General features: G+C 29.5%; 1 long non-coding RNA gene across 5 annotated transcripts; it reads right to left on the minus strand.

The window, feature by feature from the left end:
* Window positions 1–16,113: 16,113 nt before the first annotated feature.
* On the minus strand, window positions 16,114–26,600 carry LOC132286052 (uncharacterized). Of its 5 annotated transcripts, XR_009472701.1 has the most exons (7): window positions 26,226–26,600; window positions 25,624–25,748; window positions 23,733–23,758; window positions 22,428–22,582; window positions 21,079–21,123; window positions 18,760–18,827; window positions 16,114–16,373 (listed from the first exon to the last, which is right to left on the minus strand). It is a non-coding gene; the product is annotated as an uncharacterized LOC132286052 (long non-coding RNA). The 5 variants fall into 5 exon arrangements; XR_009472686.1 differs by lacking the exon at window positions 23,733–23,758 and having other exon boundaries at window positions 16,114–16,338; window positions 26,226–26,590; XR_009472667.1 differs by lacking the exon at window positions 23,733–23,758 and having other exon boundaries at window positions 26,226–26,588.
* Window positions 26,601–72,089: the final 45,489 nt, after the last annotated feature.

Consider the following 72,089-nt stretch of genomic DNA (forward strand, 5'->3'; position numbering starts at 1 on the left):
ATTCAATCTTTAGTCATTAAAATACTCTTCAAGACTTTATAGAGAACTCGAACATGTTAAACTCAAAACTCTCATTTTCTTTCAGTGATTCAATCTTTATACCTTAAAAAGGCCTATTGTATAATACAATGGTCCAGTGACGTAATAAGTACCTTGATTGAGGTATTTTCATTCAAAGATTCAATCTTTACTCATTAAAGCACTCTTCTGGACGTCAAAGGAAACTCGAATAAGTTTAACTCAAAACTCTCATTTTCTTTCTAAGATTTAATCTTTATAGATTAAAAAGGTATACTGACATAATAGGTACCTTGATTGAGGTATTTTCTTTCAAAGATTCCACCTTTTGTCATTAAAGCACTATTCGCAACTCTATAGGGAACTCGAAAAAGTTAATCTCAAAACTCTAATTTTCATTCAAAGATTCAATCTTTATACGTTAAAAAGGACTAGTGACATAATAGGTACCTTGATTGAGATAATTTCTTTCAAAGATTCAATCTTTCAACTCAAAACTGTCGTAATTACTCATGAAAACACTCTTCGGAACATCGAAGGAAACTCGAATAAGTTTAACTCAAAACTGTCATTTTTCTTTCAAATATTTAATCTTGAACCATTAAAGAGGTCCAGTGCATAATAGGTTCCTTGATTAAAGTAATTTCATTCAAAGATTCAATCTTTACTCATTAAAACACTATTCGTGACGTCAAAGCGAGCTCGAATAAGATTAACTCAAAACTCTCATTACTTTCAAAGATTCAATTCTTTATATATTAAAAATGTCAAGGGAAATAATAGGTACCTAGATTGAGGTAATTTCATTCAAAGATTCAATCCTTGCTTATTAAAACACTCTTCGTGAAGTGAAAGGGAACTCAAACGAGTTTAACAAAAAACTCTCATTTTTTTCAAAGATTTAATCTTTATACATTAAAAATGGTCTAGTGACATAATAGATACCTCGATAGAGGTATTCTCATCCAAAGATTCAATCTCTGCTCATTAAAATACTCTTCGGGGCGTCAATCGGAACTTGAATAAGTTTAACTAAAAACTCTCATTTTCTTTCAATGATTCAATTTTTATACATTATAATGGTCGAGTGGTATAATAGGTACCTTTATTGATGTATTTTCATTCAAAGATTCAATCTTTACTCATTAAAGCACTCTTCTGGACGGCAAAGGGTACTCAAATAAGTTTAACTCAAAACTCTAATTTTCTTTCAAAGATTCAATCTTTATAAATTAAAAAGGTCTAGTAACATAATAGGTACCTTGATTGAGATATTTTCTTTCAAAGATTAAATCTTTAGGGATTAAAACACTCTTTGCAACTTCATACGGAACTCGAATAAGTTAAACTCATAACTCTAATTTTCATTCAAAGACTTAACCTTTATAAGTTAAAAAGGTTTAGTGACAGAATAGGTACCTTGATTGAGATAATTTCATTTAAAGATTCAACCTTTACTCATAAAATCCCTCTTCGGAATGTCGAAGGGAACTCGAATTAATTTGACTCAAAACTCTCATTTTATTTCAAAGATTCAATCTTTAAACATTAAATAGGTCTAGTGACATATTATGTATCTTGATTGAGGAAATTTCATTTAAAGATTCAATTTTCACCCATTAAAACACTCGTTGTGACATCAAATGGAACTCGAATATGTTTAACTCAAAACTCTCATTTTCTTTCAAGGATTTAATCTCGATACTTAAAAATTGTCCAGTGAAATAATAGGTCTAATGACATAATTGGTACCTTGAATGAGGTAATTTCAATCAAAGATTGAATCTTTACTCATTAAAACGTTCTTCATGACGTCAAAGGGAACTTAAAGAAGCTTAGCACAAAACTCTCATTTTCTTTCACAGATTTAATCTTTTTACGTTAAAACGGGTTGCTGACATAATATGTACCTTGATTGCGGTATTTTCATTCAAAGATTCATTCTTTACTCTTTAAAACACTCTTCGGGACGTCAATGGGAACTCGATTAAGTTTAACTCAAATCTCACATTTTCTTTCAAAGATTCAATCTTTAAACATTAAAAAGGTGGAGTGACATAAAAGGTACCTTGATTGGAGTATTTTCATACAAAGATTTAATTTTTACTAATTAAAACACTGTTCGCGACTTCCTAGGGAACTTGAATAAGTTAAACTCAAAACTCAAATTTTCTTTAAAAGATTCAATCTTTATACATTAAAAAGGTCTAGAGACATAATAACTCCCCAAATTGAGGTAATTCAATTCAAAGACTCAATCTTTACTTATTAAAACACTCTTCGTTACGTCAAAGGTAATTCGAATAAGTTTAAATCAAGACTCTCATTTTCTTTCAAAGATTTAATCTTTATATAATAAAATGGTCTAGTGACATAATAGGTACATTGATTGAGGTATTTTCATTCAAAAAATTTATCTTTAGTCTTTAAAACACTCATCTTGACTTCATCGGGAACTTGAATGAGTTAAACTCAAAACTCTCATTTTCTGTCAAAGATTCTGTCTTTATACAATTAAAAAGTCTAGTGACATAGTTAATACCTTGATTTAAGTAATTTTATTCAAAGATTCAATCTTTACTCCCTAAAACACTCTTCGTGATCTCAACGGGAACTCAAATAAGTTTAACCCAAAACTCTCATTTTCTTTTAAAGATTTAATATTTATACATTAAAATGGTCTAGTGACATAATAGGTTCATTGATTGAGGTATTTTCATTCAAAGACTCAATCTTTAGTTTTTAAAACATTCTTCGCGACTTTATAGGGAACCCGAATATGTTAAACTCAAAACTCTCATTTTCTTTCAATGTTTCAGTCTTTATATATTAAAAAGGCCTAGTGATATAATAGGTACCTTGATTGAGGTAATTTCATTCAAAAATTCAATCTTTATTCATTGAAATACACTTCGTGACGTTAAAGCGAACTCGAATATGTTGAACTCAAAATTCTAATTTTCTTTCAAAGATTTAATCTTTATACATTAAAATGGTCTACTGACATATTAGGTACCTTCATTGACGTAATTTCATTCAAAGCTTTAATGTTTATACATTAAAATGGTTTAGTGACATAATAGGTACCTTGATTGGGGTATTTTTGTACAAAGATTCAATCTTTAGTCATTAAAACACTCTTCGCGACTTCATAAAGAACTTGAAAAAGTTAAACTCAAAACTCTTATTTCCTTTAAAAGATTTAATCTTTATACAGTAAAAGGTCTGATGACATAATAGTTACCTTGATTGATGTAATTTCATTACAGATTTAGTCTTTACTCACTAAAACACTCTTTATAACGTCAAAAGAAACTCGAATAAGTTTAACTCAAAACTCCAACTTTCTTTCAAAGATTTAAAAATTGTATAATACAATGGTCCAGTGACGTAATAAGTACCTTGATTGAGGTATTTTCATTCAAAGATTCAATCTTTACTCATTAAAGCACTCTTCTGGACGTCAAAGGGAACTCGAATAAGTTTAACTTAAAACTCTCATTTTCTTTCGAAGATTTAATATTTATAGATTAAAAAGGTATACTGACATAATAGGTACCTTGATTGAGGTACTTTCTTTCAAAGATTCCACCTTTTGTCATTAAAGCACTCTTCGCAACTCTAAAGGGAACTCGAAAAAGTTAATCTCAAAACTTTAATTTTCATTCAAATATTCAATCTTTATAAGTTAAAAAGGACTAGTAACATAGTAGATACCTTGATTGAGATAATTTCTTTCAAAGATTCAATCTTTACTCATAAAAACAATATCTTGGAACGTTGAAGGAAACTCGAATAAATTTAACTCAAAACTCTCATTTTTCTTTCAAATATTCAATCTTGAACCATTAAAGAGGTTCAGTGACATAATAAGTACCTTGATTGAAGTAATTTCATTCAAAGATTCAATCTTTACTCATTAAAACACTATTCGTGACATTAAAGCGAACTCGAATAAGATTAACTCAAAACTCTCATTTTCTTTCAAAGATTCAATTCTTTATATATTAAAAACGTCTAGCGACATAATAGGTACCTAGATTGAGGTAATTTCATTCAAAGATTCAATCCTTACCCATTAAAATACTCTTCGTGAAGTCAAAGCCAACTTGAACGAGTTTAACAAAAACCTCTCATTTTTTTCAAAGATTTCATCTTTATACATTAAAATGGTCTAGTGACATAATAGATACCTCGATTGAGGTATTTTCATTCAAAGATTCAATCTCTACTCATTAAAACACTTTTCGGAACGTCAATCGGAACTTGAATAAGTTTAACTAAAAACTCTCATTTTCTTTTAATGATTTAATTTTTATACATTATAATGGTCGAGCGGTATGATAGGTACCTTGATTGATATATTTTTATTCAAAGATTCAATCTTTACTCATTAAAGCACTCTTCTGGACGTCGAAGGGTACTCAAATAAGTTTAACTCAAAACTCTAATTTTCTTTCAAAGATTCAATCTTTGTAGATTAAAAAGGTCTAGTGACATATTAGGTATCTTGATTGAGATATTTTCATTCAAAGATTAAATATTTAGGGATTAAAACACTCTTCATAACTTCATAAGGAACTCGAATAAGTTAAACTCAGAACTCTAATTTTCATTCAAAGATTTAACCTTTATAAGTGAAAAAAGTCTAGTGACATAATAGGTACCTTGATTCAGATAATTTCATTTAAAGATTCAACCTTTACTCATAAAATCCCTCTTCGGAATGTCGAAGGAAACTTAAATGAATTTGATTCAAAACTCTCATTTTATTTCAAAGATTCAATCTTTAAACATTAAATAGGTCTAGTGACATATTAGGTACCTTGATTGAGGAAATTTCATTTAAAGATTCAATTTTCATTCATTAAAACACTCTTTGTGACGTCAAAGGGAACTCGAATATGTTTAATCCAAAACTCTCATTTTCTTTCAAGAATTTAATCTCTGTACATAAAAATTGTCCAGTGAAATAATTGGTCTAATGACATAATTGGTACCTCGAATTAGGTAATTTCAATCAAATATTGAATCTTTACTCATTAAAACGTTCTTCGTGACGTCAAAGGGAACTTGAATAAGTTTAGCACAAAACTCTCATTTTCTTTCAAAAATTTAATCTTTATACAATAAAATGATTTAGTGACATAATAGGTACATTGATTGAGGTATTTTCATTCGAAAATTTTATCTTTTGTCTTTAAAACACTCATCGTGGCTTCATAGGGAACTTGAATAAGTTAAACTCAAAACTCTCATTTTCTTTCAAAGATTCAGTTTTTATACAATTAAAAGGTCCAGTGACATACTTAATACCTTGATTGAAGTAATTTCATTCAAAGATTCAATCTTTACTCACTAAAACACTCTTTGTAATCTCAATGGGAACTCAAATAAGTTTAACTCAAAACTTTCATTTTCTTTTAAAGATTTAATATTTATACATTAAAATGGTCTAGTGATATAAGAGGTTCATTGATTGAGGTATTTTCATTCAAAGATTCAATTTGTAGTCATTAAAACACTCTTCGCTACTTTATAGGGAACTCGAATATGTTAAACTCAAAATTCTCATTTTCTTTCAATTATTCAATCTTTATACATTAAAAAGGCCTAGTAACATAATAGGTACCTTGACTGAGGTAATTTCATTCAAAAATTCAATCTTTCTTCATTAAAACACACTTTGTGACGTTAAAACGAACTCGAATATGTTGAACTCAAAACTCTAATTTTCTTTCAAAGATTTAATCTTTATACATTAAAATGGTCTAGTGACATATTAGGTACCTTCATTGATGTAATTTCATTCAAAGCTTTAATGTTTATACATTAAAATGGTCTAGTGACATAATAGGTACCTTGATTGGGGTATTTTTGTACAAAGATTTAATCTTTAGTCATTAAAACACTCTTCGCGACTTCATAAGGAACTTGAAAAAGTTAAACTCAAAACTCTCAGTTTCTTTCAAAGAATCAATCTTTATACATTAAAAGGACTGATGACGTAATAGTTACCTTGATTGATGCAATTTCATTACAGATTCAGTGTTTACTCACTAAAGCATTCTTTACAACGTCAAAAGAAACTCGAATAAGTTTAACTCAAAACTCCCACTTTCTTTCAAAGATTTAAAAATTGTATAATACAATGGTCCAGTGACATAATAAGTACCTTGATTGAGGTATTTTCATTCAAAGATTCAATCTTTACTCATTAAAGCACTTTTCTGGACGTCAAAGGGAACTCGAATAAGTTTAACTCAAAACTCTCATTTTCTTTCTAAGATATAATCTTTATAGATTAAAAAGGTATACTAACATAATAGGTACCTTGATTGAGATATTTTCTTTCAAAGATTCCACCTTTTGCCATTAAAGCACTCTTCGTAACTCTATAGGAAACTCGAAAAAGTTAATCTCAAAACTCTAATTTTCATTCAAAGATTTAATCTTTATACGTTGAAAAGGACTAGTGACATAATAGGTACCTTGATTGAGATAATTTTTTTCAAAGATTCAATCTTTACTCATAAAAACACTCTTTTGGAACGTCGAAGGAAACTCGAATAAATTTAACTGAAAACTCTCGTTTTTCTTTCAAAGATTCAATCTTGAACCATTAAAGAGATTCAGTGACATAATAGGTACCTTGATTGAAGTAATTTCATTCAAAGATTCAATCTTTACTCATTAAAACACTATTCGTGACGTCAAAGCGTACTCGAATAAGATTAACTAAAAACACTCATTTTCTATCAATGATTTTGTTTTTATACGTTATAATGATCGTGTGGTATAATAGGTACCTTAATTGATGTATTTTTATTCAAATATTCAATCTTTACTCATTAAAGCACTCTTCTGGACGTCTAAGGGTACTCAAATAAGTTTAACTCAAAACTCTAATTTTCTTTCAAAGATTCAATCTTTATAGATTAAAAAGGTCTAGTGACATAATATATACCTTGATTGAGATATTTTATTTCAAAGATTAAATATTTAGGGATTAAAACACTCTTCGCAACTTCATAGGGAACTCGAATAAGTTAAACTCAGAACTCTAATTCTCATTGAAAGATTTAACCTTTATAAGTTAAAAAGGTCTAGTGACATAATAAGTACCTTGATTGAGATAATTTCATTCAAAGATTCAACCTTTACTCATAAAATCCCTCTTCGGAATATCGAAGAGAACTCGAATGAATTTGACTCAAAACTCTCATTTATTTCAAAGATTCAATCTTTAAACATTAAATAGGTCTAGTGACATATTAGGTACCTTGATTGAGGAAATTTCATTTAAAGATTCAATTTTCATACATTAAAACACTATTTGTGACGTCAAAGGCAACTTGAATATGTTTAACTCAAAACTCTCATTTTCTTTCAAGGATTTAATCTTTGTACATAAAAATTGTCCAGTTAAATAATAGGTCTAATGACATAATTGGTACCTTGAATGAGGTAATTTCAATCAAAGATTGAATCTTTACTCATTAAAATGTTCTTCGCGACGTCAAAGGGAATTTGAATAAGCTTAGCACAAAACTCTCAATTTCTTTCAAAGATTTAATCTTTATACAATAAAATGGTCTAGTGACATAATTGGTACATTGATTAAGGTATTTTCATTTGAAAAATTTATCTTTAATCTTCAAAACACTCATCGTGACTTTATAGGGAACTTGAATAAGTTAAACTCAAAACTCTCATTTTCTTTCAAAGATTCAGTCTTTATACAATTAAAAGGTCTAGTGACATAGTTAATACCTTGATTGAAGTAATTTCATTCAAAGATTCAATCTTTACTCACTAAAACATTCTTCGTAATCTCAATGAGAACTCAAATAAGTTTAACACAAAATAATCATTTTCTTTTAACGATTTAATATTTATATATTAAAATGTTCTAGTGACATAATAGGTTCATTGATTGAGGTATTTTCATTCAAAGATTTAATCTTTAGTCATTAAAACACTCTTCGCGACTTTATAGGGAACTCGAATATGTTAAACTCAAAACTCTCATTTTCTTTCAATGATTCAATCTTTATACATTCTAGTGACATAATAGGTACCTTGATTGAGGTAATTTCATTCAAAAATTCAATCTTTCTTCTTTAAAACACACATCGTGACGTCAAAGCGAACTCGAATATGTTGAACTCAAAACTCTAATTTTCTTTCAAAGATTTAATCTTTATACATTAAAATGGTCTACTGACATATTAGGTACCTTCATTGACGTAATTTTATTCAAAGCTTTAATGTTTATACATTAAAATGGTCTAGTGACATAATAGGTACCTTGATTGGGGTATTTTTTGTACTAAGAGTCAATCTTTAGTCATTAAAACACTCTTCGCGACTTTATAAGGAACTTGAAAAGTTTAAACTCAAAACTCTCATTTTCTTTCAAAGATTCAATCTTTATACATTAAAAGGTCTGATGACGTAATAGTTACCTTGATTGATGTAATTTCATTACAGATTCAGTCTTTACTCACTAAAACACCCTTTATAACGTCAAAAGAAACTCAAATAAGTTTAACTCAAAACTCCCACTTTCTTTCAAAGATTTAAAAATTGTATAACACAATGGTCCAGTGACGTAACAAGTACCTTGATTGAGGTATTTTCATTCAAAGATTCAATCTTTACTCATTAAAGCACTCTTCTGGACGTCAAAGGGAACTCGAATAAGTTTAACTCAAAACTCTCATTTTCTTTCTAAAATTTAATCTTTATAGATTAAAAAGGTATACTGACATAATAGGTAACTTGATTGAGGTATTTTCTTTCAAAAATTCCACCTTTTGTCATTAAAGCACTCTTCGAAACTCTATAGGGAACTCGAAAAAGTTAATCCCAAAACTCTAATTTTTATTCAAAGATTCAATCTTTATACGTTAAAAAGGACTAGTGACATAATTGGTACCTTGATTGAGATAATTTCTTTCAAAGATTCAATCTTTACTCATGAAAACACTTTTTTGGAACGTCGAAGGAAACTCAACTAAATTTAACTCAAAACACACGTTTTTCTTTCAACGATTCAATCTTGAACCATGAAAGAGGTTCAGGGACATAATAGGTACCTTGATTGAAGTAATTTCATTCAAAGATTCAATCTTTAGTCATTAAAACACTATTCGTGACGTCAAAGCGAACTTGAATAAGATTAACTCAAAACTCTCATTTTCTTTCAAAGATTCAATTCTTTATATATTAAAAACGTCTAAGGACATAGTAGGTACCTAGATTGAGGTAATTTCGTCCGAAGATTCAATCCTTACTCATTAAAATACTCTTCATGAAGTCAAAGGGAACTCGAACAAGTTTAACAAAAAACTCTCATTTTTTTCAAAGATTTAATCTTTATAAGTTAAAATGGTCTAGTGACGTAATAGATACCTCGATTCAGGTATTTTCATTCAAAGATTCAATCTCTACTCATTAAAAAACTTTTCAGGACGTCAATCAGAACTTGAATCAGTTTAACTAAAAACTCTCATTTTCTTTCAATGATTCAATTTTTATACATTATAATGGTCGAGTGGTATAATAGGTACCTTGATTGATGTATTTTCATTCAAAGATTCAATCTTTACTCATTAAAGCACTCTTTTGGACGTCAAATGGTACTCAAATAAGTTTAACTCAAAACTCTATTTTTCTTTCAAAAATTCAATCTTTATAGATTAAAAAGGTCTAGTGACATAGTAGGTACCTTGATTGAGATATTTTCTTTCAAAGATTAAATATTTAGGGATTAAAACACTCTTCGCAACTTCATAGGGAACTAGAATAAGTTAAACTCAGAACTCCAATTTTCATTTAAAGATTTAACCTTTATAAGTTAAAAAGGTCTAGTGACATAATAGGTACCTTGATTGAGATAATTTCATTCAAAGATTCAACCTTTACTCATAAAATCCCTCTTCGGAATGTCGAAGGGAACTCGAATGAATTTGACTCAAAACTCTCATTTTATTTCAAAGATTCAATCTTGAAATATTAAATATGTCTAGTGACATATTAGGTACCTTGATTGAGGAAATTTCATTTAAAGATTCAATTTTCATTCATTAAAATAATCTTTGTGACGTCAAAGGGAACTCTAATCTGTTTAACTCAAAACTCTCATTTTCTTTCAAGGATTTAATCTCTGTACATAAAAATTGTCCAGTGAAGTAATAAGTCTAATAATATAATTGGTACCTTGAATGAAGTAATTTCAATTAAAGATTGAATCTTTACTCATTAAAACGTTCTTCGTGACGTCAAAGGGAACTTGAATAAGCTTCGCACAAAACTCTCATTTTCTTTCAAAGATTTAATCTTTATACAATAAAATGGTCTAGTGACATAATAGGTACATTGATTGAGGTATTTTCATTCGAAAATTTTATCTTTAGTCTTTAAAACACTCATCATGACTTCATAGGGAACTTGAATAAGTTAAACTCAAAACTCTCATTTTCTTAAAAAAGATTCGGTCTTTATACAATTAAAAGGTCTAGTGACATAGTTAATACCTTGATTGAAGTTATTTTATTCAAAGATTCAATCTTGACTCAGTAAAACACTCTTCGTAATCTCAATGGGAACTCAAATAAGTTTAACTCAAAACTCTCATTTTCTTTTAAAGATTTAATATTTATACATTAAAATGGTCTAGTGACATAATAGGTTTATTGATTGAGGTATTTTAATTCAAAAATTCAATCTTTAGTCATTAAAACACTCTTCGCGACTTTATAAGGAACTCGAATACGTTAAACTCAAAACTCTCATTTTCTTTCAATGATTCAATCTTTATACGTTAAAAAGGCCTAATGACATAATAGGTACCTTGATTGAGGTAATTTCATTCAAAAATTCAATCTTTCTTCATTAAAACACACTTCGTGACGTCAAAGCGAACTCGAATATGTTGAACTCAAAACTCTAATTTTCTTTAAAAGATTTAATCTTTATACATTAAAATAGTCTAGTAACATATTAGGTAGCTTCATTGACGTAATTTCATTCAAAGCTTTAATGTTTATACATTGAAATGGTCTAGTGACATAATAGGGACCTTGATTGGGGTATTTTTGTACAAAGATTCAATCTTCAGTCATTAAAACACTCTTCGCGACTTCATAAGGAACTTGAAAAAGTTAAACTCAAAACTCTCATTTTCTTACAAAGATTCAATCTTTATACATTAAAAGGTCTGATGACGTAATAGTTACCTTGATTGATGTAATTTCATTACAGATTCAGTCTTTACTCACTAAAACACTCTTTATAACGTCAAAAGAAACTCGAATTAGTTTAACTCAAAACTCCCACTTTCTTTCAAAGATTTAAAAATTGTATAAGACAATGGTCCAGTGACGTAATAAGTACCTTGATTGAGGTATTTTCATTCAAAGATTCAATCTTTACTCATTAAAGCACTCTTCTGGACATCAAAGGGAACTCGAATAAGTTTAACTCAAAACTCTCATTTTCTTTCTAAGATTTAATCTTTATAGATTAAAAAGGTATACTGACATAATAGGTACCTTGATTGAGGTATTTTCTTTCAAAGATTCGACCTTTTATCATTAAAGCACTCTTCGCAACTCTATTGGGAACTCGAAAAAGTTAATCTCAAAACTCTATTTTTCTTTTAAAGATTCAATCTTTATACGTTAAAAAGGACTAGTGACATAATAGGTACCTTGATTGAGATAATTTCATTCAAAGATTCAACCTTTACTCATAAAATCTCTCTTCGGAATGTCGCAGGGAACTCGAATGAATTTGACTCAAAGCTCTAATTTTATTTCAAAGATTCAGTCTTTAAACATTAAATAGGTGTAGTGACATAATAGGTACCTTGATTGAGGAAATTTCATTTAAAGATTCAATTTCCACTCATTAAAACACTCTTTGTGACGTCGAAGGGAACTCGAATATATTTAACTCAAAACTCTAATTTGCTTTCAAAGATTTAATCTCTATACATTAAAATGGTCCAGTGACATAATAGGTCTAATGATATAATTAATACCTTGAATGAGGTAATTTCAATCAAAGATTGAATCTTTTCTCATTAAAACGTTCTTCGTGACGTCAAAGGGAACTTCAATAAGCTTAGCACGAAACTCTCATTTTCTTTCAATGATTTAATCTTTTTACGTTAAAATGGTCTACTGACATAATATGTACTTTGATTGTGGTATTTTCATTCAAAGATTCATTCTTTACTCTTTTTAAAACACACTTCGGGACGTCAATGGGAACTCGATTAAGTTTAACTCAAATCTCACATTTTCTTTCAAATATTCAATCTTTATACATTAAAAAGGTGGAGTGACATAAAAGGTACCTTGATTGGGGTATCTTCCTACAAAGATTTAATCTTTAGTCGTTAAAACACTGTTCGCGACTTCCAAGGGAGCTTTTATGAGTTAAGCTCAAAACTCAAATTTTCTTTAAAAGATTCAATCTTTATACATTATAAAGGTCAAGAGACATAATAAGTCCCCAAATTGAGGTAATTCAATTCAAAGACTCAATCTTTACTCATTTAAACACTCTTCGTTACGTCAAAGGGAATTCGAAAAAGTTTAAATCAAGATTCTCATTTTCTTTCAAATATTTAATCTTTATACAATAAAATGGTCTAGTGACATAATAGGTACATTGATTGAGGTATTTTCATTCGAAAAATTTATCTTTTGTCTGTAAAACACTCATCGCGACTTCATAGGGAACTTGAATAAGTTAAACTCAAAACTCTTATTTTCTTTCAAAGATTCAGTCTTTATACAATTAAAAGGTCTAGTGACATAGTTAATACCTTGATTGATGTAATTTCATTTAAAGATTCAATCTTTACTTATTAAAACACTCTTCGTGAACTCAAAGGGAACTCAAATAAGTTTAACTCAAAACTCTCATTTTCTTTTAAAGATTTAATATTTATACAGTAAAATGGTCTAGTGACATAATAGGTTCATTGATTGAGCTATTTTCATTCAAAGATTCAATCTTTAGTCATTAAAACACTCTTCGCGACTTTATAGAGAACTCGAATATGTTAAACTCAAAACTCTCATTTTCTTTCAATGATTCAATCTTTATACATTTAAAAGACCTAATGACATAATAGGTACCTTGATTGAGGTAATTTCATTCAAAGATTCAATCTTTATACATTAAAACACACTTCGTGACGTTAAAGCGAACTCGAATATGTTGAACTCAAAGCTTTGATTTTCATTCAAAGATTGAATCTTTATGCATTAAAATAGTCTAGTGACATAGTAGGTACCTTCATTGACGTAATTTAATTCAAAGCTTTAATGTTTATACATTAAAATGGTCCAGTGACATAATAGGTACCTTGATTGGGGTATTACCTTGATTGGGGTATTTTCGTACAAAGGTTCAATCTTTAGTCATTAAAACACTCTTCGCGACCTCATAAGGAACTTGAAAAAGTTAAACTCAAAACTCTCATTTTCTTTTAAAGGTTCAATCTTTATACATTAAAAGGTCTAATGACGTAATAGTTACCTTGATTGATGTAATTTCATCACAGATTTAGTCTTTACTCACTAAAACACTCTTTATAACGTCAAAAGAAACTCGAATAAGTTTAACTCAAAACTCCCATTTTCTTTCAAAGATTTAAAAATTGTATAATACAACGGTCCAGTGACGTAATAAGTACCTTGATTGAGGTATTTTCATTCAAAGATTCAATCTTTACTCATTAAAGCACTCTTCTGGACGTCAAAGGGAACTCGAATAAGTTTAACTCAAAACTCTCATTTTCTTTCTAAGATTTAATCTTTATAGATTAAAAAGGTATACTGAAATAATAGGTACCTTGATTGAGGTATTTTCTTTTGAAGATTCCACCTTTTGTCATTAAAGCACTCTTCGCAACTCTATAGGGAACTCGAAAAAGTTAATCTCAAAACTCTAATTTTTATTCAAAGATTCAATCTTTATACGTTAAAAAGGATTAGTGACATAATAGGTACCTTGATTGAGATAATTTCTTTTAAAGATTCAATCTTTACTCATGAAAACACTCTTCGGAATGTCGAAGGAAACTCGAATAAGTTTAACTCAAAACTCTCATTTTTCTTTCAAAGATTCAGTCTTGAACCATTAAAGAGGTCCGGGGACATAATAGGTACCTTGATTGTAGTAATTTCATTCAAAAATTCAATCTTTACTCATTGAAACACTATTCATGACGTCAAAGCGAACTCGAATAAGATTAACTCAAAACTCTCATTTTCTTTCAAAGATTCAATTCTTTATATATATTAAAAACGTCTAGGGACATTGTAGGTACCTAGATTAAGGTAATTTCATTCAAAGATTCAATCCTTATTCATTAAAACACTTTTCGTGAAGTCAAAGGGAACTCGAATGAGTTTAACAAAAAACTCTCATTTGTTTCAAAGATTTAATTTTATACATTAAAATGGTCTAGTGACATAATAGATACCTCGATTGAGGTATTTTCATTCAAAGATTCAATCTCTACTCATTAAAACACTCTTCGAGACGTCAATCGGAACTTGAATAAGTTTAACTAAAAACTCTCATTTTCTTTCAATGATTCAATTTTTATACATTATAATGGTTGAGTGGTATAATAGGTACATTGATTGATGTATTTTCATTCCAAGATTCAATCTTTACTCATTAAAGCACTCTTCTGGACGTCAAAGGGTACTCAAATAAGTTTAACTCAAAACTCCAATTTTCTTTCAAAGATTCAATCTTTATAGATTAAAAAAGTCTACTGACATAAAAGGTACCTTGATTGAGATATTTGCTTTCAAAGATTAAATCTTTAGGGATTAAAACACTCTTCGCAACTTCATAGGGAACTCGAATAAGTTAAACTCAGAACTCTAATTTTCATTTAATGATTTAATCTTTATAAGTGAAAAATGTCTAATGACATAATATGTAAGATCCCGATACAAAATTAAGTTCATTAGCATGATTTTATTTTAATTAGACATGATTTATATATTATTTATTTTGTGGTTTGGCTGTTTTGTGAAGTTTTATTTTGTTTTTTTAAAGCTTACAAATTAAGCTTGTAGCAGCCAAGTTTTATATTGCACTAAATTACTGGATTGTGTGGAAGCTCCTCGAAATCACTTTATTATGTAACTATATTGTATGTAATTGACGAAAAATTTTAGCGATTAAAAGTAAGTATATATTGTATTACTTTAAAGGATAAAATAAAGCCTTATTGACTACTTGTAGCATAATTACATGAAGGTTGGGTATGCTGTCAGCACAACACACCCAACATACCTACACGTATGGATATGTATGTAAATGACACTACAACAAAAAAGGGCTTCTACGAGGGGCGAAAAACGCCGTGGAAACCTATTCACGGTGCATTCTAGGCACTCGTGTATGAGGGTTCCGTAAATACTTAATTTTTTTTACGAGAAAAAATTTACCTCGTAGAAAAACAATAGATTCGCCGTAGAAAATAATTTCGTTTATATATATTAAATTATATTTAATTAACCTACGAGGTGCCATGGCATGCCGTAGAAAAGGTTTCTACGGCGAATTGTAACTATCCGTAGAAAATTCACGAGACACCATCGCCTGCCGTAGAAAAGTTTTTTACGGCGAAGAGTAACTACCCGTAAATAGTCTCACGAGGTATCGATGGATGCCGTAAAAAAGTTTTCTACGACAAATTGTAAATACACGTAAATAATCTGACAAGGTACAGAAGCATGCCGTAAAAAAGTTTTCTTAGGCGAATTTTAACTACCCGTAAATAATCTCACGAGGCATTGAACCATGCCGTAGAAAACTTTTCTACGGCAAATTTTAGGTATCCGTAAATAATATAAACCATTCTCACGACTTGCCATGTATGTCATATAAAAGTTATTTAAGGAGAATTTTCACTTATTTATGGTATTTCAAGCTCCCCGTAAATAAAATATATATATATTTTTTTTATAAATAATGCACCCTTAATTAATTCCAGTTAATCATCCACTACCTATAATTCACATCATTTTCAGCTATAATTCAATTCAATTCAATTCAAAAAACATACATATCCCATTAAATATATCAAAAGAGTTAAAACATTTTTACAATTCATCATTTATCAATGTTCCAAAACAGAAAGTACATCCATTTGTCAAGAAAATCATCAATTTCTTAACACTTCTGTTGAAATATTGATAAACCTTCTAGCATTTGAGTTTCAATCTGCACTTGTCAAAAAACCACCTCACTATACAAAATCCAAGGAAGTAGCTGCAAAATCCACAGTACAAAATCCAAGAAAGTAACTGCATCACACAAGTCTCAAATTCAGAATGCTAATAAAAAAAAGGAAATAACAAGATTATCATTTATGAATCAAACACAAACATTTTTATATATTTAAATTTTTTTTTCGGTGCTTCTCAGATCTGTATATTTGCTTTTTTGCTGTGTTTTTTTATAGGATTAAAACATAAAATTCATAAATACTCTCTGCTTTGGATATTGGATTAGCAAGAACCTTTGTATCTAATTGATGGATAATGTCTATGACTTTTTCTTTTTTTCTTTTTTAATGATTCGTATTGATTCAGGAACTCTCATGCACGAATTTATGCTAAATTGTTTATATACAGTGCTGATGTTAATTTTATGATTTCTTCATACACTCCAACTGCAACAAGATCAGGGGATAAATGACAAGGACTGCACTTAATTTGAAAGATTTGTCTAGTTTTCGTTGTATCTGATATTAATGCTAAGGGTGTGTGGTTAACTGGGTTTAGATAGGAAAAAAGGCTATAACAATTAATCCATATATAATTCACGCAACAGGCCATTAAAAATTCGTATTAACATTCTATATTCATTGAATTGTTGCAAACTAACATTTATAGGTTGGAATAACCCCGGTCCCTAGATATTTAATACTCTCTCGTCGTTCAAGTCAAAGTAAAAAAGTATTGTCAAAATTCTAATGAATACCTCAACTAATTTTATTTGAAAAAGAATATAAAATATATCCAAAAATAATGTCTCTGCAACATGACATGTGCAACCGATTAATTTCAACCAGTTGCACTTTAAAACCTTTCAAAAATCTCAAAACAAGGTTGAAAATTTTCCAATGGATTAGATTCTGTCACATGACAGAATCTAGAGAGTTCATAAACCAGGTGGAGAACTTCCAACTTGATCTCTTGACCACAAATCACAAAGCAAATGAAGGTAAAAAATATATTCACCACCCTCAACCATGTATGTAGGAATATGCATTAATGTAGGAAAATAATAGAATCTAGCTTAACTTTCTAACTCATCTACACTTCTACCTTAAAAAAAAAAAATGTTAGCTAATTCATGACAGGTTCGGGTTGGATTTTGGGTTGCTAAACATGGATGAATCCAAGCCTAGACCAAATTCCAAATAACACTGCCAAAACCCCAATTTTTTTGGATTGGGCTTTGGGTTTGCCCTGCCGAGTTATAGTCTTTGTCATAGGATCAGGTCCTCTCAGAAGTTGTACCCAAAAAAAATATATAAATAATTGGAAAAAAAAAACGGAGAACTCAATAAATGTTACAATGTAATGCACCTTATTTTAACTTTTTTCAAACATTTTATATTAGACATTACTCCCCTACTATAGCTGTGATCGTCTCCTCATCCTAGCTAACTAGTTTGTTCTTGCATAGACACAACATATCTTATATTTTTAATATATTGAATGTTTGAAATTATTCTACTAGGATTGATTCTCAAGAATTAGATATACTTCTTATAATTATTCACTGCATTCATCAGTGGTGAGTTCTTCTTCGACCACATCGACCATTCGACCTTCTTCGGCTTAAGGTTTCTGATTATCATCTCCAACAATTGTGAGTTCTTTCAACTTTTCCATGAAGGCCCCTCTTTCTCTCTACACACATACATGTATATACTTATATCACTTTCTACTTTTCCAGAGACCGATGTGGTGGATTTATTTTTGTTTTGATGGCTATTGTTAGATTTGGTTTAAAACTTATTTTATTGTTTTGTATATGATGAATTTTTTCTTTTTTTTTTTTGGAAGTTTTTAAAAAGAGAACATGGTGATGATGTTGATACCAAAGAAAGAACATGGTGCATGTGGTCCAAAAAATAATATAAAAAAATAAATAAATAAAATTAGTGTATTAGGGACGGTACATGTTGTCCTCAAAATTATATGCATCAGGGACGTTCATAAAAACTGTCCTTAATATATAGAGTATTAGGGACAATCTCTATCGTCCCTAAAATTTATTAGGGATGGTATTATTTGGGACAGTAAATACTGTCCTTAAAGTCGAGTTTTTTTAGTCACAGTCATATTTTACTGTCCCTAAAACTCTTTTGGCACGCAACAATTAGGGACGGACAGAATTTCTTTTCAAAATCTTGTTTCATTTTATAAACAACATATCAACAACTTCTCCTCCACAACAATCAATCAAAACCTCCACATACGATGATCCCATACTCCCATGCTTTCAACATTTTAAAACAAGAAATAAAAATGGCCTCCACACGGGCCGATGTACCAATAATGTAATAAAGTTCAAGATACACCGCAAAATTGGTCACTTAAAGGCACGTGACCCCCCTAAGTATGAGTATAAAAAGCATTAAAATTGTGCAATCATAAAAGAAGCTTAGTATTTGACCTTTGTTGTAAACTGGAACCATAGAAATTCTGATTCTTCTACTCCTAATGAATTGGTGATAATCAATCCTGTCAGGAAAAAATATTTCAAAAATGTAATGCCAACAAATACATAAAAAATCAGATCATACGACTAATTTAAGAAATATAATAATAAGTTAATGAATGACTAATTGACCTGAATAATTTTCACATATTTCTTAAGCCATACAACTAAGCTTGTGTTAGCATCACGAAGATAAAAATTTCCATTTAGGCTTGCTCGATACAAAGGACAGTCGGTGACCAAGATATCATCAAAGAAACCTATAGAAAAATTATTTATATTCGCACATAAAAGAAACCTCCTGTACTCCACTCCCTAGACTTTACCATAATTTATTTATTTATTTATTTTTTATGGAGTAATATTTGTTTAAGGTAGCTAATATTGCTATAAAAATAGACTAATTAACAAGAGAAAAGGAAAGTTGATAAGAACACAAGTGTCTCCCAAGGCACAAGAAAGCAAAACAGTTCTACATGTTTCATCAATTCACAAGAGTCCGCACATAGTTCTTTAAGGTAGCTGGGTGGAGCAACACATGGCATTTCATGATCCCATATTATAATTCCTAGCTCTTAAGTTTTTAAACTCATTAATCTCGTAATTAATTAACATAAGACTTGATATTTAAACAGGTACTAAAGCTCGAGGAACAGCTCATTGAGGCAGAGAATGAGATACAAAGGCTACTGGAGCGATCGGATGGGGTTTCAAGCAACAGTCCGAGTTCATCATTCTCAATGGATGCATTGGAGCCCCCTTTTCTGAGAATTCGGGATGTAAGGATTGGAAAATGTCTTGTATTTGTTGGTTCTAAGTGAGGTTTGCCTTTTTAATGTCAAATGTTAACCAAAAGGGTTCATGGTTATTCTATCTATATTGGTATCACAAGGGCAATTCAGGGGCATTTCAGTCATTATACTCATGAGTGTGTATGTGTTATACTCTTACTATATGATGCAATACACTACAGAGGTTATTATCAGGTATATATATACATCACAGCCATTGCAGCAATATATATCCTTGTTAAAGGCAATTCTAGTATTTCCTAGTATTTTCATTGTACAATAAAGGACCCCCTACATTGAGCCACATGAACAGTGGTCCTAGAGTGATAGGATAATAACAGAAAAATGAAGCTCTTAATTGTATATGTATCAGCATTGTACAATGACAATGTAGGCTGCAGAAAAGGTGGTTTGTGTGATACAAGCTAGGGCTGCACTGGGGCTGTTTGGTCTATTTAATGTATACAATGTCAGATTATATTAGTATCTACAATTGGCCAGTGATGGAGAATACTCATCCACACTAGGGCAGTAATTTCTTGATATATATATGCTGTTATAGCAGCAGCAGAAGGATGTACAAGAGAGAACCTGAAAATAAGCTTTAGAGCTGAGAGTGTACACTTTTTGAGAGCCAAAAATGAACCTCATGAGCTGAAAATGAAAAGGTCCTTGAAAGCTAATAGTTCAGGATGATTTCAAAGTGATTCTTTGAAGAGTTGTGCTGTGTTTGAGCTCTAGAATCAACATACAAAGGTGCTAATCTAATGAAGACTATAAGGGGTTGTGAAGCTGATTTTATGGTGAAAAATGAGACTGAGAAGGTGAAAATTTGTTGTGGCTATTTCTTAAACTAGAATAAGGGGTGAGCAAGTGTATCTTGGTGGTTTATATCAGCTAAAGTCATTTGGGAACACATATCAAAGCTAGTATAGAATCTCATATCTCAAACCCTCAATTTAACTTGTTTTTCTGGTTTATACTGTTGGAACTGAGTTTATCGTGATATAATCTTGTTGTACTATGCTTGTACATTATCTGAGCATGATTGTATTGATGATTTGAAGCTGTTGAAGTTGATTATAAACCAGAAAATTGGTTTGTTCTTGTTTTGACCTCATAAACCTCACTAAATAAGGTTTTCAGTTTAAAAAGCCTGCTGAGTGTGTGCTGTGACTGAAATTCAACTGTTTCATTGCTATGTTCTTTATCTGTGTAATGGTAATTTGATATTACATGACTGAGAAAATCAAAAACAAAAGAATGTAGCTGAGAAATCAATTCAATTACAATTAATTATTACATTTAGGAAAAAAAATTATTACATTTTGGTTGGTTCAGATTTATATAAGTCAGGGTTCATGCCAATTGCAATTAATTATTAATGCATTACACCATAAAATTTCGTTGCATCCAGTGACACGACAATAGATAATCAATTCCACTAAACATAAGTGTGTGATTGCAATAAAAGGATCTTTACCTTCAAGCTCTACCATTGCCTTATTTATCACAGGCATGAATTTACCTGCAAAAGAAATTGATTTTACAGAAAAGAGTTGGAATTTTTAGTACAAAAATTAACACAAAAGATTCAATTCAACTAACAAAATCGGCCTCAAGATTGTGGAATTTCCATTTATATTCTCCCAAAGGAAAATTTCAGGATGGGGGCAAAGACAACTGCAGCTCCACCTATTTTCAGAGAGTTGCTTAATGCCGTTGTTGCCAAGCTAAGCTTATTGTATTTTCGCTCTACCCTCATAATCTCAGCTTCCCATCATACTTATAGATAAGACCACGGAGTGGCGGCAGCTTGTATTGAGGTTGGCACGTAGAAAGAGCAAGCTACTTTCTTAACGGCATGTTATTTGAAGAGGGTACGGAAAGCAAGAAAAGATGGAGTAGTCATATGTTGAACTGGGGTAGTAATCCAAGACAACTAGCAATCCTTTCACTGTTGTGTATCGCTCACTCCCTCCCTACTAGCGTTCTTCCTTTGTCTTCTCTAAAGAAGGGCGAGGTTTGGATGTGCTCTAGATGCCCTTCATAATGCAATTTTTTTTTTTTCCCCACTAAGGATGTAACGAAAATTATATATATATATATATATCAATAAAGATTATAGTACAATTATTATCTTTCTTCCACCCTAACAAAATTAAACTGCAAATGGTTATTTTTCCAATTAACTAGCTTTCAGAAATATTGTTCTTCTAAAGTCATATATACTCCAATTAACCTCATCTATTGGTCACATTTTGGTTACATTTTTATCTTACAATGGTCTGACATAATTATTGGCCTTTTCTCTACCTTCCCATTTTTCTTAGAAATGCTTTTTTCTATTTTTGATTTCTACATATGAAACTTTTTTAGTAAGTTTTAGTGAATCATTCCCATCTCTAATTCTACAATTCCTTCAACATCTATATAATGCTACAACATCTATATAATGGTATTATGTTCTCTGTTATGTCCCTTCTCATTCAACTTCCTATCATTTATTTTTTCTTATTCATTTTTATTGGCTTCTTCTAGCATGTCGAGTACTCAGACCCATACTCCAAAAGATGCACCTTGTTCCATTCACATTGTGTCCACCCTGGTGCAATTTTCTATAGAACAGATTTGATAGCTATTATAGATAAAAAAAACACCACATAACAAGAAAGACATATCAAGAAAAAACAAATGCATGACCGATTGTAAACTATTACCACCAGTTTTCTGTGTAGTATAATATAAACATAAAAATTACGTTCACAATATATAAATACATATCCATGCTAAAAAGACATGTCTAAGTTGGTTAGTAGAGGATTAATGTACCTTAGGACTAATAATTCTCAAATGGTCTTATTTCGAACTTCTTCAAGTTTCTTCAAAATCTCTGTTGGAGTTATGTCCAATTCATCTGCAATTTTTCATTGCAGATCCAACGGCAATGTTAGGAACTGCTCACACAAATCTCTATCAATCACATCCTACAAAACCATTTCAAAATTTCAGTTTTGTTCCAACATTAATTGGAAAGACCGAGCAGGAAAAAATGAATGCCAAATTTTCTCAACATATTCGAATAATTAAGATACAGAATTACTAAGATACATGTTGCCACTTAAAAAAATAATAATAATAATAAATAAAACAATAATATGATGCCAGCCCAGGCATTCAATATAATGAACTATTATTAATAGTGGTGGTATCATCATCAGCAGCAGCAGTTCTAAGCACTGGCCAATACCTCTAACTGGAACTGTTTTAGTTCAAGTTTGACATGCTAACACTCAACTAAACACACTGGAAATGTGTCAAATCTTTGAAAAAAATAATTAATAATAATAAACACAGTTGTTTCTTCCCATTTTCTATTGGAAGACTCAAATCTATGTGACCTATGAAGAACAAAAGCTTTTGCAAATGAGCCATTTCCATAGTGTATGGTTGATACTAAAACGTTTGTATAGGTCTCCAACACTACTTCAATGTATCAATACATTGAGAGCATATGTTTTTGATTTTTAATAGTTCTTTAATAATTCAAGACCCAAGTCAACATATCTTTAACATTGATAAGTAGACTTCTTAGTGAATCATTCCCATCTATAATTTTACAATTTATATAATTTGCTTCTAGAGATGTGTGTGAGAATGGGATTATGAAAACACTTTTATCATTGTCATATATAGTGAAGGCTTCACTATTTATTCTTCTTGGGACTTAAGAAACTGAATATTTTATCATAACCATTCCAAATAAATGAATAAAATATATCATTCATTATAAATATTCAACTCAAATTCCACATTCCAACTAAATATTAGTTGCCGCCAACTCAAAATAACATCTAATTTTCAAGTATCATCACTCCGCCATAACAAATGTAGGAAATATACCTCAAAAAAATTAGTCACATCTAAGAACAAATAACAAACTTCATTAACCAAAACCAAAACACAAAATTAAACAAATATTTAAAGGGCAAAACTCATGTGCACCATAAATAACCATTCAGTATGTAAAAAGACTTGTCTAGTACACCAATGTTCATTTAACTAATGTATTAACTATAATCTATACACCATTGTTGAAAACAGCATCCATGAACCACCAAAACTTAGTTAAAGCACCTCCATGTGTGAAGTCAGCCTGGCACCTATGTAATTTACAAAAAATATTATTCCAAATGTAAATATATACACTCAAACAAAGCAATATTTAGACATGCATAAATAATAAATCTCTTTAATCTAATTAATAAAATAAAATCCCCAGCAAGGCTTAACATAATAGCCAAGAAAAGCTCTCTATCTCATTAAAATCTTAGTTCCGCAAATAAGTACGAATCAACCAACTATATGAAAAGTAGCAACCCATACCACCACCAAAACTAATATTAATTACTCAAATAAGTTTCATTCTTAGCTAAATATTCAAACTTAGCAGGCAGGAATTTTTAAAAAAAGAAATGTCCATAAATACAATCAATATGGAAATATGGACAACATCTATCATTCTTCTTTCACTTTCAAGAATACAAATGAAACTAACTCATGAAATTCAAAATCTACCACAAAATGTTGATCTTCAAGATCAGTTGAGTTGGATATTAAGTGTTGAATTTCTAAATAATTGAGAATTGGGTAGTAAATACAATGTATGCAGGTGGGAGATTAGAGCAGGTGGTAGTAAATGCAATGTATGCAGGTGGAACCTAGAATGTGTTATTTATTGTATATGCATATATTTTTAAAATCTCTAAGTTTTTAGAGCAGATGGGAAAATTCATGAACCTCCACAACATGGATTGTTTTTGCACCGCTCACTGTTAAGCTTCTTTCCATGTTTATATGTCTATATGGTCCAGTGTTGGTCCTGAATCTTTATGGTCATTATCCATAATAAATTTAGGGATATGTTGGAAATAAAATAGCAAGTCCTAATCAGAATTTCTGATTGCTAATGAACTGCATTGCTGAATATGTTTTAGAAAGAGAAATTCTTATATGTTGTATAATATTCATGCAGTACTTGTAATATCAAGTCTCTGGGAAGGTAAAGAGAGCATTTCAATTATCACAACTCACATACATTAGGGACTTTGATGAATGTTTGTTTTAATTTTGCCCATGCCAGTAGGGTTTGAAACCCGTCTTCTTCTTCTTCTTCTTCTTCTTTTTTTTGAATGTTGGTACCTATTTTCTACCTAGTTGGATACTCTCAATCTTCTATAGTTCTATTTGATACTTTTGACAATACATAACACATTAGAGAAGGCTATTAGATAGAACATTGTGTCCATCTAAGTTGAATACACAAAGAATATCTTTTAATTTTTAAGTTTTACTAAGTAATAGACAAGAATATCTTTAGCAACCAATTGGAATTGAGCATTTTAGGAGTAGATCCAAAACTGCTTGCAAACTCAGAAAATAATAATGAAAATCAGAAATTTTGAAATGGGACAACACTTAATTTCAATAAAGGGAAGAACAAGAACAAAAAGGATAGCAAACTATATTTTTAATGGTATCATTAGATCCTTGATTAAATTTTTTTGTCTTCTTTTTTTTTTTTTTTTTTTGAATTTATGTTATACAGAAATTTCATTTATTGATATGATTCTAATATTAAGAAGAAAAGACTGAGAAATGAAAAAAAAACTCCCAAACAGAGTACCAAAAATGTAATTAATGTGAAAACCTTTGGCATCTACCTACATACCATCATAAGAAACAAAGAAATGAAACATGAAAATTAAATAACATGAAATAATTGTTATTCCAGGTCATCACATCCCCAACCCAACTCCAACAATCAAACTCCAAAAAACAAGTATATCTATTCCATAGAATTATATAAATGTAGGCAAAAAAAAAAATTTCTTCATAAATACGCAATACAATCAATGTTATGGGAAAATTTATTCCATTATCAGTTAAATTGAAATCATCTCATAGGACAGGAAATTCAACAAATTGTATACAAATATAAAAAAATAATGGAAATTTAGGTTTTGACCTGGTGGCGGCTGTGAACGTTGTTGTAGTATGGATAAGGGTGCTAGAGAGGCGATCGCGAAATCCCACCGAGAGAAAAATAGCATTCTGAAATATGCCCCAGATCTCTTCGATTCTCCGGCCAAACTGAAACCGCAATATTTTGAGAGAGATAAAAGAAAAGAAGAGTACTAGAGAGAGAACTAGAATGAAGCAGCGCTTGAAAGTCTTGAATGAGGGTAGAAATACGACAAGTATGCAAATCAAGGCGTACGAAGGTTGTGGTCAGTGGAATCAAGGACTATGGCGGTCGGCGTATCATGTTCTAGGGCTTCTCTTTGCAAAAGGACTGAAGAAAAATTAGGGGGAATTGGTTTTTGTTTTTGTTTTTTCAAGGTTTCCCATGTGAGTAAGGGGGGGTTTTGGTGGGAATAAACATTTTCTTCTCTAGGTAGTATAAACAAATAGCTCGCTCAAATAAATCAAATCAAGAATCAGTTCACAGACACACACACACATATACAAACATATGTGCATAAAAATGTATAGATATAGAGAAAATTTTGTGAAAAAGATTAGACTGATAATGGAAAGGATGAGAGGCAACTATAACAAGGTACGTACCGTCGTCCATGGTGGCTCGATTCAACTTCAATTTTTCGTCGCTGGTTGAAAACCCTAACCTCTTCGCTGGTCGCTGACGGAATGATCGACACCGTCCGGAGTCCAATCTGAGAAAGATGAGTTTAGGAAATCAAGCTTTCTTTCCTCAAGTTACTGCCACCAACACGGTTCGTCCAAAGAAATCGATAGATGAGAGATTCGGGTCTCTCTCTTTCCACACTCTCGTTGAAGCTTCTTTGGGGAAGAAAAACTCTGAAATGGGTTTTTTCTTTTTTTCTTTTTTTGTCCGCCTATTTACTTCAGCACTTTGGCGGGGGAGTGAAATTTTTTGGGTGGGAAAGTATTTTGGTGGGCTTTTTCCTTGTTTGGCCGGCTATTTTGGTGGAACTTATTTAAGGCGTAAAAAAGGCGCGTTAAGTGTGAAATTTATTCACGGACTCTTTAATACACCATAAAAGACTTAAATTCATTTTTTTAAATATATTTTTTAAGTAATTTTATTAACTGTGCCTATTCAATTTGGTGGGCAAGTGTTATTGCTTATTTACGGGGAAAAAAAGTGCCTTAAATGTGAAAGTTTTCAACAAGGAACATTTATACTGTTAAAAGTGTACAAATATGCCGTAGATATATCTAAATATTCACGACATCTTTAATACACCGTAAAAACATTTTTCTACGACGATTTTACTAAATCCTCGTGGAAGCATGTCCTATAACGTAACAATTATGAGGATTCTTTTAAAAACTCCGTAAATGATGGTAATCACGAGGCAAAATAAAGAGGCCCCGTAAATACTATGTCGTAAAAGCCCACATTTCTTGTAGTGTGAGATAGACTTAATTCTAATGTTCATTTGGGAGGCTATTTGTTTATTGTGCTAAAAAATAATATAATATTTCCTTTAAACCTTCTAGAAGAAGTTGTTTCTTACGAACAATCTGTGGGTTTATCATTTAACCAGAGAGTGTATAATAGAGGGAAGAAAAACAAAAGAAGAAATAGCATTAAAAGAGGGGTTTTCAGCCATTGAAGAAGAAACAGAAAAAAAATATATAGAAAAGAGGGAAAGAAGACTAATAAGAGAAGGAGATTAAGGAAAATTTCCATGGGATTACATTACAGGTAGAGAAATTTATATCTTAATCTATATGGAAGTTTATTCTTAATTCTTCATAAGTTGAGCTATTTAGTTCTTTGTTAGTATATTTTATGTAATTTCATTGCTTCTTTCTGGATTGAGTAGTTTTCTATGAGTAGTTTTCATAGATACAAGTCTGGCTGGGTATGGTATGGATATGTATTGATGTTATCTATCTATATCTATAGATAGGGTATAATAAATTTTAGAGCTGAGTTTGTAAGTCTACATGATGACAGAAATTTTAATATACATATTAATATAATATAAGCATATTCAAGCTTCTCTAAGAGCTTATTTTAAGGAGGTGAGAGCACACACCCTCATATAGCATAGTAAGCTTATAGAAGTCTAAGCCGAACAAGAAAGAGAGAAAAGGAAGAAAAGAAAATAAGTTATTGTTGGGCTATTTGTATGGAAGTAGTGAGGTGAGGAAATTTGTATTTCTAATTCTATATTGGAAGTTTCGTATTTAAATTTCAGTTCAAGTAATTATTCTTGAATATATTTCATTTATTCTACTTTTAATTATAGCTTCAATTGTGGTCTCACATAAATTAATATGACTGTAGTCTAACTCTAGTCCATTGGGTGAAATTTAATCTAAATATTTATAATTAGAAAATTTTGACTAGAATTGCAGAATATTTGAGATTTATTATGGAGATGAAGAGTATTATTTCTTTCTCTTTAGAAATAAATATGACATGGTTATAATATTGTTCAGGCAAGGAGACGGAACGAACTACATCGACGATACCGAAGGAAAAATAAATAATTGGAAAAGTAGCCAAGGTGAGTGTACTCACTGGAAGTTTATACCTGGATGTGTTTAATTGAAGTATTGAAGCTGTTTATGTGAATTGAAGATGAATATATATAATTTGAGTATATTATATAAGGTCCATACTCTGACCGGGAATGAGAGTAATATATTATATAAGGTCAATATTCTGGCCTGGAGAGAGAGTACTACATGAAATAAGGTCCATACTCTGGCCAAGAAAGATAGTACTATATTTAAATAAGGTCCATACTCTGGCCTAGAAGGAGAGTACTATATTTTAATGCCTGTAATGAAGTTTAATTGAAGTTATCAGATAATATTTGTTTATATTACTCTGAGGTAGTAGTGTTGCATTCACTGGGCTTTAAGCTCATTCCATCCATATTTATATTTTTTTTCTGGTATTAGGTTGTGTTGCTACTGCCAGGTCTAGAATCTCGAGTGGGAATGGGGAAAGGAACAATGAACCGTCTTTTGTTTAAGATGTAAATATTGTAGTACAATTTAAAGGTGTAACTTGTCGTTAACATTTTAGTTTGTCAGAATTTGCATAACAGGCTTATAGTTTGTTTTAAATTGAAATTGTTAAGCAGGTATTCTGATGTATGATGAGGTCATGTTGAATGAGGTTAATGTAGATGGTTAGATACATTCCAATTTGTTCAATTTCTTAAATAGTGTAAATTGAATTGGGGTGTGTCATAATAGGTACCTTGATTGAGATAATTTCATTCAAAGATTCAACCTTTACTCATAAAATCCCTCTTCGGAATGTCGAAGGGAACTCGAATGAATTTGACTCAAAACTCTCATTTATTTCAAAGATTCAATCTTTAAACATTAAATAGGTCTAGTGACATAATAGGTACCTTGATTGAGGAAATTTCATTTAAAGATTCAATTTTCACTCATTAAAACACTCTTTGTGACGTCAAAGGGAACTCGAATATTTTTAACTCAAAACTCTCATTTTCTTTCAAAGATTTAATCTCTATACATTAAAATGGTCCAGTGACATAATAGGTCTAATGACATAATTGGTACCTTAAATGAGGTAATTTCAATCAAAGATTGAATCTTTACTCATTAAAACGTTCTTCGTGACGTCAAAGGGAACTTGAATAAGCTTAGCACGAAACTCTCATTTTCTATCAAAGATTTAATCTTTTTACGTTAAAACGGTTTACTGACATAATATGTACCTTGATTGTGGTATTTTCATTCAAATATTCATTCTTTACTCTTTAAAACATTCTTCGGGACATCAATGGGAACTCGATTAAGTTTAACTCAAATCTCACATTTTCTTTCAAAGATTCAATCTTTATACATTAAAAAGGTAGAGTGACATTAAAGGTACCTTGATTGGGGTATTTTCATACAAAGATTTAATCTTTAGTCATTAAAACACTGTTCGTTACATCAAAGGGAATTCGAATAAGTTTAAATCAAGTCTCTCATTTTCTCTCAAAGATTTAATCTTTATACAATAAAATGGTCTAGTGACATAATAGGTACATTGATTAAGGTATTTTCATTCGAAAAATTTATCTTTAGTCTTTAAAACACTCATCGCGACTTCATAGGGAACTTGAATAAGTTAAACTCTAAACTCTCATTTTCTTTCAAAGAATCAGTCTTTATATAATTAAAAGGTCAAGTGACATAGTTAATACCTTGATTGAAGTAATTTCATTCAAAAATTCAATCTTTACTCACTAAAACACTCTTCGTGATCTCAAAGAGAACTCAAATAAGTTCAACTCAAAACTCTCATTTTCTTTTTAAGATTTAATCTTTATAGATTAAAAAAGTATACTGACATAATAGGTACCTTGATTGAGATATTTTCTTTCAAAGATTCCACCTTTTGTCATTAAAGCACTCTTCACAACTCTATAGGGAACTCGAAAAAGTTAATCTCAAAACTCTAATTTTCATTCAAAGATTCAATCTTTATATGTTAAAAAGGACTAGTGACATAATAGGTACCTTGATTGAGATAATTTCTTTCAAAGATTCAATCTTTCAACTCAAAACTGTCATAATTACTCAAGAAAACACTCTTCGGAACATCGAAGGAAACTCGAATAAGTTTAACTCAAAACTGTCGTTTTTCTTTCAAATATTTAATCTTGAACCATTAAAGAGGTCCAGTACATAATAGGTACCTTGATTGAAATAATTTCATTTAAAGATTCAATCTTTACTCATTAAAACACTATTCGTGACGTCAAAGCGAACTCGAATAAGATTAACTCAAAACTCTCATTTACTTTCAAAGATTCAATTTTTTATATATTAAAAACGTCTAGGGATATAATAGCTACCTAAATTGAAGTAATTTCATTCAAAGATTCAATCTTTACTCATTAAAATACTCTTCATGAAGTGAAAGGGAACTCGAACGAGTTTAACAAAAACCTCTAATTTTTTTCAAAGATTTAATCTTTATACATTAAAAATGGTCAAGTGACATAATAGATACCTCGATAGAGGTATTTTCATCCAAAGATTCAATCTCTACTCATTAAAACACTCTTCGGGACGTCAATCGGAACTTGGATAAGTTTAACTAAAAACTCTCATTTTCTTTCAATGATTCAATTTTTATACATTATAATGGTCGAGTGGTATAATAGGTACTTTGATTAATGTATTTTCATTCAAAGATTCAATCTTCACTCATTAAAGCAATCTTCTGGATGGCAAAGGGTACTCAAATAAGTTTAACTCAAAACTCTAATTTTCTTTCAAAGATTCAATCTTTATAAATTAAAAAGGTCTAGTGACATAATAGGTACCTTGATTGAGATATTTTCTTTCAAAGATTAAATCTTTAGGGATTAAAACACTCTTCGCAACTTCGTAGGGAACTCGAATAAGTTAAACTCATAACTCTAATTTTCATTCAAAGACTTAACCTTTATAAGTTAAAAAGGTTTAGTGACATAATAGGTACCTTGATTGAGATAATTTCATTCAAAGATTCAACCTTTACTCATAAAATCCCTCTTCGGAATGTCGAAGGGAACTCGAATGAATTTGACTCAAAACTCTCATTTTATTTCAAAGATTCAATCTTTAAACATTAAATAGGTCTAGTGACGTATTAGGTACCTTGATTGAGGAAATTTCATTTAAAGATTCAATTTTCATTCATTAAAACACTCTTTGTGACGTCAAAGGGAACTTGAATATGTTTAAATCAAAACTCTCATTTTCTTTCAAGGATTTAATCTCTGTACATAAAAATTGTCCAGTTAAATAATAGGTCTAATGACATAATTGGTACCTTGAATGAGGTAATTTCAATCAAAGATTGAATCTTTACTCATTAAAACGTTCTTCGTGACGTCAAAGGGAACTTGAATAAGCTTAGCACAAAACTCTCATTTTCTTTCAAAGATTTCTTCTTTTTACGTTAAAACAGTTTATTGACATAATATGTACCTTGATTGTGGTATTTTCATTCAAAGATTCATTCTTTACTCTTTAAAACACTCTTCGGGACGCCAATGGGAACTCGATTAAGTTTAATTCAAATCTCACATTTTCTTTCAAAGATTCAATCTTTATACATTAAAAAGGTGGAGTGACATAAAAGGTACCTTGATTGGGGTATTTTCATACAAAGATTTAATTTTTACTCATTAAAACACTGTTCGCGACTTCCTAGGGAGCTTGAATAAGTTAAACTCAAAACTCAAATTTTCTTTAAAAGATTCAATCTTTATACAATAAAAAGGTCTAGAAACATAATAGGTCCCCAAATTGAGGTAATTCAATTCAAAGACTCAATCTTAACTCATTAAAACACTCTTCATTACGTCAAAGGTAATTCGAATAAGTTTAAATCAAGACTCTTATTTTCTTTCAAAGATTTAATCTTTATACAATAAAATGGTCTAGTGACATAATAGGTATATTGATTGAGGTATTTTCATTCAAAAAATTTATCTTTAGTCTTTAAAACACTCATCGTGACTTCATAGGGAACTTGAATAAGTTAAACTCAAAATTCTTATTTTCTTTCAAAGATTCAGTCTTTATACAATTAAAAGGTCTAGTGACATAGTTAATACCTTGATTTAATTAATTTTATTCAAAGATTCAATCTTTACTCCCTAAAACACTCTTCGTGATCTCAATGTGAACTCAAATAAGTTTAACTCAAAACAATCATTTTCTTTTAACGATTTAATATTTATACATTAAAATGGTCTAGTGACATAATAGTTCATTGATTGAGGTATTTTCATTCAAAGATTCAATCTTTAGTCATTAAAACACTTTTCGCGACTTTATAGGGAACTCAAACATGTTAAACTCAAAACTCTCATTTTCTTTCAATGATTAAATCTTTATACGTTAAAAAGGACTAGTGACATAATTGGTACCCTGATTGAGATAATTTCTTTCAAAGATTCAATCTGTACTCATGAAAACACTCTTTTCGAACGTCGAAGGAAACTCGAATAAATTTAACTCAAAACACTCGTTTTTCTTTCAAAGATTCAATCTTGAACCACGAAAGAGGTTCAGTGACATAATAGGTACCTTGATTGAGGTAATTTCATTTAAAGATTCCATCTTTAGTCATTAAAAAACTATTCATGACGTTAAAGCGAACTCGAATAAGATTAACTCAAAACTCTCATTTTCTTTCAAAGATTCAATTCTTTATATATTAAAAACATCTAAGGACATAATAGGTACCTAGATTGAGGTAATTTCATTCAATGATTCAATCCTTACTTATTAAAACACTCTTCGTGAAGTCAAAGGGAACTCGAACAAGTTTAAAAAAAAACTCTCATTTTTTTCAAAGATTTAATCTCTATACATTAAAATGGTCTAGTGATGTAATAGATACCTCGATTGAGGTATTTTCATTCACAGATTCAATCTCTACTCATTAAAACACTATTCGGGACGTCAATCGAAACTTGAATAAGTTTAACTAAAAACCCTCATTTTCTTTCAATGATTCAATTTTTATACATTATAATGGTCGAGTAGTATAATAAGTACTTTAATTGATGTATTTTCATTCAAAGATTCAATCTTTACTCATTAAAGCACTCTTCTGAACGTCAAAGGGTACTCAAATAAGTTTAACTCAAAACTCTAATTTTCTTTCAAAGATTCAATCTTCATATATTAAAAGGTCTAGTGAAATAATTGGTACATTGATTGAGATATTTTCTTTCAAAGATTAAATCTTTAGGGATTAAAACACTCTTCGCAACTTCATAGGGAACTCGAATAAGTTAAACTCAGAACTCTAATTTTCATTCAAAGATTTAACCTTTATAAGTTAAAAAGGTCAAGTGATGTAATAGGTACCTTGATTGAGATAATTTCATTCCAAGATTCTACCTTTACTCATAAAATCCCTCTTCGGAATGTCGAAGGGAACTCGAATGAATTTGACTCTAAACTCTCATTTTACTTCAAAGATTCGATTTTTAAACATTAAATAGGTCTAGTGACATAATAGGTACCTTGATTGAGGAAATTTCATTTAAAGATTCAATTTTCATTCATTAAAACACTCTTTGTGACGTCAAAAGAACTCGAATATGTTTAACTCAAAACTCTCATTTTCTTTTAAAGATTTAACCTCTATACATTAAAATGGTCCAGTGACATAATAGGTCTAATGACATAATTGGTACCTTGAATGAGGTAATTTCAATCAATGATTGAATCTTTACTCATTAAAACATTCTTTGTGACGTCAAAGGAAACTTGGATAAACTTAGCACAAAACTCTAATTTTTTTCAAAGATTTAATCTTTTTACGTTAAAACGGTCTATTGACATAATATGTACCTTGATTGTAGTATTTTCATTCAAAGATTCATTCTTTACTCTTTAAAACACTCTTCGGGAAGTCAATGAAAACTCGGTTAAGTTTAACTCAAATCTCACATTTTCTTTCAAAGATTCAATCTTTATACATTAAAAAGGTGTGACACAAAAGGTACCTTGATTGGGGTATTTTCATACAAAGATTTAATCTTTAGTCATTAAAACACTGTTCGCGACTTCCTCAGGAGATTGAATAAGTTAAACTCAAAACTCAAATTTTCTTTAAAAGATTCAATCTTTATACATTAAAAAGGTTTAGAGACATAATAAGTCCCCAAATTAAGGTAATTCAATTCAAAGACTCAATCTTTACTCATTAAAACATTCTTCGTTACGTCAAAGGGAATTCGAATAAGTTTAAATCAAGACTCTCATTTTCTTTCAAAGATTTAATCTTTATGCAATAAAATGGTCTAGTGACATAATAGGTACATTGATTGAGGTATTTTCATCCGAAAAATTTATCTTTAGTCTTTAAAACACTCATCGCGACTTCGTAAGGAACTTAAATAAGTTAAACTAAAAACTCTCATTTTCTTTCAAAGATACAGTCTTTATACAATTAAAAGGTCTAGTGACATAGTTAATACTTTGATTGAAGTAATTTCATTCAAAGATTCAATCTTTACTCACTAAAACACTCTTCGTGGTCTCAAAGGAAACTCAAATAAGTTTAACACAAAACTCTCAATTTTTTTTTAAAGATTTAATATTTATAGGTTAAAATGGTCTAGTGACATAATATGTTCATTGATTGAGGTATTTTCATTCAAGGATTCAATCTTTATTCATTAAAACACACTTCGTGACGTCAAAGCGAAGTCGAATATGTTGAACTCAGAACTCTAATTTTCTTTCAAAGATTTAATCTTTATACATTAAAAAGGTCTAGCGATATATTAGGTACCTTCATTGACGTAATTTCATTCAAAGCTTTAATGTTTATACATTAAAATGGTCTAGTGACATAATAGGTACCTTGATTAGGGTATTTTCGTACAAAGATTCAATCTTTAGTCATTAAAACACTCATCGCGACTTCATAAGGAACTTGAAAAAGTTAAACTCAAAACTCTCATTTTCTTTCAAAGATTCAATCTTTATACATTAAAAGGTCTGGTGACGTAATGGTTACCCTGATTGATGTAATTTCATCACAAATTCAGCCTTTACTCACTAAAACACTCTTTATAACGTCAAAAGAAGCTCGAATAAGTTTAACTCAAAACTCCAACTTTCTTTCAAAGATTTAAAAATTGTATAATACAATGGTCCAGTGACGTAATAAGTACCTTGATTGAGGTATTTTCATTCAAAGATTCAATCTTTACTCATTAAAGCACTCTTCTGGACGTCAAAGGAAACTCGAATAAGTTTAACTCAAAACTCTCATTTTCTTTCTAAGATTTAATCTATATAGATTAAAAAGGTATACTGACACAATAGGTACCTTGATTGAGGTATTTTCTTTCAAAGATTCCTCCTTTTGTCATTAAAGCACTATTCGCAACTCTATAGGGAACTCGAAAAAGTTAATCTCAAAACTCTAATTTTCATTCAAAGATTGAATCTTTATACGTTAAAAAGGACTAGTGACATAATAGGTACCTTGATTGAGATAATTTCTTTCAAAGATTCAATCTTTCAACTCAAAACTGTTATAATTACTCATGAAAACACTCTTCGGAACATCAAAGGAAACTCGAATAAGTTTAACTCAAAACTGTTGTTTTTCTTTCAAATATTTAATCTTGAACCATTAACGAGGTCCAGTGCATAATAGGTTCCTTGATTGAATTAATTTCATTCAAAGATTCAATCTTTACTCATTAAAACACTATTCGTGATGTCAAAGCGAACTCGAATAAGATTAACTCAAAACTCTCATTTACTTTCAAAGATTCAATTCTTTATATATTAATACGTCAAATTTAACTCAAAACTCTCGTTTTTCTTTGAAAGATTCAATATTGAACCATTAAAGAGGTTCACTGACATAATAAGTACCTTGATTGAAGTAATTTCATTCAAAAATTCAATCTTTACTCATTAAAACACTATTCATGACGTTAAAGCGAACTCGAATAAGATTAACTCAAAACTCTCATTTTCTTTTAAAGATTCAATTCTTTATATATTAAAAACGTCTAGCGACATAATATGTACCTAGATTGAGGTAATTTCATTTAAAGATTCAATCCATGCTCATTAAAACACTCTTCGTGAAGTGAAAGGGAACTCAAACGAGTTTAACAAAAAACTCACATTTTTTTCAAAGATTTAATCTTTATACATTAAAAATGGTCTAGTGACATAATAGATACCTCGATAGAGGTATTTTCATCCAAAGATTCAATCTTTACTCATTAAAATACTCTTTGGGGCGTCAATCAGAACTTGGATAAGTTTAACTAAAAACTCTCATTTTCTTTCAATGATTCAATTTTTATACGTTATAATGGTCGAGTGGTATAATAGGTACCTTGATTGATGTATTTTTATTCAAAGATTCAATCTTTACCCATTAAAGCACTCTTCTGGACGGCAAAGGGTACTCAAATAAGTTTAACTCAAAACTCTAATTTTCTTTCAAAGATTCAATCTTTATAAATTAAAAAGGTCTAGTGACATAATAGGTACCTTGATTGAGATATTTTCTTTCAAAGATTAAATCTTTAGGGATTAAAACACTCTTCGCAACTTCATAGGGAACTCGAATAAGTTAAACTCATAACTCTAATTTTCATTCAAAGACTTAACCTTTATAAGTTAAAAAGGTTTAGTGACATAATAGGTACCTTGATTGAGATAATTTCATTCAAAGATTCAACCTTTACTCATAAAATCCCTCTTCGGAATGTTGAAGGGAACTCGAATTAATTTGACTCAACTCTCATTTTATTTCAAAGATTCAATCTTTAAACATTAAATAGGTCTAGTGTATCAGGTATCTTGATTGAGAAAATTTCATTTAAAGATTCAATTTTCACTCATTAAAACACTCGTTGTGACGTCAAATGGAACTCGAATATGTTTAACTCAAAACTCTCATTTTCTTTCCTGGATTTAATCTCAATACTTAAAAATTGTCCCGTGAAATAATAGGTCTAATGACATAATTGGTACCTTGAATGAGGTAATTTCAATCAAAGATTGAATCTTTACTTATTAAAACGTTCTTCATGAGGTCAAAGGGAACTTGAATAAGCTTAGTACAAAACTCTCATTTTCTTTCACAGATTTAATCTTTTTGCGTTAAAACGGTTTGCTGACATAATATGTACCTTGATTGCGGTATTTTCATTTAAAGATTCATTCTTTACTCTTTAAAACACTCTTCGGGACGTCAATGGGAACTCAATTAAGTTTAACTCAAATCTCACATTTTCTTTCAAAGATTCAATCTTTATACATTAAAAAGGTGGAGTGACATAAAAGGTACCTTGATTGGGGTATTTTCATACAAAGATTTAATTTTTACTCATTAAAACACTGTTCGCGACTTCCTAGGGAGCTTGAATAAGTTAAACTCAAAACTCAAATCTCAAATTTTCTTTAAAAGACTCAATCTTTATACATTAAAAAGGTCTAGAGACATAATAAGTCCCCAAATTGAGGTAATTCAATTCAAAGACTCAATCTTTACTCATTAAAACACTCTTCGTTACGTCAAAGGTAATTCGAATAAGTTTAAATCAAGACTCTCATTTTCTTTCAAAGATTTAATCTTTATACAATAAAATGGTCTAGTGACATAATAGGTACATTGATTGAGATATTTTCATTCAAAAAAATTATCTTTAGTCTTTAAAACACTCATCGTGACATCATAGGGAACTTGAATGAGTTAAACTCAAAACTCTCATTTTCTGTCAAAGATTCAGTCTTTATACAATTAAAAAGTCTAGTGACATAGTTAATACCTTGATTTAAGAACGTCAATCGGAACTTGAATAAGTTTAGCTAAAAACTCTCATTTTCTTTCAATGATTCAATTTTTTTGCATTATAATGGTCCAGTGGTATAATAGGTACCTTGATTGATGTATTTTCATTCAAAAATTCAATATTTACTCATTAAAGCACTCTTCTGGACGTCAAAGGGTACTTAAATAAGTTTGACTCAAAACTCTAATTTTCTTTCAAAGATTCAATCTTTATAGATTAAAAAAGTCTAGTCACATAATAAGTACCTTGATTAAGATATTTTCTTTCAAAGATTAAATCTTTAGGGATTAAAACACTTTTCGTAACTTCATAGGGAACTCGAATAAGTTAAACTCCGAACTCTAATTTTCATTCAAAGATTTAACCTTTATAAGTTAAAAAGGTCTAGTGACATAATAGGTACCTTATTTGAGATAATTTCATTCAAAGATTCAACCTTTACTCATAAAATCTCTCTTCGGAATGTCGAAGGGAACTCGAATGAATTTGACTCAAAACTCTCATTTTATTTTAAAGATTCAATAGTTAAACATTAAATAGGTCTAGTGACATAATAGATACCTTGATTGAGAAAATTTCATTTAAAGATTCAATTTTCACTCATTAAAACACTCTTTGTTACGTGAAAGGGAACTCGAATATGTTTAACTTAAAACTCTCATTTTCTTTCAATGATTTAATCTCTATACATTAAAATGGTCCAGTGACATAATAGGTTTAATGACATAATTGGTACCTTAAATGAGGTAATTTCAATCAAAGACTGAATCTTTACTCATTAAAACGTTCTTCATGACGTCAAAGGGAACTTGAATAAGCTTAGCACGAAACTCTCATTTTCTTTCAAAGATTTAATCTTTTTACGTTAAAATGGTCTACTGAAATAATATGTACCTTGATTTTGGTATTTTCATTCAAAGATTCATTCTTTACTCTTTAAAATACTCTTCGGGACGTCAACGGGAACTCGATTAAGTTTAACTCAAATCTCACATTTTCTTTCAAAGATTCAATCTTTATACATTAAAAAGGTGGAGTGACATAAAAGGTACCTTGATTGGGGTATTTTCATACAAAGATTTAATCTTTAGTCATTAAAACACAGTTCGCGACTTTCTAGGGAGCTTGAATAAGTTAAGCTCAAAACTCAAATTTTCTTTAAAACATTAAATCTTTATACATAAAAATGGTCTAGAGATATAATAAGTCCCCAAATTGAAGTAATTCAATTCAAAGACTCAATCTTTACTCATTAAAATACTCTTCGTTGCGTCAAAGGGAATTCGAATAAGTTTAAATCAAGATTCTCATTTTTTTTCAAAGATTTAATCTTTATACAATAAAATGGTCTAGTGACATAATAGGTACATTGATTGAGGTATTTTCATTCGAAAAATTTATCTTTAGTCTTTAAAACACTCATCGTGACTTCATAGGGAACTTGAATAAGTTAAACTCTAAACTCTCATTTTCTTTCAAAGATTCAGTCTTTATAGAATTAAAAGGTCTAGTGACATAGTTAGTACCTTGATTAAAGTAATTCCATTCAAAGATTCAATCCTTACTTATTAAAACACTCTTGGTGAAGTCAAAGGGAACTCGAACGAGTTTAACAAAAAATTCTCATTTTTTTCAAAGATTTAAACTTTATACATTAAAATGGTCTTGTGACATAATAGATACCTCGATTATGGTATTTGCTCTGAAAGATTCAATCTCTACTCATTAAAACACTCTTCGGGACGTCAATCGGAACAAGAATAAGTTTAACTAAAAACTCTTATTTTCTTTCAATGATTCAATTTTTGTATATTATAATAGTAGAGTGGTATCATAGGTACCTTGATTGATGTATTTTCATTCAAAGATTCAGTCTTTACTCATTAAAGCACTCTTCTGGACGTCAAATGGTAGTCAAATAAGTTTAACTGAAAACTCTAATTTTCTTTCAAAGATTCAATCTTTATAGATTAAAAAGGTACATTGATTGAGATATTTTCTTTCAAAGATTAAATCTTTAGGGATTAAAACACTCTTCGCAACTTCATAGAGAACTCAAATAAGTTAAATTCAGAACTCTAATTTTCATTTAAAGATTTAACCTTTATAAGTTAAAAAGGTCTAGTGACACAATAGATACCTTGATTGAGATAATTTCATTCAAAGATTCAACCTTTACTCATAAAACCCTCTTCGGAATGTCGAAGGAAACTCGAATCAATTTGACTCAAAACTCTCATTTTATTTCAAAGATTCGATCTTTAAACGTTAAATAGGTCTATTGACATAATAGGTACCTTGATTGAGGAAATTTCATTTAAAGATTCAATTTTCACTCATTAAAACACTCTTTCTGAAGTCAAATGGAACTCGAATATGTTTAACTCAAAACTCTCATTTACTTTCAAAGATTTAATCTATATACGTTAAAATGGTCCAGTGACATAATAGGTCTAATGACATAATTGGTACCTTGAATGAGGTAATTTCAATCAATGTTTGAATCTTTATTCATTAAAACGTTCTTTGTGACGTCAAAGGGAATTTGAATAAGCTTAGCACGAAACTCTCATTTTCTTTCAAAGATTTAATCTTTTTAAGTTAAAACTGTCTACTGACATAATATGTACCTGTATTGTGGTATTTTCATTCAAAGATTCATTCTTTATTCTTTAAAACACTCTTCGGGACGTCAATGGAAACTCGATTAAGTTTAACTCAAATCTCACATTTTCTTTCGAAGATTCAATCTTTATACATTAAAAAGGTAGAGTGATATAAAAGGTACCTTGATTGAGATATTTTCATACAAAAATTTAATCTTTAGTCATTAAAATACTGTTCACGACTTCCTAGGGAGCTTGAATAAGTTAAACTAAAAACTCAAATTTTCTTCAAAAGATTCAATCTTTATACATTAAAAAGGTCTAGAAACATAATAAGTCCCCAAATTGAGGTAATTAAATTCAAAGACTCAATCTTTACTCATTAAAACACTCTTCGTTACGTCAAAGGGAATTCGAAGAAGTTTAAATCAAGACTCTCATTTTCTTTCAAAGATTTAATCTTTATACAATAAAATCGTCTAGTGACATAATAGGTACATTGATTGAGGTATTTTCATTCGAAAAATTTATCTTTAGTCTTTAAAACACTCATCGCGACTTCATAGGGAACTTGAATAAGTTAAACTGAAAACTCTCATATTCTTTCAAAGATTCAGTCTTTATACAATTAAAAGGTGTAGTGACATAGTTAATACCTTGATTGAAGTAATTTTATTTAAATATTCAATCTTTACTCACTAAAATACTCTTCGTGATCTCAAAGGGAACTCAAATAAGTTTAACTCAAAACTCTCATTTTCTTTTAAAGATTTAATATTTATACATTAAAATGGTCTAGTGACATAATAAGTTCATTGATTGAGGTATTTTCATTCGAAGATTCAATCTTTAGTCATTAAAACACTCTTCGCGACTTTATAGGGAACTCGAATATGTTAAACTCGAAACTCTCATTTTTTTTCAATTATTCAATCTTTACACATTAAAAAGGCCTAGTGACATAATAGGTACCTTGATTGAGGTAATTTCATTCAAACATTCAATCTTTATTCCTTAAAAGACACTTTGTGACGTCAAAGTGAACTTGAATATGTTGAACTCAAAACTCTAATTTTCTTTCAAAGATTTAATCTTTATACATTAAAATGGTCTAGTGACATATTAGGTACTTTTATTGACGTAATTTCATTCAAAGTTTTAATGTTTATACATTAAAATGGTCTAGTGACATAATAGGTACCTTGATTGGGATATTTTCGTACAAAGATTCAATCTTTAGTCATTAAAACACTCTTCGCGACTTCATAAGTAAATTGAAAAAGTTAAACTCAAAACTCTCATTTTCTTTCAAAGATTCTAACTTTATACATTAAAAGGTCTAATGACATAATAGTTACCTTGATTGATGTAATTTCATTACAGATTCAGTCTTTACTCACTAAAACACTCTTTATAACGTCAAAAGAAACTCGAATAAGTTTAACTCAAATCTCTCATTTTCTTTCAAAAATTTAAAAATTGTATAATACAATGTTCCAGTGACGTAATAAGTACCTTATTGAGGTATTTTCATTCAAAGATTCAATCTTTACTCATTAAAGCACTCTTCTGGACGTCAAAGGGAACTCGAATAAGTTTAACTCAAAACTCATTTTCTTTCTAAGATTCAATCTTTATAGATTAAAAATGTATACTGACATAATAGGTACCTTGATTGAGGTATTTTCTTTCAAAGATTCCACCTTTTGTCATTAAAGCACATTTCGCAACTCTAGAGGGAACTCGAAAAATATATTCTCAAAACTCTAATTTTCATTTAACGATTCAATCTTTATACGTTAAAAAGGACTAGTGACATCATAGGTACCTTGATTGAGATAATTTCTTTCAAAGATTCAATCTTTACTCATGAAAACACTTTTTGGAACGTTGAAGGAAACTCAAATAAGTTTAACTCAAAACTCTCGTTTTCCTTTCAATGATTCAATCTTGAACCATTAAAGAGGTCTAGAGACATAATAAATACCTTGATTGAAGTAATTTCATTCAAAGATTCAATCTTTACGCATTAAAACACTATTCGTAACGTCAAAGTGAACTCGAATAAGATTAACCCAAAACTCTCATTTTCTTTCAAAGATTTAATTCTTTATATATTAAAAACGTCTAGGAACATAATAGGTACCGAAATTGAGGATATTTCATTCAAAGATTCAATCCTTACTCATTAAAACACTCTTCGTGAAGTCAAAGGGAACTCGAACTAGTTTGACAAAAAACTCTCATTTTTTTCAAAGATTTAATCTTTATACATTAAAATGGGTCTAGTGACATAATAGATGCCTCGATTGAGGTAATTTCATTCAAAGATTCAATCTCTACTCATTAAAACACTCTTCGGGACGTCAATCGGAACTTGAATAAGTTTAACTAAAAACTTTCATTTTCTTTCAATGATTCAATTTTTATACATTATAATGATCGAGTGTTATAATAGGTACCTTGATTGATATATTTTCATTCAAAGATTCAATCTTTACTCATTAAAGCGCTCTTCTGGACGTCAAAGGGTACTCAAATAAGTTTAACTCAAAACTCTAATTTTCTTTCAAAGATTCAATCTTTATAGATTCAAAAGGTCTAGTGACATAATAGGTACATTGATTGAGATATTTTCTTTCAAAGATTAAATCTTTAGGGATTAAAACACTCTTCGCAACTTCATAGGGAACTCGAATAAGTCAAACTCCGAACTCTAATTTTCATTCAATGATTTAACCTTTATAAGTTAAAAAGGTCTAGTGACATAATAGGTACCTTGATTGAGAAAATTTCATTCAAAGATTCAACCTTTACTCATAAAATCCCTCTTCGAAATGTCGAAGGGAACTCGAATGAATTTGACTCAAAACTCTCATTTTATTTCGAATTTTCAATCTTCAAACATTAAATAGGTCTAGTGACATAATAGGTATCTTGATTGAGGAAATTTCATTTAAAGATTCCATTTTCACTCATTAAAACATTCTTTATGACGTCAAAAGGAACTCGAATATATTTAACTCAAAACTCTCATTTTCTTTCAAAGATTTAATCTCTATACATTAAAATAGCCTAGTGACATAATAGGTCTAACGACATAATTGGTACCTTGAATGAGGTAATTTCAACTAAAGATGGAATCTTTACTCATTAAAAAGTTCTTCGCGACGTCAAAGGGAACTTGAATAAGCTTAGCACGAAACTCTAATTTTCTTTCAAAGATTTAATCTTTTTACGTTAAAATGGTCTACTAACATAATATGTACCTTGATTGTGGTATTTTCATTCAAAGATTCATTCTTTACTCTTTAAAACACTCTTCGGTACGTTAATGGGAACTCGATTAAGTTTAACTCAAATCTCACATTTTCTTTCAAAGATTCAATCTTTATACATTAAAAAGGCGGAGTGACATAAGAGGTACCTTGATTGGGGTATTTTCATACAAAGATTTAATCTTTAGTCATCAAAACACTATTCGCGACTTTCTAGGGAGCTTGAATAAGTTAAACTCAAAACTCAAATTTTCTTTAAAAGATTCAATCTTTATACATTTAAAAGGTCTAGAGATATAATAAGTCCCCAAATTGAGGTAATTCGATTCAAAGACTCAATCTTTACTCATTAAAATACTCTTCGTTACGTCAAAGAGAATTCGAATAAGTTTAAATCAAGACTCTCATTTTCTTTCAAAGATTTAATCTTTATACAATAAAATGGTCTAGTGACATAATAAGTACGTTGATTGAGGTATTTTCTTTAAAATACTCATCGCGACTTCATATGGAACTTGAATAAGTTAAACTCAAAACCTCATTTTCTTTCAAAGATTCAGTCTTTATACAATTAAAAAGTCTAGTGACATAGTTAATACCTTGATTGAAGTAATTTCATTCAAAGATTCAATCTTTACTCACTAATACACTCTTCGTGATCTCAAAGGGAACTCAAATAAGTTTAACTCAAAACTCTCATTTTCTTTTAAAGATTTAATATTTATACCTTAAAATGGTCTAGTGACATAATAGGTTCATTTATTGATGTATTTTCATTCAAAGATTCAATCTTTAGTCATTAAAACATTCTTTGCGACTTTATAGGGAACTCGAATATGTTAAACTCTAAACTCTAATTTTCTTTCAATGATTCAATCTTTATACATTAAAAAGACCTACTGACATAATATGTACCTTAATTGAGGTAATTTCATTCAAACATTCAATCTTTATTCATTAAAACACACTTTGTGACGTCAAAGTGAACTCAAATATGTTGAACTCAAAACTCTAATTTTCTATCAAAGATTTAATCTTTATACATTAAAATGGTCTAGTGATATATTAGGTACCTTCATTGACGTAATTTCATTCAAAGCTTTAATTTTTATACATTAAAATGGTCTGGTGACATAATAGGTACCTTGATTGGGGTATTTTCGTACAAAGATTCAATCTTTAGTAATTAAAACACTCTTCTCGACTTCATAAGAAACTTGAAAAAGTTAAACTCAAAACTCTCATTTTCTTTCAAAGATTCAATCTTTATACATTTAAAGGTCTGATAACGTAATATTTACCTTGATTGATGTAATTTCATCACAAATTTAGTCTTTACTCACTAAAACACTCTTTATAACGTCAAAATAAACTCGAATAAGTTTAACTCAAAACTCCCATTTTCTTTTGAAGATTTAAAATTTGTATAATACAATGGTTCGGTGATGTAATAAGTACCTTGATTGAGGTATTTTCATTCAAAGATTCAATATTTACTCATTTAAGCACTCTTCTGGACGTCAAAGGGAACTCGAATAAGTTTAACTCAAAACTCTCATTTTCTTTCTAAGATTTAATCTTTATAGATTAAAAAGGTATACTGACATAATTGGTACCTTGATTGAGGTATTTTCTTTCAAAGATTCCACCTTTTCTCATTAAAGCTCTCTTCATAACTCTATAGGGAACTCGAAAAATTTAATCTCAAAACTCTAATTTTCATTCAAAGATTCAATCTTTATACGTTAAAAAGGACTAATGACATAATAGGTACGTCGAAGGAAACTCGAATAAGTTTAACTCAAAACTCTCATTTTTCTTTCAAAGATTCAATCTTGAACCATTAAAGAGGTCTAATGACATAATAGGTACCTTGATTGAAGGAGTAATTTCATTCAAAGATTTAATCTTTACTCATTAAAATACTATTCGTGACGTCAAAGCGAACTCGAATAAGATTAACCCAAAACTCTAATTTTCTTTCAAAGATTCAATTCTTTATATATTAAAAACGTCTAGGGACATAATAGGTACCTAGATTGAGGTAATTTTATTTAAAGATTCAATCCTTACTCATTAAAACACTCTTCATGAAGTCAAAGCGAACTCGAACGAGTTTAACAAAAAACCCTCTTTTTTTTCAAAGATTTAATCTTTCTACGTTAAAATGGTCTAGTGACATAATAGATACCTCGATTGAGGTATTTTCATTCAAAGATTGAATCTCTACTCAATAAAACACTCTTCGGGACGTCAATCGGAACTTGAATAAGTTTAATTAAAAACTCTCATTTTCTTTCAATGATTCAATTTTTATACATTATAATGGTCGAGTAGTATAATAGGTACCTTGATTGATATATTTTCATTCAAAGATTCAATCTTTACTCATTAAAGCACTCTTCTGGACGTCAAAGGGTACTCAAATAAGTTTAACTCGAAACTCTAACTTTCTTTCAAAGATTCAATCTTTATAGATTAAAAAGGTCTAGTGACGTAATAGGTACATTAATTGAGATATTTTCTTTCAAAGATTAAATCTTTAGGTTTTAAAACACTCTTCGCAACTTCATAGGGAACTCGAATAAGTTAAACTCAGAACTCTAATTTTCATTCAAAGATTTAACCTTTATAAGTTAAAATGGTCTAGTGACATAATAGGTACCTTAATAGATATAATTTCATTTAAAGAATCAACCTTTACTCATAAAATCCCTCTTCAGAATGTCGAAGGGAACTCGAATGAATTTGACTCAAAACTCTCATTTTATTTCAAAGATTCAATCTTTAAACATTAAATAGGTCTAGTGACATAATAGGTACATTGATTGAGGAAATTTTATTTAAAGATTCAATTTTCACTCATTAAAACACTCTTTGTGACATCAAAGGGAACTCGAATATATTTAACTCAAAACTCTCATTTTCTTTCAAAGATTTAATCTCTATACATTAAAATGGTCCAGTGACATAATAGGTCTAATGACATAATTGGTACCTTGAATGAGGTAATTTCAATCAAAGATTGAATCTTTACTCATTAAAACGTTCTTCGTGACGTCAAAGGGAACTTGAATAAGCTTAGCACAAAACTCTCATTTTCTTTCAAAGATTTAATCTTTTTACGTTAAAACGGTCTACTGACATAATATGTACCTTGATTGTGGTATTTTCATTCAAAGATTCATTCTTTACTCTTTAAAACACTCTTCAAGACGTCAATGGGAACTCGATTAAGTTTAACTCAAATCTCACATTTTCTTTCAAAGATTTAATCTTTGTACATTAAAAAGGTGGAGTGACATAAAAGGTACCTTGATTGAGGTATTTTCATACAAAGATTTAATCTTTAGTCATTAAAATACTGTTCGCGACTTCCTAGGGAGCTTGAATAAGTTAAACTCAAAACTCAAATTTTCTTTAAAAGATTTAATCTTTATACATTAAAAAGGTCAAGAGACATAACAAGTCCCCAAATTGAGGTAATTCGATTCAAAGACTCAATCTTTACTCATTAAAATACTCTTCGTTACGTCAAAGGGAATTCGAATAAGTTTATTGATTGATTGAGGTATTTTTATTCAAAGATTCAATCTTTAGTCATTAAAACACTCCTCACGACTTTATAGGGAATTCGAATATGTTAAACTGAAAACTCTAATTTTCTTTCAATGATTCAATCTTTATACATTAAAAGGGCCTAGTGACATAATAGGTACCTTGATTGAGGTAATTTCATTCAAACATTCAATCTTTATTCATTAAAACATACTTCGTGACGTCAAAGCGAACTCAAATATGTTGAACTCAAAACTCTAATTTTCTTTCAAAGATTTAATCCTTGAATGAAGTAATTTCAATCAAAGATTGAATCTTTACTCATTAAAACGTTCTTCGTGACGTCAAAAGGAACTTAAATAAGCTTAGCCCAAAACACTCATTTTCTTTCAAAGATTTAATCTTTTTACGTTAAAACGGTCTACTGACATAATATGCACCTTGATTGTGGTATTTTCATTCAAAGATTCATTCTTTACTCTTCAAAACACTCTTCGGGACGTCAATGGGAACTCGATTAACTTTAACTCAAATCTCACTTTTTTTTTTCAAAGATTCAATCTTTATACATTAAAAGGGTGAAGTGACATAAAAGGTACCTTGATTGAGGTAGTTTCATACAAAGATTTAATCTATAGTCATTAAAACACAGTTCACGACTTCCTAGGGAGCTTGAATAAGTTAAACTCAAAACTCAAATTTTCTTTAAAAGATTCAATCTTTATACATTAAAAAGGTCGAGAGACATAATAAATCCCCAAATTGAGGTAATTCAATTCCAAGACTCAATCTTTACTCATTAAAACACTCTTCGTTATGTCAAAGGGAATTCGAATAAGTTTAAATCAAGACTCTCATTTTCTTTCAAAGATTTAATCTTTATACAATAAAATAGTCTAGTGATATAATCAGTACGTTGATTGAGGTATTTTCATTCGAAAAATTTATCTTTAGTCTTTAAAATACTCATCGCGACTTCATATGGAACTTGAATAAGTTAAAATTAAAACTCTCATTTTCTTTCAAAGATTCAGTCTTTATAAAATTAATAGGCCTAGTGACATAGTTAATACCTTGATCGAAATAATTTCATTCAAAGATTTAATCTATACTCACTAAAACACTCTTCGTGATCTCAAAGGGAACTCAAATAAGGTTAACTCAAAGCTCTCATTTTCTTTTAAAGATTTAATATTTATACATTAAAATGGTCTAGTAACATAATAGGTTCATTGATTGAGGTATTTTCATTCAAAGATTCAATCTTTAGTCATTAAAATACTCTTCGCGACTTTATAGGGAACTCGAATATGTTAAACTCAAAACTCTCATTTTCTTTCATTGATTCAATTTTTATACATTAAAAAGGCCTAGTGACATAATAGGTACCTTGATTGAGGTAATTTCATTCAAAGATTCAATCTTTATTCATTAAAACACACTTCGTGACGTCAAAGTGAACTCTAATTTTCTTTCAAAGATTTAATCTTTATACATTAAAATGGTCTAGTGACATATTAGGTACCTTTATTGACGTAATTTCATTCAATGCTTTAATGTTTATACATTAAAAAGGTCTAGTGACGTAATAGGTACCTTGATTGGGGTATTTTCGTATAAAGATTCAATCTTTAGTAATAAAAACACTCTTCGCGACTTCATAAGGAACTTGAATAAGTTAAACTCAAAACTCTCATTTTCTTTCAAAGATTCAATCTTTATACATTAAAAGGTCTGATTACCTTGATTGATGTAATTTCATCACAGATTCAGTCTTTAGTCACTAAAACACTCTTTATAACGTCAAAAGTAACTCGAATAATTTTAACTCAAAACTCCCATTTTCTTTTAAAGATTTCAAAGTTGTATAATACAATGGTCTAGTAACGTAATAACTACCTTGATTGACATATTTTCATTCAAAAATTCAATCTTTACTTATTAAAGCACTCTTCTGGACGTCAAAGGGAACTCGAATAAGTTTAACTCAAAACTCTTATTTTCTTTCTAAGATTTAATCTTTATAGATTAAAAAGGAATACAGACATAATAGGTACCTTAATTGAGCTATTTTCTTTCAAAAATTCCACCTTTTGTCATTAAAGCACTCTTCACAACTCTATAGGGAACTCGAAAAAGTTAATCACAAAACTCTAATTTTCATTCAAAGATTCAATCTTTATACGTTAAAAAGGACTAGTGACATAATAAGTACCGTGATTAAGATAATTTCTTTCCAAGATTCAATCTTTACTCATGAAAACGCTCTTCAGAATGTCGAAGGAAACTCGAATAAGTTTAACTCAAAACTCTCGTTTTTCTTTCAAATATTCAATCTTGAACCATTAAAGAGGTCTAGTGACATAATAGGTACCTTGATTGAAGTAATTTTATTCAAAGATACAATCTTTACTCATTAAAACACTATTCATGACGTCAAAGCGAACTCAAATAAGATTAACTCAAAACTCTCATTTTCTTTCAAAGATTTAATTCTTTATATATTAAAAACGTCTAGGGACATAATAGGTACCTATATTGAGATAATTTCATTTAAAGATTCAATCTTTACTTATTCAAACACTCTTCGTGAATTCAAAGAAAACTCGAACGAGTTTAACAAAAAAGTCTCATTTTTTTCAAAGATTTAATCGTTATACATTAAAATGGTCTGGTGACATAATAGATACCTCAATTAAGGTATTTTAAATAAAAGATTCAATCTCTATTCATTAAAACACTCTTCAGCACGTCAATCGGAACATGAATAGGTTTAACTAAAAACTCTCATTTTCTTTCAATGATTCAATTTTTATACATTATAATGGTCGAGTGGTATAATAGGTACCTTGATTGATGTATTTTCATTCAAAGATTCAATCTTTACTCATTAAAGCATTCTTCTAGACGTCAAAGGGTACTTAAATAAGTTTAACTCAAAACTCTAATTTTCTTTCAAAGATTCAATTTTTATAGATTAAAAAGGTCTAGTGACATAATAGGTACATTGATAGAGATATTTTCTTTCAAAGACTAAATCTTTAGGGATTAAAACACTCTTCGCAACTTCATAGGGAACTCGAATAAGTTAAACTCAGAACTCTAATTTTCATTCAAAGATTTACCCTTTATAAGTTAAAAAGGTCTAGTGACATAATAGGTACCTAGATTTGGATAATTTCATTCTAAGATACAACCTTTACTCATAAAATCCCTCTTCGGAATGTCGAAGGGAACTCGAATGAATTTGACTCAAAACTCTCATTTTATTTCAAAGATTCAATATTTAAACATTAAATAGGTCTAGTGACATAATAGGTACCATGATTGAGGAAATTTCATTTAAAGATTCAATTTTAACTCATTAAAACACTCTTTGTGACGTCAAAGGGAACTCGAATATGTTTAACTCAAAACTCTTATTTTCTTTTAAAGATTTAACCTCTATACATTAAAACGGTCCAGTGACATAATTGGTCTAATGACATAATTGGTACCTTGCATGAGGTAATTTCAATCAAAGATTGAATCTTTACTCATTAAAACGTTCTTCGTGACGTCAAAGGGAACTTGAATAAGCTTAGCCCAAAACTCTCATTTTCTTTCAAAGATTTAATCTTTTTACGTTAAAACGGTCTACTGACATAATATGTACCATGATTTTGGTATTTTCTTTCAAAGATTCATTCTTTACTCTTCAAAACACTCTTCGGGACGTCAATGGGAACTCGATTAAGCTTAACTCAAATCTCTCTGTTTTTTTTTCAAGGATTCAATCTTTATAAATTAAATAGGTGGAGTGACATAAAAGGTACCTTAATTGAGGTAGTTTCATACAAAGATTTAATTTACAGTCATTGAAACACTGTTCGCGACTTCCTAGGGAGCTTGAATAAGTTAAACTCAAAACTCAAATTTTCCTTAAACGATTCAATCTTTAGACATTAAAAAGGTCGAGAGACATAATAAGTCCCCAAATTGAGGTAATTCAATTCAAAGACTCAATCTTTACTCATTAAAACACTCTTCGTTACGTCAAATGGAATTCGAATAAATTTAAATCAAGACTCTCGTTTTCTTTCAAAGATTTAATCTTTTTACAATAAAATGGTCTAGTGACATAATAGGTACATTGATTGAGGTATTTTCATTCGAAAAATTTATCGTTAGTCTTGAAAACACTCATCGCGACTTCATAGGGAACTTGTATAAGTTAAACTGAAAACTCTCATTTTCTTTCAAAGATTCAGACTTTATACAATTAAAAGGTCTAGTGACATAGTTAATACATTGATTGAAGTAGTTTAATTCAAAGATTCAATCTTTTCTCACTAAAACACTCTTCGTGATCTCAAAGGGAACTCAAATAAGTTTCACTCAAAACTCTAATTTTCTTTTAAATATTTAATATTTATACATTAATATGGTCTAGTGACATAATAGGTTCATTGATTGAGGTATTTTCATTGAAAGATTCAATCTTTAATCATTAAAACACTCTTCGCGACTTTATAGGGAACTCGAATCTGTTAAACTCAAAACTTTTATTTTCTTTCAATGATTCAATCTTTATACATTAAAAAGGCCTAGTGACATAATAGGTACCTTGATTGAGGTAATTTCATTCAAAGATTCAACCTTTATTCATTAAAACACACTTAGTGACGTCAAAGCGAACTCAAATATGTTGAACTCAAAACTCTAATTTTCTTTCAAAGATTTAATCTTTATACAATAAAATGGTCTAGTGACATATTAGGTACCTTCATTGACGTAATTTCATTCAAAGTTTTACTGTTTATACATTAAAATGTTCTAGTGACATAATAGGTACCTTGATTGGGGTATTTTCGTTCAAAGATTCAATCTTTAGTCACTAAAACACTCTTCGCGACTTCGTTGGAACTTGAAAAAGTTAAACTCAAAACTCTCATTTTCTTTCAAAGATTCAATCTTTATACATTAAAAGGTCAGATGTCGTAATAATTACCTTGATTGAAGTAATTTTATCATAGATTCCGTTTTTACTCACTAAAACATTCATTATAATGTCAAAAGAAACTCGAATAAGTTTAACTCAAAACACCCATTTTCTTTAAAAGATTTAAAAATGTATAATACAAAGGTCCAGTGACGTAATAAGTACCTTGATTGGGGTATTTTCATTCAAAGATTCAATCTTTACTCATTAGCACTCTTCTGGACATCACAGGGAATTCGAATAAGTTTAACTCAAAACTCTCATTTTCTTTCTAAGATTTAATCTTTATAGATTAAAAAGATATACTGACATAATAGGTACCTTGATTGAGGTATTTTTTTTCAAAGATTCCACTTTTTGTCATTAAAGCACTCTTCGCAACTCTAAATGGAACTCGAAAAAGTTAATCTCAAAACTCTAATTTTCATTCAAAGATTCAATCTTTATACGTTAAAAAGGACTAGTGACATAATAGGTACCTTGATTGAAATAATTTTTTCCAAAGATTCAATCTTTGTACATGAAAACACTTTTCGGAACGTCGAAGAAAACTCGAATAAGTTTAACTCAAAACTCTCGTTTTTCTTTCAAAGATTCAATCTTGAACCATTAAAGAGTACTAGTGACATAATAGGTACCTTGATTGAAATAATTTCATTTAAAGATTCAACCTTTACTCATTAAAATACTATTCGTGACGTCAAAGCGAACTCGAAGAAGATTAACTCAAAACTCTCATTTTCTTTCAAAGATTCAATTCTTTATATATTAAAAATGTCTAGGGATATAATAGGTTCCTAGATTGAGGTAATTTCATTTAAAGATTCAATCCTTACTCATTAAAACACTTTTCGTGAAGTCAAAGGGAACTCGAACGAGTTTAACAAAAAACTCTCATTTTTTTCAAAGATTTAATTTTTATACATTAAAATGGTCTAGTGACATAATAGATACCTCGATTGAGGTATTTTCATTCAAAGAATCAATCTCTACTCATTAAAACACTCTTCGGGACGTCAATCGGAACATGAATAAGTTTAACTAAAAACTCTCATTTTCTTTCAATGATTCAATTTTTATACATTATAATGGTCGAGTGGTACCTTGATTGATGTATTTTCATTCAAAAATTTAATCTTTACTCATTAAAGCACTCTTCGGGACGTCAAAGTGTATTCAAATAAGTTTTACTCAAAATTCTAATTTTCTTTCAAAGATTCAATCTTTATTGATTAAAAAGGTCTAGTGACATAATAGGTACCTTAATTGAGATATTTTCTTTCAAAGATTAAATCTTTAGAGATTAAAACACTCTTCGCATCTTCATGGGGAACTCGAATAAGTTAAACTCAGAACTCTAATTTTCAATCAAAGATTTAACCTTTATAAGTTAAAAATGTCTAGTGACATAATAGGTACCTTGATTGAGATAATTTCATTCAAAGATTCAACATTTACTCGCAAAATCGCTCTTCGGAATGTCGAAAGGAACTCGAATGAATTTGACTCAAAACTCTCATTTTATTTCAAAGATTCAATTTTTAAACATTAAATAGGTCTAGTGACATAATAGGTACCTTAATTGAGGAAATTTCTTTTAAAGATTCAATTTTCACTCATTATACACTCTTTGTGACGTCAATGGGAACTCGAATATGTTTAACCCAAAACACTAATTTTCTTTCAAATATTTAATCTCTATACATTAAAATGGTCCAGTGACATAATAGGTCTAATGACATAATTGGTACCTTGAATGAGGAAATTTCAATCAAAGAATGAATCTTTACTCATTATAACGTTTTTCGTGACGTCAAAGGAAACTTGAATAAGTTTAGCACAAAACTCTTATTTTCTTTCAAAGATTTAATCTTTTTTCGTTAAAACGGTCTACTAACATAATATGTACCTTGATTGTGGTATTTTCATTCAAAGATTCATTCTTTACTCATTAAAACACTCTTCGGGACATCAATGGGAACTCAATTAAGTTTAACTCAAATCTCACATTTTTTTTCAAAGATTCAATCTTTATACATTAAAAAGGTGGAGTGACATATATTGTACCTTGATTGAGGTATTTTTATACAAAGATTTAATCTTTAGTCATTAAAACACTGTTCGCAACTTCCTAGGGAGCTTGAATAAGTTAAACTCAAAACTCAAATTTTCTTTAAAAGATTCAATCTTTATGCATTAAAAAGGTCCAGAGACGTAATAAGTCCCCAAATTGAGGTAATTCAATTCAAAGACTCAGTCTTTACTCATTAAAACACTATTCGTTACGTCAAAGAGAATTCGAACAAGTTTAAGTCAAGACTCTTATTTTCTCTCAAAGATTTAATCTTTATACAACAAAATGGTCTAGTGACATAATAAGTACATTGATTGAGATATTTTGATTCGAAAAATTTATCTTTAGTCTTTAAAACACTCAACGCGACTTCGTAGGGAACTTGAAAAAGTTAAACTCACAACTCTCATTTTCTTTCAAAGATTCAGTCTTTATATAATTAAAAGGTCTAGTGACATAGTTAATACCTTGATTGAAGTAATTTCATTCTAAGATTTAATCTTTACTCAGTAAAACACTCTCCGTGATCTCAAAGGGAACTCAAATAAGTTTAACTCAAAACTCTCATTTTCTTTTAAAAATTTAATATTTATACATTAAAATGGTCTAGTGACATAACTGTTCATTAATTGAGGTATTTTCATTCAAAGATTCAATCTTTAATTAATAAAACACTCTTCGCGACTTTATAGGGAACTCGAATATGTTAAACTCAAAACTCTATTTTTCTTTCAATGATTCAATCTTTATACATTAAAAAGGCCTAGTGACATGACAGGTACCTTGATTGAGGTAATTTCATTCAAAGATTCAATCTTTATTCATTAAAACATACTTCGTGACGTCAAAGCAAACTCGAATATGTTGAACTCAAAACTCTAATTTTCTTTCAAAGATTTAATGTTTAAACATTAAAATGGTCTAGTGACATATTAGGTACCTTCATTGACGTAATTTCATTCAAAGCTTTAATGTTTATACATTAAAATGGTCTAGTGACATAATAGGTACCTTGATTGGGGTCTTTTCGTACAAAGATTCAATCTTTAGTCATTAAAACAGTCTTCGTGACTTCGTAAGGAACTTGAAAAGTTAAACCCAAATCTCTCTTTTTCTTCCAAATATTCAATACTTATATATTAAAAGGTCTGATGACGTAATAATTACCTTGATTGATGTAATTTCATCACAGATTCAGTCTTTACTAACTAAAACACTCTTTATAACGTTAAAAGAAACTCGAATAAGTTTAACTCAAAACTCCTATTTTCTTCCAAAGATTTAAAAATTGTATAATACAATGGTCTAGTGACGTAATAAGTACCTTGATTGAGGTATTTTCATTCAAAGATTCAATCTTTACTCATTAAAGCACTCTTCTGGACGTTAAAGGGAACTCAAATAAGTGTAACTCAAAACTCTCAGTTTCTTTCTAAGATTTAATCTTTATAGATTAAAAAGGTATACTGACATAGTAGGTACCTTGATTGAGGTATTTTCTTTCAAAGATTTCACCTTTTGTCATTAAAACACTCTTCGCAACTCTATAGGGTACTCGAAAAATTTAATCTTAAAACTCTAATTTTCTTTCAAAGATTCAATCTTTATACGTTAAAAAGGACTAGTGACATATTAGGTACCTTGATTGAGATAATTTATTTCAAAGATTCAATCTTTAATCGTGAAAACACTCTTTGGAACGTGGAAGGAAACTCGAATAAGTTTAACTCAAAACTCTTATTTTTCTTTCAAAGATTCAATTTTGAACCATTAATGAGGTTTAGTGACATAATAGGTACCGTGATTGAAGTAATTTCATTCAAAGATTCAATCTTTACTCATTAAAACACTATTCGTGACGTCAAAGCGAACTCGAATAAGATTAACTCAAAACTCTCAGTTCCTTTTAAAGATTCAATTATTTATATATTAAAAATGTCTAGGGACATAATAGGTACCTAGATTGAGGTAATTTCATTCAAAGATTCAATCCTTACTCATTAAAACACTCTTCGTGAAGTCAAAGGGAACTCGAACGAGTTTAACAAAAAACTCTCATTTTTTTCAAAGATTTAATCTTTATAAATTAAAATGGTCTAGTGACATAATAGATACCTGGATTGAGGTATTTTCAGTCAAAAATTCAATCTCTACTCATTAAAACACTCTTCGGGACGCCAATCGGAACATGAATAAGTTTAACTAAAAACTCTCATTTTCTTTCAATGATTCAATTTTTATGCATTATATTGGTCTAGTGGTATAATAGGTACCCTGATTGATGTATTTTCGTTCAAAGATTCAATCTTTACTCATTAAAGCACTCTTCTGGACATCAAAGGGTACTCAAATAAGTTAAACTGAAAACTCTAATTTTTCTTCAAAGATTCAATCTTGATAGATTAAAAAGGTCTAGTGACATAATAGGAACATTGATTGAAATATTTTCTTTCAAAGATTAAATCTTTAGGGATTAAAACACTCTTCACAACTTCAAAGGGAACTCGAATAAGTTAAACTCAGAACTCTAATTTTCATTCAAAAATTTAACCTTTATAAGATGAAAAGGTCTAGTGACATAATATGTACCTTGATTGAGATAATTTAATTCAAAGATTCAACCTTTACTCATAAAATCCCTCTTCGGAGTGTCGACGGGAACTCAAATGAATTTGACTCAAAACTCTCATTTTATTTCAAAGATTCAATCTTTAAACATTAAATAGGTCTAGTGACATAATAGGTACCTCGATTGAGGAAATTTCATTTAAAGATTCAATTTTCACTCACTAAAACACTCTTTGTGACGTCAAAGGGAACTCGAATATGTTTAACTCAAAACTCACATTTTCTTTCAAAGATTTAATCTCTATACATTAAAATGGTCCAGAGACATAATAGGTCTAATGACATAATTGGTACCTTGAATGAGGTAATTTCAATCAGAGATTGAATCTTTATTCATTAAAACGTTCTTCGTGACGTCAAAGGGAACTTGAATAAGCTTCGCACAAAACTCTCATTTTCTTTCAAAGATTTAATATTTTTATGTTAAGACGGTCTACTGACATAATATGTACCTTGATTGTGGTATTTTCAGTCAAAGATTCATTCTTTACTCTTTAAAACACTCTTCGGGACGTCAATGGGAACTCGATTAAGTTTAACTCAAATCTCACATTTTCTTTCAAAGGTTTAATCTTTATAAATTAAAAAGGTGAAGTGACATAAAAGATACCTCGATTGAGAGGTATTTTCATTCAAAGATTCAATCTTTAGTCATTAGAACACTCTTCGCGACTTTATAGGGAACTCGAATATGTTAAACTCAAAACTCTCATTTTCTTTCAATGATTCAATCTTTATACATTAAAAAGGTCTAGAGACATAATATGTCCTCAAAATGAGGTAATTCAATTCAAAGACTAATCTTTACTCATTAAAATACTCTTCGTTACGTAAAAGGGAATTTGAATAAGTTTAAACCAAGACTCTCATTTTCATTCAAAGATTTAATCTTTATACAATTAAATGGTCTAGTGACATAATAGGTACATTGATTAAGGTATTTTCATTCAAAAAATGTATCTTTAGTCTTTAAAACACTCATCGCGACTTCATTGGGAACTTGAACAAGTTAAACTCAAAACTCTCATTTTTTTTCAAAGATTCAGTCTTTATACAATTAAAAGGTCTAGCGACATGGTTAATACCTTGATTGAATTAATTTCATTCAAAGATTCAATTTTTACTCACTAAAACACACTTCGTGATCTCAAAGGGAACTCAAATAATTTTAACTCAAAACTCTCATTTTCTTTTACAGATTTAATATTTATACATTAAAATGGTCTAGTGACATAATAGGTTCATTGATTAAGGTATTTTCATTTAAAGATTCAATCTTTAGTCATTAAAACACTCTTCGCGACTTTATGGGGAACTCGAATATGTTAAACTCAAAACTCTCATTTTCTTTCAATGATTCAATCTTTATACATTAAAAAGGCCTAGTGACATAATAGGTATCTTGATTGAGGTAATTTCATTCAAAGATTCAATCGTTACTCATTAAAACACTCTTCGTGAAGTCAAATGGAACTCAAACGAGTTTAACAAAAAACTCTCATTTTTTTCAAAGATTTAATCTTTATACATTAAAATGGTCTAGTGACATAATAGATACCTCGATTGAGGTATTTTCATTTAGAGATTCAATCTCTACTCATTAAAACACTCTTTGGGATGTCAATCAGAACTTGAATAAGTTTATCTAAAAATTCTCATTTTCTTTCAATGATTCAATTTTTATACATTATAATGGTCGAGTGGTATAATAAGTACCTTGATTGATATATTTTCATTCAAAGATTCAATCCTTACTCATTAAAGCACTCTTCTGGACGTCAAATGGTACTCAAATAAGTTTAACTCAGAACTCTAATTTTCTTTCAAAGATTCAATCTTTATAGATTAAAAAGTTCTAGTGACATAATAGGTACCTTGATTGAGATATTTTCTTTCAAAGATTAAATCTTTAGGGATTAAAACACTCTTCGCAACTTCATAGGGAACACGAATAAGTTAAATTCAGAACTCTAATTTTCATTCGAAGATTCAACCTTTACTCATAAAATTCCTCTTCGGAATGTCGAAGGGAACTCGAATGAATTTGACTCAAAACTCTCATTTTATTTCAAAGATTCAATCTTTAAACATTAAATAGGTCCAGTGACATAATAGGTACCTTGATTGAGGAAAATTCATTTAAAGATTCAATTGTAACTCTTTAAAACACTCTTTGTGTCATCAAAGGGAACTTGAATATGTTTAACTCAAAACTCTCATTTTCTTTCAAAGATTTAATCTCTATACATTAAAATGGTCCAGTGACATAATAGGTCTAATGACATAATTGGTACCCTGAATGAAATAATTTCAATCAACGATTAAATATTTACTCATTAAAACGTTCTTCGTGACGTCAAAGGAAACTTGAATAAGCTTAGCACAAAACTCTCATTTTCTTTCAAAGATTTAATCTTTTTACGTTAAAATGGTCTACTGACATAATACATACCTTGATTGTGGTATTTTCATGCAAAGATTCATTCTTTACTCTTTAAAACACTCTTCGGGACGTCAATGGGAACTCGATTAAGTTTAACTCAAATCTTACATTTTCTTTCAAAGATTCAATCTTTATACATTAAAAAGGTCTAGTGACATAATAGGTACCTTGATTGAGATATTTTCTTTCAAAGATTAAATCTTTAGGGATTAAAACACTCTTCGCAACTTCATAGGGAACTCGAATAAGTTAAATTCAGAACTCTAATTTTCATTCAAAGATTTAACCTTTATAAGTTAAAAAGGTCTATTGACAAAATAGGTACGTTGATTGAGATAATTTCATTCGAAGATTCAACCTTTACTCATAAAATCCCTCTTCGGATTGTCGAAGGGAACTCGAATGAATTTGACTCAAAACTCTTATTTTATTTCAAAGATTCAATCTTTAAACATTAAATAGGTCCAGTGACATAATAGGTACCTTGATTGAGGAAAATTCATTTAAAGATTCAATTTTAACTCATTAAAACACTCTTTGTGTCATCAAAGGAAACTTGAATATGTTTAACTCAAAACTCTCATTTTCTTTCAAAGATTTAATCTCTATACATTAAAATGGTCCAGTGACATAATAGGTCTAATGACATAATTGGTACCCTGAATGAAATAATTTCAATCAACGATTGAATATTTACTCATTAAAACGTTCTTCGTGATGTCAAAGGAAACTTGAATAAGCTTAGCACAAAACTCTCATTTTCTTTCAAAGATTTAATCTTTTTACGTTAAAATGGTCTACTGACATAATATGTACCTTGATTGTGGTATTTTCATTCAAAGATTCATTCTTTACTCTTTAAAACACTCTTCGGGACGTCAATGGGAACTCGATTAAGTTTAACTCAAATCTTACATTTTCTTTCAAAGATTTAATCTTTATACAATAAAAAGGTCTAGTGACATAATAGGTACCTTGATTGAGATATTTTCTTTCAAAGATTAAATCTTTAGGGATTAAAACACTCTTCGCAACTTCATAGGGAACTCGAATAAGTTAAATTCAGAACTCTAATTTTCATTCAAAGATTTAACCTTTATAAGTTAAAAAGGTCTATTGACAAAATAGGTACGTTGATTGAGATAATTTCAGTCGAACATTCAACCTTTACTCATAAAATCCCTCTTCGGAATGTCGAAGGGAACTCAAATGAATTTGACTCAAAACTCTCATTTTATTTCAAAGATTCAATCTTTAAACATTAAATAGGTCCAGTGACATAATAGGTACCTTGATTGAGGAAAAATCATTTAAAGATTCAATTTTAACTCATTAAAACACTCTTTGTGTCGTCAAAGGGAACTTGAATATGTTTAACTCAAAACTCTCATTTTCTTTCAAAGATTTAATCTCTATACATTAAAATGGTCCAGTGACATAATAGGTCTAATGACATAATTGGTACCCTGAATGAAATAATTTCAATCAACGATTGAATATTTACTCATTAAAACGTTCTTCGTGACGTCAAAGGAAACTTGAATAAGCTTAGCACAAAACTCTCATTTTCTTTCAAAGATTTAATCTTTTTACGTTAAAATGGTCTACTGACATAATACGTACCTTGATTGTGGTATTTTCATTCAAAGATTCATTCTTTACTCTTTAAAACACTCTTCGGGACGTCAATGGGAACTCGATTAAGTTTAACTCAAATCTTACATTTTCTTTCAAAGATTCAATCTTTATACAATAAAAAGGTCGAGTGACATAATAGGTACCTTGATTGAGATATTTTCTTTCAAAGATTAAATCTTTAGGGATTAAAACACTCTTCGCAACTTCATAGGGAACTCGAATAAGTTAAATTCAGAACTCTAATTTTCATTCAAAGATTTAACCTTTATAAGTTAAAAAGGTCTATTGACAAAATAAGTACGTTGATTGAGATAATTTCATTCGAAGATTCAACCTTTACTCATAAAATCCCTCTTCGGAATGTCGAAGGGAACTCGAATGAATTTAACTCAAAACTCTCATTTTATTTCAAAGATTCAATCTTTAAACATTAAATAGGTCCAGTGACATAATAGGTACCTTGATTGAGGAAAAATCATTTAAAGATTCAATTTTAACTCATTAAAACACTCTTTGTGTCATCAAAGGGAACTTGAATATGTTTAACTCAAAACTCTCATTTTCTTTCAAAGATTTAATCTCTATACATTAAAATGGTCCAGTGACATAATAGGTCTAATGACATAATTGGTACCCTGAATGAAATAATTTCAATCAACGATTGAATATTTACTCATTAAAACGTTCTTCGTGACGTCAAAGGAAACTTGAATAAGCTTAGCACAAAACTCTCATTTTCTTTCAAATATTTAATCTTTTTACGTTAAAATGGTCTACTGACATAATACGTACCTTGATTGTGGTATTTTCATTCAAAGATTCATTCTTTACTCTTTAAAACACTCTTCGGAACGTCAATGGGAACTCGATTAAGTTTAACTCAAATCTTACATTTTCTTTTAAAGATTCAGTCTTTATACATTAAAAAGGTGGAATGACATAAAAGGTACCTTGATTGGGGTATTTTCATACAAAGATTTAATCTTTAGTCATTAAAACACTGTTCGCGACTTCCTAGGGAGCTTGAATAAGTTAAATTCAAAACTCAAATTTTCTTTAAAAGATTCAATCTTTATACATTAAAAAGGTCTAGAGACATAATAAGTCCCAAAATTCAAAGACTCAATCTTTACTCATTAAAACACTCTTCGTTACATCAAAGGGAATTCGAATAAGTTTAAATCAAGACTCTCATTTTCTTTCAAAGATTTAATCTTTATACAATAAAATGGTCTAGTGACATAATAGGTACATTGATTGAGGTATTTTCATTCGAAAAATTTATCTTTAGTCTTTAAAACACTCATCGCGACTTCATAGGGAACTTGAATAAGTTAAACTCAAAACTCTCATTTTCTTTCAAAGATTCATTCTCTATACAATTAAAAGGTCTAGTGACATAGTTAATACCTTGATTGAAGTAATTTCATTTAAAGATTCAATCTTTAGTCACTAAAACACTCTTCGTGATCTCAAAGGGAACTCAAATAAGTTTAACTCAAAACTCTTATTTTCTTTTAAAGATTTAATATTTATACATTAAAATGGTCTAGTGACATAATAGGTTCATTGATTGAGGTATTTTCAATCAAAGATTCAATCTTTTGTCATTAAAACACTCTTCGCGACTTTATGGCGAACTCGAATATGTTAAATTCAAAACTCTCATTTTCTTTCAATGATTCAATCTTTATACATTAAAAAGGCCTAGTGACATAATAGGTACCTTAATTGAGGTAATTTCATTCAAAGATTCAATCTTTATTCATTAAAACACACTTCGTGTCGTCAAAGCGAACTTGAATATGTTGAAGTCAAAACTCTAATTTTCTTTCAAAGATTTTATCTTTATATATTAAAATGGTCTAATGACATATTAGGTACCTTCATTGACGTAATTTCATTCAAAGCTTTAATGTTTATACATTAAAATGGTCTAAAAATTGTCTAGTGACATAATAAGAACCTTGATTGGGGTATTTTCATACAAAGATTCAATCATTAGTCATTAAAACACTCTTCGCGACTTCGTAAGGAACTTCAAAAAGTTAAACTTAAAACTCTCATTTTCCTCTAAAGATTCAATATTTATACAATAAAAGGTCTGATGACGTAATAGTTACCTTGATTGATGTAATTTCATCACAGATTCAGTCTTTACTCACTAAAACACTCTTTATAATGTCAAAAGAAACTCGAATAAGTTTAACTCAAAACTCTCATTTTCTTTCAAAGATTTAAAAAATGTATAATACAATGGTCCAGTGACGTAATAAGTACCTTCATTAAGGTATTCTCATTCAAAGATTCAATCTTTACTCATTAAAGCCCTCTTCTAGACGTCAAAGGGAACTCGAATAAGTTTAACTCAAAACTCTCATTTTATTTCTAAGGTTTAATCTTTATAGATTAAAAAGGTATACTGACATAATAGGTACCTTGATTGAGGTATTTTCTTTCAAAGATTCCACCTTTTGCCATTAAAGCACTCTTCGCAACTCTATAGGGAACTCGAAAAAGTTAATCTCAAAACTCTAATTTTCATTCAAATATTCAATCTTTATATGTTAAAAAGGACTAATGACATAATAGGTACCTTGATTGAGATAATTTCTTTCAAAGATTCAATCTTTACTCTTAAAAACACTCTTCGGAACGTCGAAGGAAACTCGAATAAGTTTAACTCAAAACTCTCGTTTTTCTTTCAAAGATTCAATCTTAAACCATTAAAGAGGTCTAGTGACATAATATGTACCTTAATTGAAGTAATTTCATTCAGAGATTCAATCTTTACTCATTAAAACACTATTCATGACGTCAAAGCGAACTCAAATAAGATTAACTCAAAACTCTCATTTTCTTTCAAAGATTTAATTCTTTATATATTAAAAACGTCTAGGGACATAATAGGTACATAGATTGAGGTAATTTCATTCAAAGATTCAATTCTTAGTCATTAAAACACTCTTCATGAAGTCAAAGTGAACTCGAACGAGTTTAATAAAAAACCCTCTTTTTTTTCAAAGATTTAATCTTTCTACGTTAAAATGGTCTAGTGACATAATAGATACTTCGATTGAGGTATTTTCATTCAAAGATTCAATCTCTACTCATTAAAACACTCTTCGGGATGTCAATCGGAACATGAATAAGTTTAAATAAAAACTCTCACTTTCTTTCAATGATTCAATTTTTATACATTATAATGGTCGAGTGGTATAATAGGTACCCTGATTGATGTATTTTCATTCAAAAATTCAAACCTTACTCATTAAAGCACTCTTCTGGACGTCAAAGGGAACTCAAATAAGTTTAACTCAAAACTCTAATTTTCTTTCAAAGGTTCAATCTTTATAGATTAAAAAGGTCTAGTGACATAATAGGTACCTTTATTGAGATATTTTCTTTCAAATATTAAATCTTTAGGGATTAAAACACTCTTCGCAACTTCATAGGGAACTCGAATAAGTTAAACTCAGAACTCTAATTTTCATTCAAAGATTTAACCTTTATAAGTTAAAAAGGTCTAGTGACATAATAGGTACCTTGATTGAGATAATTTCATACAAAGATACCTTTACTCATAAAATCCCTCTTTGGAATGTCGAAGGAAACTCGAATGAATTTGACTCAAAACTCTCATTTTATTTCAAAGATTCAATCTTTAAACATCAAATAGGTCTAGTGCCATAATAGATACCTTGATTGAGGAAATTTCACTTAAAGATTCAATTTTCACTCATTAAAACACTCTTTGTGACGTCAAAGGTAACTCGAATATGTTTAACTCAAAACTCTCATTTTCTTTCAAAGATTTAATCTCTATACATTAAAATGGTCTAGTGACATAATAGGTCTAATGAAATAATTGATATCTTGAATGAGGTAATTTCAATTAAAGATTGAATCTTTAGTCATTAAAACGTTCTGCGTGACGTCAAAGGGAACTTGAATAAGCTTAGCACAAAACTCTCATTTTCTTTCAAAGATTTAATATTTTTACGTTAAAACGGTTTACTGACATAGTATGTACCTTGATTCTGGTATTGTCAGTCAAAGATTCATTCTTTACTCTTTAAAACACTCTTCGGGACGTCAATGGGAACTCGATTAAGTTTAACTCAAATCACACATTTTCTTTCAAAGATTCAATCTTAATACAATAAAAAGGTGGAGTGACATAAAAGGTACCTTGATTGGGGTATTTTCATACAAAGATTTAATTATTAGTTATTAAAACACTATTCGTGACTTCCTAGGGAGCATGAATAAGTTAAACTCAAAACTTAAATTTTCTATAAAAGATTCAATCTTTACACATTAAAAAGTTCTATAGATATAATAAGTCCCTAAATTGAGGTAATTCAGTTCAAAGACTCAATCTTTACTCATTAAAACACTTGTCGTTACGTCAAAGGGAATTCAAATAAGTTTAAATCAAGACGCTCATTTTTTTCAAAGATTTAATCTTTATACAATAAATGGTCAGGTGACATAATAGGTACATTGATTGAGATATTTTCTTTCAAAGATTCCACCTTTTGTCGTTATAGCACTCTTCGCAACTCTATAGGGAACTCGAAAAAGGACTAGTGACATAATAGGTACCTTGATCGAGATAATTTCTTTCACAGATTCAATCTTTACTCATGAAAACACTCTTCGGAACATCGAAGAAAACTCGAAAAAGTTTAACTCAAAACTCTCGTTTTTCTTTCAAAGATTCAATCTTGAACAATTAAAGAGGTATAGTGACATAATAGGTACCTTGATTGAAGTAATTTCACTCAAAGATTCAATCTTTACTCATTAAAACACTATTCGTAACGTAAAAGCGAACTCGAATAAGATTAACTCAAAACTCTCATTTTCTTTCAAAGATTCAATTCTTTATATATTAAAAACATCTAGGGATATAATAAGTACCTAGATTGAGGTAATTTCATTCAAAGATTCAATCCTTACTTATTGAAACACTCTTCGTGAAGTCAAAGGGAACTCGAACGAGTTTAACAAAAAACTCTCATTTTTTTCAAACATTTAATCTTTATACATGAAAATGGTTTAGTGACATAATAGATACCTCGATTAAGGTATTTTCATTCAAAGATTTAATCTCTACTCATTAAAACACTCTTTGGGACTTCAATCGGAACATGAATAAATTTAACTAAAAACTCTCATTTTCTTTCAATGATTCAATTTTTATACATTATAATGGTCGAGTGGTATAACAGGTACCTCGATTGATGTATTTTCATTCAAAGATTCAATCTTTACTCATTCAAGCACTCTTGTGGACATTAAAGGGTACTCAAATAAGTTTAACTCAAAACTCTAATTTTCTTTCAAAGATTAAATATTTATAGATTAAAAAGGTCTAGTGACATAATAGGTACCTTTATTAAGATATTTTCTTTCAAAGATTAAATCTTTAGGGATTAAAACACTCTTCGCAACTTCATTGGAAACTCGAATAAGTTAAACTCAGAACTCTAATTTTCATTCAAAGATTTAACCTTTATAAGTTAAAAATGTCTAGTGACATAATAGGTACCTTGATTAAGATAATTTCATTCAAAGATTCAACCTTTACTCATAAAATCTCTCTTCGGAATGTCGAAGGGAACTCGAATGAATTTGACTCAAAACTCTCATTTTATTTCAAAGATTCAATCTTTAAACATTAAATAGGTCTAGGGACATAATACATACCTTGATTGAGGAAATTTCATTTAAATATTCAATTTTCACTCATTAAAACATTCTTTGTGATATCAAAGGGAACTCGAATATGTTTAACTCAAAACTCTCATTTTTTTTCAAAGAATTAATCTCTATACATTAAAATGGTCCAGTGACGTAATAGGTCTAATGACATAATTGGTACCTTGAATGATGTAATTTCAATCAAAGATTGAATCTTTACTCATTAAAACGTTATTCGTGACGTCGAATGGAACTTGAATAAGCTTAGCACAAAACTCTCATTTTCTTTCAAAGATTTAATCTTTTTACGTTAAAACGGTCTACTGACATAATATATACCCTGATTGTGGTATTTTTATTCAAAGATTCGTTCTTTACTCTTTAAAACACTTTTCCGGACGACAATGGGAACACGATTAAGTTTAACTCAAATCACACATTTTTTTTCAAAGATTCAATCTTAATACATTAAAAAGGTGGAGTGACATAAAAGGTACCTTGATTGGGGTATTTTCATACACAGATTTAATCTTTAGTTATTAAAACACTGTTCGCGACTTCCTAGGGGGCTTGAATAAGTTAAACTCAAAACTCATATTTTCATCAAAAGATTCAATCTTTATACATTAAAAAGGTCTAGAGACGTAATAAGTCCCCAAATTGAGGTAATTCAATTCAAAGACTCAATCTTTACTCATTGAAACACTCTTCGTTACGTCAAAGGGAATTCAAATAAGTTTAAATCAAGACTATCATTTTCTTTCATAGATTTAATCTTTATACAATAAAATGGTCTAGTGACATAATAGGTACCTTGATTGAGGTATTTTCATACGAAAAATTTATCTTTAGCCTTTAAAACACTCATCGCGACTTCATAGGAACTTGAATAAGTTAAACTCAAAACTCTCATTTTCTTTCAAAGATTCAATCTTTATACAATTAAAAGGTCTAGTGACATAGTTAATACCTTGATTGAAATAATTTCATTCAAAGATTCAATCTTTACTCACTAAAACACTCTTCGTGATCTCAAAGGGAACTCAAATAAGTTTAAATCAAAACTCTCATTTTCTTTTAAAGATTTAATATTTATACATTAAAATGGTCTAGTGACATAATAGGTTCATTGATTGAGGTATTTTCATTCAAAGATTCAATCTTTAGTCATTAAAACACTCTTCGCGACTTTATAGGGAACTCGAATATGTTAAACTCAAACTCTCCTTTTCTTTCAATGATTCAATCTTTATACATTAAAAAGGCCAAGAGACATAATAGGTACCTTGATTGAGTTAATTTCATTCAAAGATTCAATAATTATTCATTAAAACACACTTCGTGACGTCAAAGTGAACTCGAATATGTTGAACTCAAAACTCTAATTTTCTTTCAAAGATTTAATCTTTATACATTAAAATGGTCTAGTTACATATTAGGTACCTTCATTGACGTAATTTCATTCAAAGCTTTAATGTTTATACATTAAAATGGTCTAGTGACATAATAGATACCTTGATTGGGGTAATTTCGTATAAAGATTCAATCTTTAGTTATTAAAACACTCTTCGCGACTTCATAAGGAACTTGAAAAAGTTAAACTCAAAACTCTCATTTTCTTTCAAAGATTTAATCTTTATACATTAAAAACGTCTGATGATGTAAGAGGTACCTTGATTGATGTAATTTCATCACAAATTCAGTCTTTACTCACTAAAACACTCTTTATAACGTCAAAAGAAACTCGAATAAGTTAAACTCAAAACTCCCATTTTCTTTCAAAGATTTAAAAATTATCTAATACAATGGTCCAGTGACGTACCAAGTACCTTGATTGAGGTATTTTCATTCAAAGATTCAATCTTTACTCATTAAAGCACTCTTCTGGATGTCAAAGGAAACTCGAATAAGTTTAACTCAAAACTCTCATTTTTTTTCTAAGATTTAATCTTTATAGATTAAAAAGGTATACTGACATAATAGGTACCTTGATTGAGGTATTTTCTTTCAAAGATTCCACCTTTTGTCATTAAAGCACTCTTCGCAACTCTATAGGAAACTCAAAAAAGTTAATCTCAAAACTCTAATTTTTATTCAAAGATTCAATCTTTATACGTTAAAAAGGACTAGTGACATAATAGGTACCTTGATTGAGATAATTTCTTTCAAAGATTCAATCTTTACTCATAAAAACACTCTTCGGAATGTCGAATGAAACTCGGATAAGTTTAACTCAAAACTCTTGTTTTTCTTTCAAAGATTCAATCTTGAACCATTAAAGAGGTCTAGTGACATAATAGGTACCTTGATTGAAGTAATTTCATTCAAAGATTCAATATTTACTCATTAAAACACTATTCGTGACGTAAAAGCGAACTCGAATAAGTTTAACTCAAAACTCTCATTTTCTTTCAAAGATTCAATTCTTTATATATTAAAAACGTCTAGGGACATAATAAGTACCTAGATTGAGGTAATTTCATTGAAAGTTTCAATCCTTACTCATTAAAACACTCTTCGTGAAGTCAAATGGAACTCGAACGAGTTTAACAAAAAACTCTCATTTTTTTCAAAGATTTTATCTTTATACATTAAAATGGTCTAGTGACATAATAGATACCTCGATTGAGGTATTTTCATTCAAAGATTCAATTTATATTCATTAAAACACTCTTTGGGACGTCAATCGGAACTTGAATAAGTTCAACTAAAAACTCTTATTTCATTCAATGATTCAATTTTTATACATTATAATGGGTGAGTGGTATAATAGGTACCTTGATTGATGTATTTTCATTCAAAAAGATTCAATTTTTACTCATTAAAGCACTCTTCTGGACGTCAAAGGGTGCTCAAATAAGTTTAACTCAAAACTCTAATTTTCTTTCAATGATTCAATCTTTATAGATTAAAAAGGTTTAGTGACATAATAGGTACCTTGATTAAAATAATTTCATACAAAGATTCAACCTTTACTCACAAAATCCCTCTTCAGAATGTCGAATGGGAACTCAAATAAATTTGACTCAAAACTCTCATTTTATTTCAAAGATTCAATCTTTTGATATCAAATAAGTCTAGTGACATAATAGGTACCTTGATTGAGGAAATTTCATTTAAAGATTCAATTTTCACTCATTAAAACACTCTTAGTGACGTCAGAGGGAACTCGAATATGTTTAACTCAAAACTCACATTTTCTTTCAAAGATTCAATTTTTATACATTAAAAAGGTGGAGCGACATAAAAGGTACCTTGATTGAGGTATTTTCATACAAAGATTTAATCTTTTGTCATTAAAACACTGTTCGCGACTTCCTAGGGAGCTTGAATAAGTTAAACTCAAAATTCAAATTTTCTTTAAAAGATTCAATCTTTATACTTTAAAAAGGTCTAGAGACATAATAAGTCCCCAAATTGAGGTAATTCAATTCAAAGACTGAATCTTTACTCATTAAAACACTCTTCATTGCGTCAAAGGGAATTCGAATAAGTTTAAATCAAGACTCTCATTTTCTTTCAAAGATTTAATCTTTATACAAAAAAATGGTCTAGTGACATAATAGGTACATTGATTGAGGTATTTTCATACGAAAAATTTATCTTTAGTCTTTAAAACACTCATCGCGACTTCTTAGGGAACTTGAATAAGTTAAACTCAAAACTCTCATTTTCTTTCAAAAATTCAGTCTTTATACAATTAAAAGGTCTAGTGACATAATTAATGCCTTGATTGAAGTAATTTCATTCAAAGATTCAATATTTACTCACTAAAACACTCTTCATGATCTCAAAGGGAACTCAAATAAGTTTAACTCAAAACTCTCATTTTCCTTTAAAGATTTAATATTTATACATTAAAATGGTTTAGTGACATAATAGGCTCATTGATTGAGATATTTTCATTCAAAAATTCAATCTTTAGTCATTAAAACACTCTTCGCAATTTTATAGGGAACTTGAATATGTTAAACTCGAAATTCTCATTTTCTTTCAATGACTGAATCCTTATACATTAAAAAGGCCTAGTGACATAAAAGGTACCTTGATTGAGGTAATTCCATTCAAAGATTCAATCTTTATTCATTAAACTACACTTCGTGACTTCAAATGCACTCGAATATGTTGAACTCAAAACTCTAATTTTCTTTCAAAGATTTAATCTTTATACATTAAAATGGTCTAGTGACATATTAGGTGCCTTCATTGACGTAATTTCATTCAAAGCTTTAATTTTTATACATTAGAATGGTCTTGTGACATAATAGGTACCTTGATTGGGGTATTTTCGTACAAAGATTCAATCTTTAGTCATGAAAACACTCTTCGCGACTTCATAAGGAATTGGAAAAAGTTAAACTCAAAACTCTCATTTTCTTTCAAAGATTTAATCTTTATACATTAAAAGGTCTGATGACGTAATAGTTAACTTGATTGATGTAATTTCATCATAGATTCAGTTTAGCTCAAAACTTGTATAATACAATGGTCCAATGATTTAAAAGTTGTATAATAAGTTTAGCTCAAAACTCCCATTTTTTTTCAAAGATTTAAAAATTGTATAATACAATGGTCCAATGACGTAATAAGTACCTTGATTGAGGTATTTTCATTCAAAGATTCAATCTTTACTCATTAAAGCACTCTTTTGGACGTCAAAGGGAACTCAAATAAGTTTAACTCAAAACTCTCATTTTCTTTCTAAGATTTAATCTTTATAGATTAAAAAGGTATACTGACATAATAGGTACCATGATTGAGGTATTTTCTTTCAAAGATTCCACCTTTTGTCATTAAAGCACTCTTCGCAACTCTATAGAGAACTCGAAAAAGTTAATCTCAAAACTCTAATTTTCTTTCAAAGATTCAATCTTTATACGTTAAAAAGGACTAGTGACATAATAGGTACCTTGATTGAGATAATTTCTTTCAAAGATTCAATCTTTACTCATGAAAACACTCTTCGGAATGTCGAAGGAAACTCGAAAAAGTTTAACCCAAAACTCTTGTTTTTCTTTCAAAGATTCAATCTTGAACCATTAAAGAAGTCTAGTGACATAATAGGTACCCTTATTGAAGTAATTTCATTCAAATATTCAATCTTTACTCATTAAAACACTATTCGTGACGTCAAAGCGAACTCGAATAAGATTAACTCAAAACTCTCATTTTTTTCAAAGATTCAATTCTTTATAT

This window comes from Cornus florida, unplaced genomic scaffold, assembly GCF_030987335.1.
Source record: "Cornus florida cultivar Cherokee Brave unplaced genomic scaffold, ASM3098733v1 CherokeeBrave_3.0.0_Hap2_Chr01, whole genome shotgun sequence".
NCBI classification, from domain to species: Eukaryota; Viridiplantae; Streptophyta; class Magnoliopsida; order Cornales; family Cornaceae; genus Cornus; species Cornus florida.